At 45.3% G+C, this 72089-nt stretch overlaps 1 protein-coding gene across 2 annotated transcripts; it reads left to right on the forward strand.

Annotated features, from left to right (window-relative positions):
* The first annotated feature begins 3493 nt into the window (after positions 1-3493).
* dipk2ab (divergent protein kinase domain 2Ab) lies at positions 3494-28952 on the forward strand. 2 transcript variants are annotated; one of them, XM_062379859.1, is made up of 4 exons: positions 3494-3932; positions 9897-10785; positions 22250-22553; positions 26608-28952. In XM_062379859.1, exons 2-4 carry the CDS (start codon positions 10132-10134, stop codon positions 26952-26954), a joined length of 1305 nt encoding a protein of 434 aa, XP_062235843.1. In that variant the 5' UTR covers positions 3494-3932; positions 9897-10131; the 3' UTR covers positions 26955-28952. The 2 variants fall into 2 exon arrangements, with proteins under 2 accessions (XP_062235843.1, XP_062235844.1); XM_062379860.1 differs by having other exon boundaries at positions 3494-3670.
* The last annotated feature ends 43137 nt before the right edge of the window (positions 28953-72089 follow it).

The following is a 72089-nucleotide window of genomic DNA, read 5'->3' on the forward strand; positions in this document are numbered from 1 at the left end:
AGATGTTAAGTGCATATTTTTAAATAACAATAAAACAATCTATACGATTGATGGCATACTACATTCATTATATTGATGACATAGAATAAAATAGAGAAATTTACAGAAACATAATGATGATTAACGTTGCAAGTGTATAAAATAATAATTGCAAACAAGCCAACAGCACCTCCTTCATAATAATAATGGATTTGGGCTAATTCAGCTGTCAGTGACAGTACACAGCATTGTTTTGCTTCGGAATGCTGTTTACAACAGATACTCCCCTCCAGCACATAACGGATATTCACATCCATTACTGTGTCCCAGGTTGAGATGGCCATCTCTCTCGTTTTGCCTGCGGTGCAGAACAATCCGGCACCAGCGTCACAGGCAAGATTATTTCATTATCTGAGTTCTGAATGTAAACACCACAACTGCAAGAAAATAAATTGTGTTTTTGTACAGTTTGTCTGCAGGAACTTACTTGAACATAAATGTTAGTGTAAAGCCTTCTTTTGGTTCACTGATCAAACCCTTTTTGCTGCTCCATTCCTCTCCTCTCTCTATTTAGTCTTTTTATTGGTTTCTGTGTTTACTTGTCGTCTAATTTCCCCTTGTCGACAAAGCACGCCTACAAATGCAATCTCTCCTATCTGTTCTTCAACAAAAACCTAATATAGGTTAAATTGCTCTGCTGTCCCCTTTTCTCTGTGCACCACCACTCGCTTCTTTCCCTAATAACAAAAAAGCCATGCAGGTAATTTAAAAGAAACCAATCACTGGGAAGCATTACAGGAGACGGTGGAGGTAAATAGCCAATATAGACACGATGGGACCAAATATAGATGTGATGAACAGGAAAGAAAACATGTTTCAGACATAATCAGGGGAAAGGAAAAAGCATTATCGTAGGTTTGTTTTCACATGTCCCCACTACAATATCAATTATGCTGCTTATTAAAGAAAATGTTTCATCATGGTGCATTTAATGTGTCACGATGTGCAGCACTAACGCACTAGAAGTGCCTTTTCTTTTCTGTTTGTTATGTGCATCTGCAGGGAAGACAGTGACAGTATGAGGGGCTGATGTCTGTGGACCTGTTGGGTTTTCTTAACGTTCCTTTAGCAGTGCATGTGTGATGTTGACCATCTAACTTTGAGGAGTGCTGCTGAGAACTGCACAACTGATCAGGTAAAAGTAAAGAATGAAAATAGAAAGAAATCGCACAAGTTTATCATTATCATCAGTCACAGTTAAAAGTTGACCCAAATATGTAAAGGTCCTATATAAGATTACACATCAAATTATTATTCATGTGCCGCAAAAACCATGACAGTTGACCAAAGTGCTGCACGATAACTGAGGAAACAATTGAAAAACAATAATAAATAATTAAATAACTAGTATAAAATAGAATAAAGTGATGTTGATGATGATAATGCCCTTTGAAGGACACTTAAAAAGCTTGAGAGTCTTCAGTCTTTAAATGTATCACATTAAAGAAAACAATCATGTTGCAGTGATAAAACAGTGGTGAAACTGCAAACATTTTAATATTGCACTAATAAAGTTTACTGCAGGCTGGTGACCCCTGACAGTTTATGGTATATGGAAATAACTGGAAATTAATGCGGCATATTCGGTGTCATTTGTTGAGCCAGATTTGATTTATCACCGTAAAACCAAATTACCGCCCCAACATCATATATCAGAGCTTTATTGTATCGTACTCCTTAAGTGTTCCTTTTGGCTGTGAAGATTAATTATCTGAGCTAACATACACGTCAGATTTTAGTTGCTGAGTTAAATATGAATTTTCCACATAAATGAGTCCAAACAATATCCTGCACCTAAGAACTGAAGTGTTGTTGAATTGCTGCTTCGGAACTCTATATTCTAAACAGGCCACTCACAATAAAACACTGCTCCTCCTGTTTCCTCTATGAGTTAAAGTGTTGGAGCCGAGGATGATGATCAGAGCCGGGCTGACCGATGAGAGAACTAACAGAGTTGTAATCTTGAGGTCACGCTGCTCGACATCTTCGCAGGCCGCAGGTCAAACATTTCGGAAGCAAGTGTTGAACTCAGTTTAGCTGCAGGGACATCATCATCATCATCATCATCATCATCATCATCATCATCATCATCATCATCATCAGCAGCAGCAGCAGTAGCAGCAGCAGCAGCAGCAGCCCAGACTGAGACCTCCGCAGCTGTTTGGATATATCATCTGCTGGGAAAAAGCCCTGCAGGTTTTTATGTGCCAGTGTTCCCTCTTAAAATAACAAAAGTATATATGTGGGACCTAAACAATATCATTGGCAGATTTTTCTTGAATAGATTCAAAGATCAGGGGCTTTTTTTGCATGACAAAATGTCAACAAGGGAAGCTCAAATCCAAAAGCATTCAAACATGTAAAACAAGAACTGATTTAGGCCTGGTCACATAGTTCACGTTTGTCGACTGACACTGTTTATGTCAATTTACCTTTTGTCAAACAGTTGCTAAATATCTCATACTGTTTTGGAATATAGAGCAACCTCTGGCTGTCCTCCCCAACCTCTCCAGCAGGTGGCGGTAAATACAAACTAATGTACGCGGTGATCTCACGAGGCCCTGACGCTGGTTCCTCCCTCTGCTCAGACTCAATCAGTCATTGAGCTTCATTAATCAATAATCAATCAATTAATTAATCAGTCAGACCATTTGGGTTGATTGTGACTCATTCTAAGCTTCCACTTACTATGATTTATAGACAAAGCGAGACACAAATATAAGAAACTAACACCGGCTACTGCAAAAACTTTTCGAAATGAAATCAGGCCTTTTGCACCAAAGCAAAAAAATGCAAAAGTAAATAGAAACTATGTTGGGGCTATTTTTAATATACAGAGTACAGCCACAGTTTCAAAGCCCAGTTAAATGTCTACAAACATTTAGTTAAGCATTTCCTTTACCTGAGATGTGATGTTTTTGGTAACATTGTCCCTTCATATTTAAGGATTAAGTGCTATTTTAAAACTGACATTTCTGACTTTTTGGCAAAGTTATGTCAACATATGCTTCTTCAAAGATCTGTATTGTCATTTTACCCATGCTGGTCCAATGATATCATAATAGGCTTCTCTCTCTGGTCAAACTATATAACATGTCAAAATAACGAGAAATGTGAAATAAACAACCATAACATCAGCCAATAACTAAATACAGAAACTAGAATAAAGCATTCATTAATAACACACTGTTTCCATCATTTTAAATATGAATATTGTGATGATTTTTATGATTACTCCCCGTTAGGATCATTTTCTCGGTACATTGTTTTATATAATGAAACTATATAATGAACTTATTCTCCTCTAAAGTTTTTTTTGAACAATATAAATATTCGGGTGAACACCGAGCTGGGGGCGGAGCTTCGGACCAGACAGCATTAGAATAATCGCCTGGCAACCGCGGCCGTAAATCGGCGGTGGGTGTCGTGAGAGGGAAAAGAGGCTGGTGTTGAAAAGAGTCGAGTCCATTGTGGAGTCGGAGAGGAGTGAGCCGCTGCCCCGGAGAAGAAGCACGGCAACACGGCTGATCTCTGACCGCACACGGACCCATGAGAGGCGGACTGTCGCGGACGGTGTGGCGCAGCACAGCCGGCAGTGAAGAGGAGCGATTCGTCCGGTCGGAAAGCACCGGTACGTGAAGAGTTAAGACCCGACACCCCAACTGTTTATCCGAGGAGCTAGCAGGCTAGCTGGCTACATCCCCGGGAGCTAGAGAATGGGGAGCCCGGGCGAGTTCGCCTGACTGAGCCGATCTCCGTCGAGCTTTCCCCCCCTCACCCGGGGGACGCTACCGTGGCTGTGGACGGCCCCGAGCCTCCGTGTTCCGCCGCAACTCTGAGGGAATGACACCCGGCGAGCGATAAGCGTTTTGTTCCAGTGAGAAGTCTCCCAGGTTTGTTCCTCACTTTGTTTCCCCTCCGCCGGTCCGCGGTGAACTTCAGCCCCGTGAACCCGACGCACGCAGCGGAGTCCCCGGCGCCTCGCTTCGTGCTAGACTAGTTCAAAACAAGGACTGCGAAGGGAAGCGGGTTCTCTCTCTGGTTCTCGTTCAGCACCAGTGTCAGAGCAGGTTCGACACATGTGATGCATCAACAACACAAAGAGTTGTTAACATCAACACAACTCTTATCAGATTGCCTGCATCCTCTGAACGGGGGACAGGAAGCGTTTGGTTACCACAAATATCGCTCATGGTGGTTGTGGTGTCATTTTTCTGCATCTCCAAACGAAGTGTTACAATCAGTCTGCAGTTAATCTTATCTCCTGCTGCTGCGTGCATTAGACAACATTAGCCATAAGATACGATTGAACTTAATTGGTTTATTGAAGTTTATTTCCACTATAAATTGATATAACGAACAGAGCTGCAGACTGCTGTCCTCGTGCACGATCCACTGTGCAGCCCAGGCAGATGTGGATGATGTGTTGGACGGATATGCATCGTCCCTTCAGCCTCGTTTGGCTCTTTGCATGCAGGACGTATGCAATTCAAGCAGCAACATTGGTTATAAAGATTGTATTTATTCACCTGAGGGTCAGTTCACAGTTAAAAAATGTGGCTGCAACCTGTTTTTTTCTCTTTATTGCCTCTAAATTAGATGTTTAATCAAAAAATCAAAAATAAAACTACTGTATCTCAACAGGTTTCCACTCGGCCGTCCTGATTTGAATTGATTTTCCTTGTAATTTCCCTCCTTGTTGGTGTGAGTAAACACAAGGCTGAGAGATTTGCTCGTCGAACACCAAGACTCGGACTCCAGACTGAGATTGAGGGGGTAATTTGTGCTAATAGCTCAAATTGAATTTAGATTTCTGTGGAATAATAATGGTTGTGTGCCTCATTTGTGTTTGTGTGCAAACCACTGCCCTAGATATCTTCAAGGGGGAACAAACTGATTCCCAAAACACTCCCGACTGTTTTGGTTCAGATAAAGATTATATTAAGTCGCGAGGAATTTCTCCCGACAATCTCATGAATGAATGCATATTTATTTTTCACAAGACAAGACTAATTACGGAGGCTTTCTGCAAGGTTGGTCGACGAGGGAACTGTGAAAATAGACCAGTGCACTTAAGATCTGCTGCTGGTGGTTGATTTGAATGTTTCTCGGCGCTCGGCGGGGGAATGTTTTGCAGCGGGAGCCTAAAACCTCCCGCAGGAGCTGAATATTTAAATTGTTCGACCTCCAGACCCGTGAAATCAAATGGAGAAAAAAACAACAGATACAGAGCTGCATTAGAAGTGACCTCAAATTAAATGATAAATGTCTACCAGGTCGTTAATCCTGACCCCGTAACTGACCCTGACACCCATCCGCCTATTCCAAATAGTTTGCTTTGGCAGCTTGTTTAAATCACCTCGTGTGCACCCTCACATCGCCAACGCATTTCCTTTCGCAAGATCACCGACGTGAGATTGCTCGTGCGTCACAACTTTTCCAAACTTTTCGCTGAGGGCTGCTGTCTCGTCGAAAATACGCAGCTGTTTGAATTAAACAAAACCGACCACGCTCTGCGCCGAGGAATCCAGAGCAGAGTCGTCCCAGTTCAAGTGTGTCCTTCCAAACAGCTGCGGCGCTTTGGCGCAGGAGCAGATATCATTGATATTCTCATTAAAATCTCAGGCGTTTTGGCTGGGGCCGGAGATGAACACACCGACGCTCGTGTGTGTGTGTGTGTGTGGGGGGGGGGGGTACTGCTAATTGGTGTTTATATTCTGAGGACTCTATGTTCCACGAGGCGTGTCGTTTGTATCCATCCATCACTGTCTACGTCTCTGCTGTACTCAGGCGGTCCCACTGTGGCCGACTGTTTTTGTGATCAAACACTATTGACTCCCGCAGTCGATAACCTTGACAACAGTAGTTCCTCTCTCCAGCTAGAGCCACTCATTGCAATGGAAAAGGGGGGGGGGGGGTCAGAGCAGGCTTTTTCCGATCTTTTGAGTAAGGCTTCATGGTAATGCCGGCACCGGTCTCCGGAGAGGGGGGAGAGGCGTTCATGTGTTTGTGTGTGTGTGTGTGTCTCCATTCAGAGATGGAGAACTGCTACTCTGTATTCAAGTGATCTCTTTCCATTCATTTCCATCACAAGAGCAATAACCCAGAGCTTCTCTCACCGTGCAGTCCATTAGCTATACATTTGTCGTATCTCTCTTTTGCGCTCTCTCCCCTTCTTCCTCCCGCACTGTATTCCCATCCTTTCCCACCACTTCCTCTCTGCCACACTTCCTTCTGCATTTCCAGTGGAATTAATCAAGCGTGTTCGTGTGTGGCTTGACTTCATTATATCATAATGAAGTTTAGCCTCAGGTGCAGTGAAGGAAACGGGCGAGTCCGGGAGTAGCCTTGCACTCGTTCAACATTATCTCAAACCCGTTTTTTTTTGCACAATGACTGAAGGAAAGATTATTCGAGGAGGAAATTTCTTTTTTCGACCTCCCTACTTTCTTATCTTGATTATTCTGTCATAATCTAAGTTTAATAAAGGTTGTAATATTGGAATATTACAATGTCATCTCCACCCGTTCCGACCTTTTGTCATTCTGTTTTAAGCCGACATGGGGCCTTTTGCTTCATCTTGCGCCTTTTCTGTCCCAGTAATGAGCCATTTTGCGGCTCTTTAACATCTGCCAAACTTGGAACATTTTGAATGCAAGACTCATCTCCCATGCATGAGGAGTCAGGCATCCTTTGATTTGCCCTCCTTTTCTTTGCCTCCCTTCCGAAACGCTCACCATCCGTGTACTTTGTAGGCCGAGAACGCTGAAAAACTTTCTTAGCCCACTTTTAGCAAGCGGCTGTGCCCGATGAGAGGTAATTTGGTGCTTGTTCTAAACAAGCTCCCCTCTTGGTATTGTGCATCCCTCCTTCTTCCCGGGTGCAGAGGGAGCAGAGGCACCTTGGGGAGGAATGGAGGAGGGGAGCTAATTTAAAACACACTTTTTCCTCCCAATGAGGTTTGTTCAAAAGAAAACACAGCTTTAAATTTCACTGCCCGTCTATTCCTATGGGTAACATCTGCGCTGGAATACAAAGCGTCTGGCTTTAATTTGGAGCTGAAGTGAACTTTACCCTTGTCGAGAATCTGAGTAGGCAACCTTGCTATAGAGGCCTATGCGGCCAGCCCTCGTCTCCGCATGTCATGCTTCATATACCTCCCAGCGATGGGGTGGCATGCAGCAGGAGAGAAAGTAAGGCAGACAGATGAATGGTTCTGCAGGTGCAAAACTTCACAAGGAGCCGTCTAGTGTGGTAATTACGAGGAGAAAATATCCCCCGTCTTAAATTAACCGTGCCATCCTTCCATTAACGCTGAATGTTTTGGTCTCATTCACACCGTTACTGTGCGTGTAATAGCAGCAGCAGCAGCAACCGGCAATAAAACCTAACCTCGTAGCATTTCACTTCTCATGCTCCTCGGCTCCTTGCTCAACAAATGTACAGGATCAAGGATAAGCCACCGCTGCCACAATTGTGTGTCTCCCTCACACGTGAGCGTTTAACACCTTGGTTGTCTCTCATTAACAGAAAAGAATTGCCAGGTGTAGCTTAACCTTTTCACTCCAGCAGTCGGTGAAATCATTGGCACAGTGCACCGACAGCTCTACAGGCAATTGAGGCCTAACTCCATTGACGAGTAAGGAGCTTCGTATCCTGCCGGTGTCAGCCTCCAGCTCATGCATCTCATTATCCCGGGCTGTCAGGGTCTTTTCGCAGGGTCTTTGCTGCAGCTTTACTGTTGCTGTCCCTCCACTTTCTCTCAGGGATGAGGAGGTGAACATCTTTCTTCGTGGGCACCTGGCTGAGGTTTTGTTTCATCCTCTCTGAGCCCTTCGCTGATCCTAGGCAAATCTCTTATCTGCTCCCAAGATCTCGCAGCCAGGTCTGTGCCGTGACGGCCTGTGTCGGATGCTAAATGGCACTTGAATCGAAATCGTGGCGCTTCAGGATATTCTGCTTCGTTTTTTCCTCAAGCAGTCGGCCTCATCCTGTTCCCTGTAGTAGGAGGCAAACTTTATTTTGACTGAAGTTGTTGTTTTGGGGGAGTTTGGCACACACACTTTTCCATCTCTCCTTTCCAATTCAATACGACTATGTTGTGGAATTTGAATATTGTTGTAGGACGCTGTCAGAAGATTGTGTTTGACTTTTAGTTCATCCAGAATGGAGAGAGATTAAGTCATCAGACTGGAGGCAAGTCCGCCTGATGTGGACCAGCAGCTTCTTTACTTCGATGTGGGCTTAAAATAACTGTCATTGTGCTTCATTTTAAAAGGAAAATGTATAAATAATCGTCGCTATTTGATTTAATACTGAGTTTAAATGTTTTAAAGATTGCCTCCATTAAAAAGCTGTAAAAGGAACCCTGGTACTCTCATTATCCCCATCTCGTAATGGTGAGAAGAAAATCCTATGCTTGCTGTTGAGTTGATTTAAGATTTGTGGCGTGAAGAGAAAAATGTATGAATCATGTTTTTCGTTTCCTTTAAAAAAAAAAAAAAAGAAGAAGCAAAGCAGTCTGTAGCTCCCCTATTTGGATATGGTCTATTTTTACTTTACTGATGTTTGGCCTGATCTGCTTGAGGTATATTCAGACCGAGGTGTGAGGTAAGAACCAGTGGATCCAGTTTACTTATCTGACAGTCCACAGCCGCACGTCAGCCCCCCCCTCCCCTCTCGGCTGCCGGCGGCCCCTTCCAAATCTCAGCCGCTTTTCGATCTGAAAGAAAAACGCAAGGAACCCATCGACACGCGCACTAATCACACTAGTGTGCCTGCTCGTTAGCCAAGCCCTCTCAAGTCAGCTGTCCTAATAGGCATGTCCTAATGAGCTCTAATTGAGGATGGCTAATTTGCATGGCCTGAGTCAGTCTTTCTTAGAGCGACTTAAAAGATTCATTTCCAAAAAGCTGATTGGCTGTGCTAACATGGCTTCATCACAGGGCGGACAGCGGGGGGGCCCTTGTGAGGCTTTTTCCGAGAGCATTGTGCTCGTACTGCGAGCCCAGATTGTGGTCTCTCTCTTCCCCTGCTCAGTTCTTCCTCCTTCACTGCTGTTGTCGATATGCCTAATGAAGGTATTCACAGAACCCCCCCCCGTCCCCTCTCAACCACAAATGCTGCTTTAGTGACACCAGCAATTTTCAAAGAATCAACTTCAGAGCATGATTAAATCGAAGCAGGGCAGCTCTGATCAAAGGTTAATCTACACCGCGTAACTCCCTTCACAATGAAACGTATGATTCCTCCATTTTTAAAGTTGGAAGATGGAATAAGGAAAAAAAGCAAGACTTCTGAGCTGTCGAGTAACGCAGACGCCGAGTGATTTGCTGTGCATGGGAGGAAATGTGATGGATACTTCTGTAGCTGCTGACGGGGAGTCCACTGAGGAATCATCCTCGGGGCGCATCACATTTTATTTATACTAAGGGAGGACGTTGTACATTTCCTCCTAATTTGATCACAGACACTTTATTTCCCCGTTTAACATACTTGTTATTTATCGTCCAGTGTTTCGCGGGTATACAAAAAAATCTCAAACAGGCACTGGCAGGTTTTATTGACTTGGCTGTGGGCCATCTCATCTCAGCTCAAAAAGTAATGAAATCTCTCAAATGACCCAAGCAATTCAAATTTGTGAGACCATTTCATATGCCAGAGAAAGTGCTGCTTTGTTTTATTGACGGTATCTCATGTTAGGACGTGTGGTTTGAGGTTGCAGCCCCAGCAGAAGAAAAATGTAACCTTTCTTTCACTTAATCATGACCAAAAGGCCAATTGCAAAGTGTTTATAAAATGTTGTTTACTTTATTTGCCCTGATGTAATATGTTCTCCTCTCGCTTCTTGATTTTAGGCCTGCTGGCTCGAGGTTGCACAAAATACCTGAGAAGGGAGAACATGACTCACTGGCCTCTACCAGAGACCGGCACGGGGCAGATGTGCCAACCCCGCCCCCGCTTGCTGCTTTAGAAGCTCCCCCGGTTGGCCATGACGGAGAGGCATCGAGGTTAACTCTCGGACAATCATCTCAATACCTCTCCTTCCCTCCCCCCCTCAAGACCCCTCCTTGCTTCTAGCCCTTCCCCATCATGCTGCGATTCCTGCCCCTCAAACTTGGTCGCCTGTACCGCTGTCTGAAGCTCCTGTTTGTGGTGGGGCTGTTCGTCGTACTGTTGATGAACACACACAACCTGTTCGCCTCCTTCCAGAAGAATGAGTTGACTGACCGTCGCTTCATCAACCTCAACAAGTGTCCCGCCTGCTTTGGCACCAGCTGGTGCCGCAAGTTCATGAACGGTCAGGTCTCTTTCGAGACCTGGGGTCGCCTGCGTTTCTTAGACGTATTCAATGTCAAGAATGTTTACTTTGCACAGTACGGTGAGCCCAGAGAGGGAACCCGTCGTGTGGTGCTCAAACGTCTTGGCTCCAACCAGGAACTGGCCGAGATAGACCAGAAAATCTGCAAGAGGGCCACAGGCAGGCCGCGCTGTGACCTCATCCAGGCAATGTATAAGACTGAGTTTGCCCGGATCAACGGCGATGTCCGCCTGCTTACTCCGGAGGTGGTGGAGGGCTGGTCCGACCTGGTGCACTGCCCCTCTCAGAGACTGCTGGACCGGGTGGTCCGCCGGTACGCTGAGACCAAAGACTCAGGCAGCTTCCTGCTAAAGAACCTCAAGGACACAGAGAGAATGCAGCTGCTCATGACGTTGGCGTTCAACCCGGAACCACTCGTACTACAGGTACTGTCTGTTTGACCTTTCTTGAGAGCAATTTAAAGCAGTGTTTTTTTTTTTTTACCATTTCAACTGCTCCGATTCACTGTAGTATCTTTTGCACAACACCAGCACTAATATCGAATTGGTCTGAGCACACTAAATAGTATCTTTCTGTGTGATGGCTGCTCGTTTTTATTTGCCACATATCTTCAGATTTATCAGAGCAGCTTTACCTGCAGATGATAAATCAGCAGCACAGGGAGGTGGATGGAGGAGATGACCGATAGTGGAATATATCTTTTTGGTTCGTTCAACGTCTCTGTGTGTAATCATATCCCAAATATTATTGAGTGTATTGATATTTTGTATTACATTTGTCTCCGGAGATGTTTTAGGATTTTATGATAAGAAGAACCTATAGAAGTACCTATAAAGGACCAGCTAGGGTGCACTGTACTGATCAGAGAGACATAACAATATGTGACTATCCCCTGATGGGAGAATCCCCGGTGCCTCACTGCTGCAACCTCAACATAAGCTTTCCAGAAATGTAGGGAAAATCGTACATTCACACACTCAGCATGCGAACATTTGACTTAACAGTGGGATCCCATGGTTCAGGGGCCATTTGGCCGATCCGATATAGCCCCAGATAGCCGTCAGCTGCCCTCAGAGTAATTGGTGTCAATTTGGTGGTGGCTGTGAGGTTAAATTAGCTAGTGCGAAGGATGTGGAAGGCAAGGAACTTTAAACGCACACTTCAATATTTCTGTATTTATCTGAAGTCATATTGCCATGACAATAATGACACGTCATCGCAATTGCAGATTTTTACTTGTACCGTTGTAAGCTTTCAGAGGCACAGTGTCTGGGTTAACGTTGCTACAAAGGAGAGAAGAGCATCGGTACAAAGCAAGCTAGGGTGTAGGCCCATAAAGCCCCCCCAGTAAATTACAGGGTGGGGAATCCTCCTTTTCCTTCCTCCCTTCAAAGATCTGAGATGAACCATTACACCCTCCCTAAACTCCAGGCTACATCGAGACCACGCTCCCGCTATCTGGAGCACGAACATTCCTCCATGCTTAGAATAGAGAAGGGGCTTAAGAGCGGTGGCCTCCCAAAAGATGAGAGATTTTGGCTGGCGGCAATACTGCATATTTAACACTATATGTAGGGCAAATCTGAATTATTAAGGGATGCATCTGTAAATGATCCAAGTTGTTTTTAATTTTGATATAAGTCTGTGTCCGGTGGATTCTCGTCACTTTGTCGACGACAGCGATCTCTTTACAAGGCTCCAAAAATCCTGCTTTTTTTATGCTTTTGAAAATACTGCGACTGACGGGATATATCATCCCATCTCCATTCTGTCATCCTGCATGCCAGAGCTGTATATCATATAAGCACCATCAACTTCTCCTTTCCCTCACTGATTTCCAAGCAGCCACTCAATTTCAATCTCAATCCGGCATTGACCGCGTCTCGTGAGGGAGACAGAACAACAATGGTCATGGCCCATGTCGAGATTCAATAACTTACTCTGACCTCTAACCTCCCCCACACAAACACGCACGGGGTCGGACACCTCCAGGCATTTCAGAGGACAAAAGGCAAGATCAGCCTTTTAGTTTGGGCAATCTATAAAATCTGATTAGCCTTGTGTGGCAGCCCGCCCTTCCCCCGTCCTCCCTTTCTCCTCCTTTCTTTCTCATTGCGACTTTCCTCTGTCTGTGTCACCCATCCCTATTTCTCTGTGTACGCTCCACAAACCGGGCCAGATAATTCCATCAGTGTTTTTAATGCCATTATGCCCCAGTTGAGAAGCTTGGTGAATCACTCCCCCCACCCCCCCGTCCCTTATCTAGGCGTACATGACGCGCACAAACACGTTGTGTGCACACATTGTCTGCAGCTCTCCTCGCTTCGCTCCCTTGCATGTTTACAGGGAATCATGAATTGTTGATCTCGTCCTGAACTTATGACCTGTGGGCATTAGAAGGAACTGTAGGGTAGGTGAGTGTGTGTGTGTGTGTGTGTGTGTGTCTGTGTCTACCGGGCTGGGGGTAACAGATGGTGAACACGGATTGTGGGGGATGTATAATGTAAAAAGAATTGTGCCAGACATCTCAGAGAATCACGGATCCTGAGGGCCTTGACAGTTTCGTCAGCATCACTGGACTCTTGAAAATTGAGGAAAGAAATTTGCAGAGAGGCTGAGAGGGCCTATGCACTAGGTTGGGCAGCAGTAGACCATAAAGAATTAATGGCGTCTATGGAGACTTAACAGGAGACGTGCTGTACTACAACACCTTGGTCTCCTTTTTTTTGCCAGAGGTTAGTTCTGCTGTGTGGGGACTGATTTTAACAAAAGATCCAGAAGTCCTGGCTGGAAGATGTCCGGGTATTTAATGAAACCTGATCCGCACTTCAACTCTGTCACTTAGGCTTCTAGTCAGGTCTGCAGAGACGCTGGAATTTGCGTGGTTGTAGTCAAACATCCATGGTAAGTTCGAGAGGCCATCGCTCAGTGTGTAATTTAAATGTTCTATATTTAGTGTAAATGATTCCTACTGTCAGTCGTCGCCAGAGGGATGGTTTAGCTCTTTCCCCCCCGTCTCTCCCCTCTGGTTTTCTACAGTTAAATATGTGAATAGCGTTTCTGCTGTGCGCTCACTAAGCTGCACTCTCTCTTAGAATGGCTTCTGTTTCTAGTCTTTTGAAGCCACAGGCAGTAAATCGGCCCTGTTTCACTATGAGAAACCAGACCTTCTTTGTCAGTGGGAAACAATCTGCTCTGTTGTTTTCGGCTCCGGCCAACAATGTGTTTTCTGTGTGCTCTGCAGTACAACAAGCATGCATACACTCACACACACATACACAACACCCCCACTCCTCCGTCATGAGGAACACAATTTGGCTTTGGGGAATAGATATTTTTGGAAGACAAAATGACGAAAGCCAAACAAGAAAATCCTTGTGCAGTGGGAGGGACTTAATGCAACTTCATCTGTTTCCTCTCTTGTTTCCTCTAAACCAATGGTGTGTGTCTAAAGGTTGCACAGATGCTTTGGCCTGAGCAGGTTTCAGGTTCTATGATCTGTCTACTTGTGTTGATGGGGTTTTCTCTCAGTCACCAGGAGATAAATACCCCAAAAGAACTATAACTATGTTACATGTTGTGTCGTGTACTTGTTTCCCACAATGTTCAGACAAACAGAAATCCCTAGTTTTATACAAGGTAGCGGGACGTTTCATTTTCGTCGTCTTAAAATTGTGTCCTATCCGCTTTACCCATCTCTTTACACGTCTCTGCTATAAGGTCCTGAAAGAAAGACACACTGGCTAGATTTTATTTTATTGTTTTGACAGAGAAACCCCTGGTGGTTGAAGTTACATACTACATGCTCAATTTGACTTAGTTTACACAGGAAGTGAGTAATTTATTCTAATCTCATATTTTTGTGATCTCCTCTGGTGAGACTTGGATTCATCAGGTGATGGGACTACGTCTGGCCCAACCTTAAATTTGTTCATTTAAGCCTAGTCCTCCCTTCCAAATGATTAAGCTTGGGGAGGTAGCCAGGAGCATGTGACTGCACTTGCACCCTTTTGGTCCTCATCCCTGTCTTGCTCAGTGAAGCTGAGAATAGGTTGCGACAGGCCTGTGGGGTTAACTCAGTCAGCAGTACTCTCATGTCCTCCAGACTCCCCTCTCCCTCTTTCTATTACCGACCTCGCCACCTTGCACAGATCCACCTCCTCATTCAACACCCCAGCTTCATCGGACATGGGGACATACCCGTCCGAGGTCATGAGCCCCTCACACCACGTCTTTTCCCAGAACACAGAAGACTGACACTGATACAAAATCAGAGAAGAGACAGATATTAGAAATGTATGACCTCATCTCCATTCCTCCAAAGATTTTTTTTTATGGAAAACAAATTCTTATGTAAACATCTCCAGCTTCTTTATAAAAACACACCATTCCAGTAAGTAGCTTGTTTGAATTTGTCTTTAAATGGGGGTTGATACCTCTTTGGTATGCTCTTAGTTTAATGAGGCCCTTCATAATCTATTATGATGCTCATTTGCTGCTGGAAGCAAAGCCAAATTCAACAAAATAAATTCAGGGGCGTTTCCTGGCACAGAATGAGACAAACGTAGAAACTCAACAGTGACCAACTGGACCTGGCTGTACCTTAGAGTTGGAACATATATTTAGATTCATCGGGTCAGAAATAGATGTGCTACCTGCCCACATCAGCTATGAGTCCGGTAATCCTGTGACTGTGTAACCGGAATAAAAAAGCAACCTCAACATAAGCTTAAAAAAGTATGATTTCGCATTGGACCATATTTTAAACTAAACAATACAGAGGATAGACTAACCAGTTATTTAATTTTTTTTACATTCAACCTTATCTGCAAGACAGAAGCAATTATTTTACAGTGGTGAATAAAATACAAATTGAATAATGTGGCAAAACCTTTGTAATTGAATGCAGCCCATTAAAGCAGCCCTGCTGTTCTGTATGAAATCTCTTTCAGACTGTCTCAGGGGCTTCACAGGTAGTTTGTTGTACTGTTTGCTTGCACAATACTATGAAATATTGAATTTTCTCTGTAGTGGTAAAATATGAGAGATGCACATTTGCACACTAACAAAGCTGCAGTGGTCACAAACCGTCTGCAATCATTTATATATGAATATAAAGCCTCTGTTTTCTGCATGTTCATGCTCTGACAAAGGATGGACTGAATCTCTGCCGTTTATTTTGTCCGTGCAGCAGCGATACAAATCTGCAATCTTGTGCTCTGGCTTTCTGGGTCATGCCTCTTTCACAAAGAGGATCAAAGCCTCTTGTTTTTTAGTTTCATTTATTTCTTTTCATTTAATCACAGTCACTCCATGCTACCCTGGCTTAAGCGAAAGCCGTCTGTCTTTAAGGCCTGCTCAGTGGCTGAGGTCCACTGGTAAATTCTATTTAAGTTGCTAGTCTGTGATTAGTACCTTTTTGTTTTTGGGTCTGGGGGATTGTGGCACTCTTAGCACATGAGAGTGGACGATGTGTACGCCTCTTAACCCTGCTTCAAGTGCTCCCAAACCCCCTTTCATTATTCGTATAGGCCTTTGTGTACGGACTGAATCCTGTTAGGATAAGACAGGGAGTTATCTGGGCCCGACTCCCTTCTTTTGGCTGCCCTCGCTGGATGGAGGCCCTAGTGGGAACGGGAAAAGAGGAGGAGGAAGAGGGGAGCAGAGGGTTGTTAGTGTGTGTTGTACAAGCCAGGGCCTTGTGGTGTTTTCCCCCCATTTGAATGAGCCAGACTGCTTGTGTTACCATAATCCCTTTCTCTCTTTCTCCAAAAACACACACACCGAAAGCGCACACATGACAGCTGTGTTTGGTTAGGTAAATGCCTGTGGCCGAATCCCCTCCCGTCTTGCTTCCCTCTCCCACCCACCATCTCCTTTTTTTAGATATTTATCCCCCCCACCCCCAGACTCCTACTGTTACAGCCTGCACCCCAGCCTACCTTTAGCCAACCCTCCTGAAGATGCAGTTCTGCAGCGCTGGAGAGTCTTACGTTCACAGCTCTCCCTGGGCCACTTAAGATTGCCAATATAGATCGGTGACGAGTGGCTCTTTGTTGTGCAGCGTCCTCTCGAGAGGGCTGGGGAACTAATGTTAGAGCAAAATATGCTTTTTAGCACACCAGCTTCCCTCTAGTAGTAAAATCGTCAACTGCATTAAAGCACCAACCACCTAAGTTCTTGTCAGAAAATATGGGGGGTAAGGGACATCCTGCAGTATTATCCTGTTTTAAACATTTGTACCCTTGCAATTCCAACTTAATTTAATCCAATTCCCTTGTGGTGGTGTAGTTTTTAGAGGCCGTGTCATAGGCCTTCACCTCTTATCATGCTAGAAGTCTCCCATAGTGTGTGAGCTACCTAATTCCTCCTTCTAGCTCTAGGTTGGCCCGATGCTGCAGAAAGGTTCAGGTGGCGGGTCAGTGACACCCTCTCCCTTCTCACTACGCCACCCAGCTGCCCCTCAGATAATTAGCGACTGCTCTGAAATACACAACCCTTGATGTTGGCCTCAAACCCACAGGCCTCAGGTCGACAGCCAAGTTTCTCTTGGGTGCCTCCCCAGGCCTCATGGGCGGCGATACCACCTAAACTGAGTCAACACGGCCGCGTATGACTTAATACATTCCCTCATCTTCCAGCAGAGGGGATTTATGAGGTGGCTCTGTGCGCGGTGGCTCAGGTTCAGGTCAGCACAGGGTTTCAGCTATCGGCGAGAAGCAAAGTGTGTACTCGCAGCCCTGAGCTGCGCTGTCCTGTGCTCTCATCCCTCATCCTGCACTCATTCACTCTCTTTACAGTGCAGAGGCGCCGCAGAACCCAAAGACCTATCTAACCCATTTCTATCACTGCTTGGCAGAGCTCACCTAATGATGTGTGAGTCTGTGTGTGTCTGTGTGTGTGTGCACTCTCTTCCCCTCTGTGCCACACAACTGTATGTGGTCGGCTTCTCCACCTGACCTCTTGGTTTCGATTTCTCATCCGAGTATTTTTTGACCTCTTACTTTCTTATTGGCTCTGACTCCCCCACACGCGCACACACCCGCAAGCCCAGCAGTGGTATTTAGTTTCAGTCTTCTTCATTCAATGATTTTCCTCTTTCCCAAGACGGCTGCCAGACTGTGACTCTGCACTCTTTGAACTGCACGTCTGGTAAAGAAAGAGGCAGGGCCTTTTCTAAGTTCAGATGCATACACTTTGCAGTCTCTAGCCACTCTTCCTTCTCCCTTACAGACACGCTGCTCAGAGAATGCGTTTCTTGGCTTCTATGTCGGCAACATCACTATTCTGTATAGCAGGGTTGGGTGATGGGGGAAGAAAGTAAAGTGGGGGGAGTGGGGTTAGTAAGAGAAGCAGCAGCATGAGACGAGAAACAAGAGAAGAGGAAGGTTGAGCCGTGTGTGCCATGAGGAGAAGAGTTAGCACCGGTTCCCCCGTGGGGCCTGAGCTCTCACTGCGGACCAACCGACTGGATTTTAAACTTTAAGTGGCCAGCAAAATGCCAGACGGGGCTCGCCACACATCCTCCCAGACCCACAGGGTCAACAGGAGAGCTGCACAGAACAGGGACATGTTTTTTCAAGTCCAGACCTAAGTGGACTCAGCACAGCCGAACAGATGTGACTCCTTCTTAACACTAAGCTCTTTTTAAACGGGTTGAATATTGTTCATTTCATCAGGGCTGAAACGTTTTTTGTTTTGTTGCTTTGGTTATCGTCCGCCAGACTTCCTCAACTTCACTGTCTGATCCCCAGACTCTTCACGAGTCCTGTCCCAGCTTGTTTGCTATGAGGTCGATGGGGTTTTTGTTGAGAACTGAAAATGTTGGGAATTTACGCCACACCCCCCGAGGGGTTTTCACAAGCTGTACACATGAAACACTTATGTGGCAAACTACCAATTTCCTTCTAGCTCTAAGTAGATGTGGCTGCAGGATGAAGGCAACTGCTTCCTTTTAAATCTTGCTTTTATAAACAAAGCTCTGTGTGTCCACCATATTTGCCCGTTTGCGCTTCTGTGTATGTATTTGCGTGTTTGATGGACCAGTGTTCTTTGCAGACTGGCCAAGCCAATATCTTGGGAGCTGCTCATGTTTACTCGGCCCCTGAATGGAGGTTGTTATCATCCCTGGTCACGTTGCATGTTCTCATTCTCACACACACACACACACACTCTCAGATCCAGTTTCACGCAGACACACATACACACACACGCACAAAGAGCCTCTTTCCAACCCTCTCACGCCCACGCCCTCCCCCGAGTGGCCCAATAAGAAGGGCATGCCTTTGTCAGCAGATGTCAGGGCGCAGGTGTGTGTTCCTGTGCCTCTCGCTCCATTCGTTTCATCCTCTTCTCCAGAGGCTGCCCATTTGTCTGTGGCCCTGTTTCATTTCAGCCCTCTCAAATCCACCCCCCCAAGAGGATGCCAGTATGTCTGTTGTATCACAGTGAGGGGAGAGGATACCGCAAACACCCCCTGTCAGTGCTACTCCAGTGCACCGGCGCAACCTTTGAGAATGGATCAGTCCGACTTGGGTCTAGAAGTCGCTGAGGTCTTCTTTAATGAGCAGGATTTGTTTTGGTCTGTTTTCCACTTTCACTTCCTTACGCCTCCGGAGCCAGCCTCATCATATCTGTAACGCAGCATGACCTTCTCACAAAAGAAATACAGACAATGAGAGCATTTGACACTTGGTTTTATAAGTTAAAGGTTTTGCTGAGCAGGAGATAAAAGGGTTTTATCTAACGACAGGGAAAAAAAGTGATTAGACCTTTTTAAAAGCAGTAAAAGTTGCTGGGATGTGTCATTGGAAGTTTTGCACCTTCAGCATTTTTCAATAGCATAACATCGTAGGGAAACGACTGGTAAAACTCACTACCTGTGCCTTCCCAACACACACACACAGACACACACACACTGCCTCCTAAGTCTGCTCAGAGATTGTGCAGTGGATGTAATATTAGACTGGGCCTTCCAATTTATTTCCCCCCCCCTCCTGAACGCCTCATTGCGGATGTTAATGACTTCTGCAGAGTAACCATTTAAAGAGTGCTAAGAGGGAATGATTGGTGGGACAGGTGGAGTATTTATCAACCTCTGGAATGGCCGAGTTTGAATCCAATGCTCAGGTGCCCACTTCATGTGCTTCCCTGCACTGTTCAGTAGCTCTCACCTTTAGGATTATTGCATATACAATTTTAAATGAAGGAAGCTCATAAAAAAAATGGCACCAGAGGTATAAGTCGTCAGGAACCCGATAACTGAGCGAGCGCAATAAGCCTGTCAGCGCCGTGAATGAGCGACATCTATGTTAAGAACCGCAGAAGAGGGCTGCACAGACTTGAAGGCGTTCTTCTCGTAACAGCCGTTGACAGTGTCTGAAAGTAGCCGTAGGGCATTCTTCCTTCTCCTCCCTCCCATCAGCCCCCCCCGTCTCCCGCCGCTCTACATTTGCTCCCATTCAAGCTGCAACCTGACAACAAAGAGAGAGATGTGTTTAGCAGGCAGGTCTTTGCTGGTTTATTCCGTCTGTCCACTGGAGCGGAGAGGTGAAAGACACTCTGTTTGTCTCCTGTGTTTGCCGTCTCCATCGCATTCTCCCTCCCAACAACACACCACTGCCGTGCACTTCCCGGCATCCATCCATCCAGCCGCCCTGCGGGGATGGGAGACGGAGGATGGTGTTTCACAAAGCAGGTTTAGCCGTAACATTGGACAGGCTAACTTTTGTCAACAAGACCGAGAGCCGCTTAGATTTGCAGCAACATAAAGCGATCTGAGGTTTGAATCTGGGTCAAAGGGAAGCGGGCCTAATAGGGATATACCACCAACTGATCCAGCTTGAACATAATCTTTCCGCACCAACTTCAAAAATTAGCAAGCCATTTCCGATATTCAGCCTGTCAAGTCTCTAATCCTAAAATCTCTTATATGGGAATGCCTGTTAGCTAGCAACATCTCAGAAGTCTTGGATTGTCTCCTTTCCAGCCAGTGCACAGTATGTGGGCGTGCAGGCAGCCCACCATTATCCTTTTGTTTCTCAGCATCTGCTGGAATTCCTCACTTTTCTGGAGACGCGTCTACCTCCTAAGATTCTTCTTTCTGTCTAGTTTGTTACATTATAAAATGTAGAGGATGGTTATCAATTCAAGAGTTGTACGGTATGTCATTGCTGAAACTAGAGATACCAGGCACTGACAGACTGGATGCCAGTGGTGCTTTCTAGACAGACTTCTGTCTGGCTCACAATTGATTGGGTTGCCTCAGGGAAATGGCCTCGACTAGGACTGCGCTAAATGTAACTTATCATTGTACTCCCCTTTTGGTGAATATCTCTTTCAAGAGATCCACCCAAAGGTATAGCTTCACACAACCAAAACAGACTTGTAATAGACTGTCTCTCTGTCTGTATCATTATCAAGATCTTGATTTTTCATTGGTGAGATAATTCCAGGGGTGTTAGTCCAGTCACGGACCCTTAGCCAGGCGTTCTTCTCCTTCATTTAGAACTGCAATCAGCTTGTTCCATCATGTACTGTAGCACAGGCGAGATCCATATGCTTTGGCCTTCAATACACTTAGCAAATTATAGCCTTGTCAAGGGGCGTAATAAAGAAGCTCTAAAGCAGCTTAGTTTGAGGAGTGCCTGTGATAAAAATGTCTCCACACTATTCGAAGGTGTTCTAATGAACCCGCAGATCGCTGCGTAGTCATCCGTTGACTTACCCGGGGTTTTCACGTGGAAGTCTTTAGCATCTCGATGTGGCGGGAGTCCAGCGATTCTCTTTGAGAAAGAGTGGCTGCAGAGGGGAGGGGGGGTTAAATGTATGTTTCTAAATAATTTGTGTGTCATTAAAGTTTAAAGGGATTTTGGGCAGCCATGCATATTTTACCCACGCCTGCCTTCTCTCTCTCTCGATAAAAATTGAAAGCTGGTGAGGTATTGAGTTACCAAAAGCATAAAGTAAGACGCGACAGTCATAGTAGTTCACACTGTACCTGCAGTGACCTGGTGCGTTCCCCGCCGTATCTCTGATACGATTGGCTTTCGGGGGGGGGGGGGGGGGGGGGCTTCTCAGGCGGCTGTGCAACGCGAGGGCTCATGATTCTCTTTCTGTCCCTGCTGCTCGGTGGCTGCCTGCCAGACACAGCAGCCTAAGAGAGATTTGTTACATAGGAATTGTGGGCTATCATTAAGCTAGCATATGGCTGGTTGTTTATTGTAAAAGATGGAGCTCTATGGCAGGTGGTGGAGGGGTGCTATCATAAAAGACGGGAGCTTATCACTTGTAGCCAAACTCATGCGAGCGGTACTACCTCATTGTTTAACATTTTTTGACCAGTAATACACCGTGATTTCCTGTCAGCATGCCCAAGCTGCATTAACTTGGTTAGCCAACACCAGGCTGCAGCTTACATCGCCCCACTGCTGCATCACAACACATCAGGCTTTCCTGCTAACTGCTGCTACCACAAATCTCCTATCAGTTCTCTGGAAGCACCGAGTCTGACAGGATACATCAGTTCATAGCTGTAGGGCTTCACCACAAACTGGTCTTTTCTTCTATTAAATTGAATCTGTGATACCCTGCCCTTTAGCAGATTTTCAATTGTGTTCAGAATTGTGCATCAAAAACTACCCAACACTGCACATGGCCACCTTCTGTTTGGTGTGGGGGATTTTGGGGTTTCTTTTTTTCTTCTCTCTCGCAATTAGGAAAGGTATTTGTGTGAAAGATAAACAAATAATGTCTGAAACTCTCAAGGTTCCTGCAATTCATGTTTGTTTCCCCTCTGCCTTTCAAAGTAAGTGTAGTCTACACTACACAGCTTGACACCTTTTTATGTGTTTCTAAATCAACAATCTCTGTTCTCATTTGTTTTCTCAGAGCTTTCCATCAGACGAAGGGTGGCCATTCGCCAAGTACCTGGGAGCATGCGGGCGCATGGTAGCTGTCAACTACGTGGGCGAGGAGCTGTGGAGCTTCTACAACGCGCCCTGGGAGAAGAGGGTGGACTTGGCGCGCCAGCTGATGGATATCGCCGAGCAGCTCACCAACAACGACTTTGAGTTTGCCCTCTACCTGCTCGACGTCAGCTTTGATAACTTCGCGGTCGGCCCACGCGATGGAAAGGTCATCGTCGTCGACGCAGAGAACGTTCTGGTGGCCGACAAAAGGCTGATCAAGCAGAGTGAGTGGCAGCGACCATCATTTCCTGAATACATGTGTTCTCTGTGTGTGTGTGTGTGGGTCCAATGTTTAATACAGCTTTTCCCCCAGAGTTGCCATCACAATTCATCTTTGTTCACAAACAAGCATGTGCATCACACCTTTAAACCACCTGCTGCTGTGGAGCTACCTAAGGAGAAATGTTGCTTATTTAACATTAACACTTCACTTGTGAGATTAGTGCTTCTCTAAAGCTGTAAAAGGTGATAATTAACCATTAATTCTATTCCTATTATGACGCACAAAGCAGCGGTGCTTCCTCCTTTCCATCGTTCAACTGTTTGTCACAGATTTTTGCGGAGCGTGATTCAACCATTGACCACAGCTTCGATTCTCCAGAAAACACTTTATGTGAACCACATCAACTGTAGCTGATGAGGAAGGGACAGGGGTTAGAGGAGAGGCCTCGGGGGACAGACGGCTGTGGGCAAATCTGCACATGCTTGAAACTCTCTTCTGAGAATACACTCCTCCAGCGCCCCTTCTGCCTTTATAGAAGCGTCACCATCAAAGCAAAGATCGCTGAGATAACGAGCCATCTCCACTGCCCTAGTTAATTTTTTTTGCCTCTCCGAATAAACCTCATAATAAAAAAAAGAGAGAGCTACACATCACACTTTCTCTGTCCTACTCCGCGTACCCCTTCCTGGGTTTACTTCAGAGAGACGGGTGACCACCCAGTCAGGGCTCTTGGATTTGTCCCTTCCTGTGGAAATCCCAATTAAGTGGTGAACAGTTGTCGCGAGGTGTTGAGGTTCCACTCGTGCTTGGCGTTAAAACAACAGTAATTACTGCGGTATAATTCTCCTCAATAGCAATGTGACAAAAGTTCTAAAATACGTGTCCGTCTTCGCTGAGGGAAAAGCACTTCATTTCAAATGTTCCAGCTCAGATTTAAGAACAACAATTACTGTCTGGTCAGGAGCAGTATTCTAATAACATGATGAAACGTGGCTATTGCCATCATTATAACGTTGTTTTTCATATCATCTGACATTTGATTTTACCTTTGGGCCTCGTGCCTCATTTGAACCGCCTTCAGGTGTCTGTGTGAAACAGTGTTTGTCTAGCTTATTGGTTTGAGGGAAAGCATGGTAATGTATTCATCCTTGGATAAAGTAAAATTGTTGCCCAATTACAAGATTCCTATACCAGAGAATTGCAAAACGCTATTTCACATGTCTTCCCTCCACTATGCCCTTGAGTTCTTTCCCTTGAGTTTGTACTTTACTTCTTGTGGGATTGTTGGGTTTGTGTGTGCCTCGCTCAGAAATGTGTATATTTACCTTATTGCCGGTAGCTGCAATTTCCCGCCCTGTCACGCTGGCCCTTTGCAAGTCCTAAAGCACAATCCAGGTTGAGACTCCCTTTGTCTGGCCCGACACATTTAGAGCTTGACAACTCAAGCTGCTTACCGTGGCCATTCAGAGTTTAAGCCTCGGGAATGTTTACGTGCTCCCTGTGTGTTTGTGGGACTGGATTTGTTTGTTTGTGTGCGCCACGGAGTAGCTGGAAGAAGAGAGTTGAAGGCGGTAATGAGTATTACAAGGCCACGGCCACGTGTCGGACAGCAGGAGGAAATAGGCGCGCTAACCTCACACGTCTCCACGAGCGCGGAGAGTCCACCCCCTGCAATTAGAGAACTAGTTGGAAAAAGCGAGTTCAAGTGTGTGGCGCAAATCTCATCAGTCTAAACTGAGGCCAATTGATTTGCAGATCAAAACGCACAGAGAGCCGCACGCTGTTCCACCCTTTCATCGCCGGCATCCATAGTGATGCGGTGGGTTTGCGGCGAGATAAAACACACGGCACGTTGAAGTCGCGCCGAGCGCCGTGTGTTTGCACAGTCCAGTGGTGCGAAAGGAGCCATTCCCCATCATTGAGTTTATGGCGTTTTAGAATGGTTTCAACCCTAGTGGTTTCTGAAAACACATGCTGTATAATGTAACACACACACTCACACTTCATTCACGCTCATTCTTTACTCCCCCTGACACGATCGCCCGCTGACTGAGAGACACACACACACACACACACACACACACAAATGCAGCAGCACTTAAAATATTCACACACTTGCCTTTCTCTCACATTCAATAATGCACCCTGAACGCAGGCGAGCATTGTGAAAACCAGCTCGTACTCCTGAATGCCACCAGTAAGGCCAGGCTAACGAGTATTTCAGGGCCCAGTGACCCCTCTTAGCGGGGGACCTGGGAAGGCAGAGGAGTGAGTTGAATGTTTATAAGTTCAACTTCAGCTCCTTAATGTGGAAGACTCCAGATACGCAGGAAACAAAGGAGGCTGGTTACTCATCACTCTCCCAATTAGTTGTTGTCGAATCAACTGAGGCTTTAAACAAGGCATCATGGCACAAATAAACAAATAAAGTGTTGCTGAAAAAATTGTCTTTGGAACTATTCACTGTGAACTAGTGAATAATTTGTTTTTTCAGACATGCACCTTGTTGCTTAGAAAGAACATAACACGAGGATTTAATACAAAAGATAAAAAGGTCCGATGTGGTTTAGTATGAAAATATCGTGGGCTCCAAATTAGGAAGGATTTTTCAAATGGGGTTTTCAGCAAGTCATAACCTGGCAAATATGCAGCTACAGGACCAAACCATTTAAGAATTTAAACCACAATCCCTCTTTTTAAAGCCTCTATATCTCAGACAATGAATAAAAGATTCAAGCTGAAAAACTACACACTCTTTTGATTTTATTTGTCAAGAATATGAATCAAATTGAACGTGGTCAGTCTCTTTGACAACTAATCTCCCTGAATTGAAAAGGATTTTGTTTGGAATGAGAACGGGGCAGAGGTGCAGGAAAATAGACCTCATTCTTCTTTTAGCTTTTGAGTTTTAGTTTTTTTTTGCTTTGCACCTCTTCGTCCTTGACTTTGAACCTTCTCCTCCCTCCTCTTCTGTTTGCCTTCTGTGAGTGTGTGGTGGTGTGTGGCAGTTGGACTGTCTCCTGATGCCACCTGTCAATCAGTGCTGAGGCGTGATGCATGGCCGGCCTTGAAACATTAATTGCTTTGGCCTCACTTCACTGCTTTATGTGCATATATGTGTAGCATGCGAGCGTGTGCGAGCTCGTGCCATGCATGCTCCAGCAGATCCATCTTCATCACCTACTCTGATTGAGGTTGATATGCCCCTCCTCTTCGGGGGGCCACAGGGGCCCCTTGCTAACAGGGCAGCGCTGGATGTTTGATTGAGTTGTTCTGATGAGCCAGAGGAGAAGTGCATTACAACGCTGATACACTGATTATGTTTTCGCATCCTCTGGGTCCGCCCCCTCCCCCCCTCCCAACAATGTTATTGATCTGCGTTTTAATGCACAAACCAATAGCTCTCTCTCATCATGCAGGTTATTTTCTTGGCTCCCTGCTTTACCCTGCACAAGCCTTTTTAAAGAGAAAAAAAAAATGAACTGAAAGACTTTTATGTGGTCTATAAATCTGGAAAGTGGTTCATTTCTTTCAAACGATATTGTAGATGACTTGTTTGGCTTGGTGCTTTTTAAAGAGTTTCCTGTGAGGGGGCAGCAGGATGACGCTCTGGTCCTAAAAGCCTCTGGTCAGGTTGATTTCTCGAGTAGTCATTTGCAATGAAAATGCGGGAATGCTATTATTCCTCTGGGTGAGGTGCAGTCATTCAGTGGACTGTAATCACTCCTAATCAGCTCAGTTTCAAATCTTATTACACAAAACAGAAAGGCATCAACCTGTGACCTGCAGGTTGGTTTTAACTCCTACGCTGTTTACAGAAAGTTGGTGAGGACCTTTTTTTGGTTCGAATGATTTTCATCAAAGTTTTAAGACCTGATCTCATTACCTATTCACTTGATGGAGGCTGTAAAGCACCAGCTAGTGATTCAAATGTTTTTTATATATTTGAAATGAATATTATGCCTCTACGACCATCAATGTTATTGAGATCTTTTTATGATCAGTATATGTTTATTGCTGTGTGTTAATGTCAGTGTCTCTCCATCTTCCTGCAGACAAGCCGGAGAACTATGACGTGTGGTACGAGAGCCGCTTCGAGGAGTGCGACCGGGAGGCCTGCCTGTCGTTCTCCAAGGAATCCCTCTGCTCCAGGGTCACCGTGGACCACAACTACTATGCCGTCTGCCAGAACCTGCTGTCGCGGTACGCTACGTGGCGGGGCACCACCGGGGGCCTCCTCCACGACCCTCCCGCCCACATAGCCAAAGATGGACAACTCGAGACTCTGCTGGACGAGTGCACCAAACCCAAAAAGCGCTACGGCCGCTTCCAGGCGGCCAAGGAACTGCGCGAATACCTCACACAGCTAGCTGCTGGCTCCGCCTCTGCTACAGCCAGGTAATGAATGGAGTTGGCGTCAGCCTAAAGCACTGAGAGACTGGATTCCTTTAGACTTTTTATCTCCAGACTCTTGAGATCCTGGTTCTTGTACATGATGTCATTTGCTCCCCCCTGTGCACCGGAGCAGGACGGTGTTCGAGGTCGTGCATCAGGAAGAGTGAGAATCCAACTTCAAAGCAGATTTGTTAAAGCTCAAGCTTTTTACCTGACTTTGCTCCTGTGTAAACGAGCAGCGAGGCACTAAGAGATTCTGCTTAGAACCAGGATAGAGAGGGGATAGAGGTAACTGCTCCTCTACCGGGCTGGGCCTGCCATGTCTCCGGGGTGGGGGTGGAGTGACAAAGGGCTGTGACGCATCCCCTAAACGCATCCTTCACCGGACCCAGGCTAACGCAAAGCAGAGCGTCCCAGCGACAGCAGCAGCAGCAGCATCACACGGCCATGACAGCATCTATTCAGAATTGTCATTGTTTCATACCACTGAAACTTAACACCTGTTTCATGTTGCCCCCAGGATCTCTCTTTTATTTTTGTATTTTATAATTTTTCAGGGCTGAATCTGAGTAGATTGGTACATTTCCATTTCTGCTGTGCCATGGCTTTTCTTTCCTCTGTAGCATGACTGCAGGGAAGGTGGAGGTAGCATGAATCCCCCGCTGTCAGGCAGCAGGGAAGGCCAAGCTACTGCAGGTAGAGCGGAGAGAGAGGCGGGCGGGGGGGCTGGGGTTTTTGCTTTTCATGCGGTAGAAACCGAACACCCTTCACGGCTATCGGCAATCATACGGCAATCATCTTTTTTTATTTTTTTTTGGGTGTTATTTTCCCTTTAATAGGAACCAGAGCGAGTGAGACAGCAGCACATAGGAAGAAGGAAAGGGAGTTATTATACAGTGGTGGTCCCTTGATGCAGATGTGCCTATACCAAAGAGGCTATATGTAATATTAAAAACCCCCGAGCAGTACACAGTGACAGCACCTCTCCCTCCAGTTGTTCCCCATTTGAGTTACCCAAAGGAAACCGCAATGTGTACACAATCTCATGTGAGCTGGCAGGCCCGCATACTGATTTCCTCTTCAGGCAAGAACCAAGACTAAGATTGGCAATACTCGTTGCCACATCAGCCCCACTGCTTTGTAAATCTCCCCTAGGATTGATAAATGACGATCAGTTAGGCCGAGGCACGTTTTCCTTCAACCGGGCTGCAAAAGAAGCTCCACTGAATGAAAAGGAGGTGATTCTTAAGAGGACGGGGAAAACACGATAAAACCGCCAGTTTCTCCTTTTTTTAAATGTCTGTAATTGATAAATGAAGCCTATTGTTTTGAAGCTCTCCCGCTAGTGCCGGGTGCCGTGAGCTCCAGCGAGTCCGAGGTATAAAAAGGGAATGAAGATGTTCAAATTTATTTTACCTTGCTCCGGAGCTGGCTTCTGACCTGCACATTTCAAATTTCGCAGCCCAGAAATATCTGTTGAATATTGAAACGCTCGGCACCACATGGAGGTCGGGTTGATTTCATACACAAAAAGAGGCAAAATAAAAAATATAGGCCAATTTGACTCTGATCCCACTTGCTTTGTGCGGGATCCGTCTCAGTCTCTAAATTCCCAGTGGAGAGTTGTGTAGCACAGAGTCAATAGACGGGCCGATAATCAAGTAAATAGGAGCCGCTCCACCTAAAGCAGGAAGCACGTGGCGCTGGTCGGTTCGGAAAAGCAATAAAGAGAAGCTCGGCTACTGTATATGTGGGTCTGAAGCCCCCCCCCCCCGCTATGTCCGATACATTTCTGTTTCCCCACGTCTGGAGGAACCTGGAGGGATTTGTACGTGCATAACTAACTGTTCACTTTTGTACTGTAATTCTTTCTTTTGAGTATTATATCAGCATTGTCTGATTTTTCCTGTGCCTTTCATTCAAAAGTTGTATTGACAACTTTTAGTGGGTTTAAATATTGAAATAAATGAAGATATATATATATATAGATATATATACAATTGAATTCTGTCTGGACTCTTTATTGATTCTGTCTCCCTCTTCCTTTCTCATCATTTACCATGTAAGTTTGATGTTACCTTTTTTACATTTTGATTCACTGACTCACAGCTGGATGTCAGTTTCTGCCAAAAACCCATTTCAGTTTTTTGCTCGGTTTTGATCTTTCGTATCCTCATCTCTCCTCCTATTTGGATCCCAGCCCAAGTTCTCTTTGTTGTGCTCTCCATTAAAATTGGACGAGAGTCCTTCTCTTTAATCCATATTTGGGGAGATCATTTTTTAAATTCACTTTGGCTGCATGTAGGGATTTTTTTTTTTGTTTAGAGGGACATCATAATAAATTTAAAAGCCGTTCAGAGGAACTTAAATTATGAAAACACAAACTGAACATTATTGTGCACTCCTCGTCTCTGGGATTTTACTTTTTAACTCTGCTCTTTCCTGCTCATTATTATTGTGTGTGTTTGTGTCGTCTTTGCTAATTTAGCTCCTCGTGCTTGCAGCGTCTCTGCCTGGCGCTCGAGCCCAGACCAAAATTAGAAGCCACATGACGGACACGCTCTGTCCCTCTTTCTCCTTCTCATTTCCTCATCCATCTCTTTCCCCGCATGGTCATTTCTCCACCTCTTCCCCTCGTCCTCCTCTGTAATTGTGTCTCTCTTTGACACACCCGCTGGTTTGTGTGGAGAGCTGATGTCACACTCATTGTGGTGAAGTGCTGTTTAGCCCTCTGCGCTGTAGCTACACTTAGCCCGGCTGATGAATGGCTCCGGGGGCTGGCCGGCTGTAAGAAAACACCACAGAGAAACGAACGAGGCACCGGGGCCGCGCTGCAGCCACACTCAAAAGTTTAAATAAACATGAGGCCATTTCAAGGCGCAGCCACCAGGGACCTTGTGCATTGGACACGGGATAGGGAGGAGGAGGAGGAGGAGGTGGATGTGATGAACGGGCGGGAAAAAACAACAAAATGAGACGATATGGTCGAGGAGGAAGAGCTTCTGGAAGTGTGTAAACTCCAAACTACAGCAAATACAACCCCACAAATTTCCTCGCTGAATAATCCAATTTGCTGCGAGTGAATTCGCCTCCGTAAATTGCAGACTTGCGTGTCAAAGCCACAAAAGGAGGCGAGAGCAGCTTATTTTGTGCATATTGTAATTTGCAGCCAGAGGAAATGTAGATACGGTTGTAATTCACCTGCCCGTGGTTTGAGACCAGGGGCAGCAACACAAACAGGCAGAGGAAGTAATCGTCCTGTCTGTCATGTGACTCCCCTTCCTCAGCCGGCACTTTTGCATTTAAAAAAAAGAATCCACCTTTGAATTCCTGCTTATCAGCACAGGAGAGGCAGCGGCTCTGAAAGGCAGAGGTGGAAACCATTGTCAAAAATCTTCACAAAGCACGTTATCTAAATCTCTACACGACTTCAGCCTCGTCTGTCACATTCCGAACCTGCTGACCCGCCGATTTCTCATTCAGGTCCTGAACCGAGCCACGAGGGGGGGGAAAAGAAAACCGCTGCATGTGAGACTACAGCAACAAAAGAGGATGAAAAATGGGCAGTGACAAAAAGAGAAGAGGAAAAAAGAAAAGTAAACTTCCTTGGGTTGCTGTTGCTCGGCTAACGTGATGTAAAGTCTATTTCATGCTCTGGCAAGCCCCGGGGAGAGGCAGCCATTTTTAGAACCGGAATGACCTATATTTTTTTCTCTTCTCTTTTATTTTTTAAGTGGGGGGGAAATAAATTTGGCCGGTGTGGATGGTGGGTTGTGAATAACAATGTGTGGAGCGTTCGCCCGCGTGCACGTGGCCTCCCCTTGTGTTTTGGGGGCTTTTCCGGGTTTGGCTGCGGATCAGCGCGGAGCTGTGAAGACTCTTTGTGAGCGCCTCCTGGAAAATCATCACTAATGCAGCACAGGAGTTGCTAGAAGCAATGTTCCTGTCAGGCTGCTTACATCCCTTCAACATGGTTATGTCACTCTCACATCTATTATGCCTCATTTAGATACTGCTCTGCTTTTTGCTTTTTTGTTGCTTTTAAAGCTGCAGCAAATAATAATGACTCTGCACCTTCTGACATCAGCAGATGGACAGAGAAGGGATTACAAGATAAAAGATAAAGAAGCAGATTCTCTTTAAAGTGCTGCTGAGGAACGTTTTCTTTTTAATTGGGTCGGCAGGTTTTTCATATATCTGCAGCATTCGGGCGAGAGGTGGTCTCTGGGTAGAGGTGCACATTAACACTGGTGTTTTGCGTCCATCACGTGTTAGAAGCGTTGTCATTCATGGTGAATACTCCGATCTTTTTCCCCGGTGGCTGGCAGGAGATGCTCTGGAAAACGTCCCGAGCATCTGACTCACACAGCCCCTTAGAGAACGTCCCGACTCCAGCTCGTGTCTGACAGCAGCTCCGTCCATCTGCAACGCTCTGGGCAGAGTTTGAGGATATGAATAAAAACCTAAGTCTCTCGCTTTGCTTTATGACCTTTGAAGGTCAAGAAAAATGACTAAACTTTGAATGATTCATTTGCAAAAAAAGGTAATTTGCTGTTAATTAGCATTCGAGCGGACGTCTCGGCTACTGAAGAAGGTCCGGTTGAAGTTGTTAAAGGAGAACGAGGCAAAACAAAGCTGCAAACAAGGACAAATCAGCAGTTTCCACATCTGAAAAACAAAAAAGTTGCACAATTTCTCAACGGGGAAGTTCTCTGGAGAAATCACCAAAAAGAGGAATAACGGTCACAGGATGAAACCCACCGGCAGACACACGGTGTTTAAACTACTGATCTCACCACTGCTGAAATCTCCCAGAATGCTTTGTCACAGCAAACATGATCCCCCCCCCCCGAGCCCTTTAACCCTCGGCTGTCCTCTGTTTACTCTCGGTGGACGTGTTCACCTTCTACCTTTTCACCTTTTCACCTTGTCCCCTGCACTTGTGTCTCGTACATCTCACCTGACACACACACACACACACACACAGTGAACGCAGCCACACTGTGACTCCCCCGTCTGAGTCACTGGGGAAGAGGTCATTGCCGCTATCAGGGGAGCTTATCCAGCAGGAGACCGGCGTGCTCACAATCCCATTACCCACCCATGCTGCAGTTTAGACCCACATTATTATCTGCCTTGGAGGGACTTGCTTGGACAGATGATTGGAACTCCTCACCCCCCCCCAACCCCCGCACACACACCCCTCCCCCCCTCGCGTCTCCCCGGGCACATTAGCCGACCCCCAGGGCTATGATTATAAACATCATGTATTCAGCAGACTCACTTATCCGGGCTTGTATTCATCCCAAGCTTAAGACAAAATATCATCCGCCGCGCACGCAGATCCGCGCGAAGGCCGACGAGCCCAGAGCAGACATCGCCAATCGCACGATCCTCTCTCGACGAGTCAAATTCCGATGTGCGCATCTGCTCAAAAAACGACTCTTTATTTCAATGTATTTTTCAAGGCGTCTGCAGTGAAGCTCAGATAAAGAGTCACTTTTTTTTATATCCAACACACATATATATATATATTTAAATCTTATCAGCCAGCATATGGTACACTGTGCCTCAGACGAGATGTAAGAGGCATTTAGCACGTCGGAGATGATAGTAGGTGACATTTGCACTGATTGCTCAAACTGTTTGCGTTTCCACTTCAAAGCCCGAGCTGGCAGAGAGGGACGCCGCCACAGCCGCTGTCACGCCGGCCGAGATAAGACGCATCATGCATCCTCCCCTATGCAAGGATTGAAAACCCTATAACCCACAGCTGCATTAAGGCCCTGTTGCTTGTCCTTGGGGGTGCAAGGACAGGACAAGTAATATACTTACTCCCCCCCCCCCCCCCGCCCTGTCCTCCAGAGCATGGGCAAGGACAACTAATCGGACACGAGCGCGGACCCAGACCAACGTCCTCAACACCCTCTTGGGGCTATATTTACCCCTGTGTGACCTCACATGGCATCTGCACTGCGCGGTGCTAAAATCCATGGTGCTTTTCACATTTGCCCCGCGGGCAGCTGCCGAGCCGCAGCCAGGGCTCACTCCGGAGGCATCCATCACTTACTGACACTCCAGTGGACAAAATGGAACATTTGCTCTGATGTCTATCCACCTCACTGAGTGACATTTGACTAAAGCTGATAACACGGTGGAAAGTTTCACCCTGGGTTCTGTCCCCGTCCCTGAATGTCAGGTCGCTCTCAGCAGGAAAACATGATGAAGTTGCTTTAGGTCAAATTTCTTTAAATCCAGTCGAGCAAAGGGACCGGAGACAATGTGATAACGTGGATTCTTCCTGTTTTTGTTGTCTTTAGTTTTTACATTCTGCTCATGTTCAGGTTTATATTTATAGTTTGTGTTCATATTTAAAAAGTGATGCATTATGCAGATGTGGGGCACTGTGATGTCACAATGAGTCACAAGTCTAGACAAATAAGGAAAGCGTTTCATCGCACACTTTCTCACTTTGCATCTTCAGACATCCTGTACAACACACCAGAGGAAAGAAAACAAGTTTCTCCTTTAAGACAAACCAGATGGTGACATATGGAACAGATCTCATAGCAAAGCTCCAAAAAAGAAGAAAAAACATCCCTCCAGATCATACACACAATCAGAGCTTTTTGAACATCCTCAATTATTCAAGATGGAGCAATTCACCATGATGTTTACTGCGTGCAACATTAAGCAGCCGCTCCTACTCCTTAACATGTAAGACATGCTTGGGTGGACACCACCAGGTCTGTCTGGGAGAGGAAAAAGTGCAAAATGATATTTAAATAAAGACATCTCCATTCAGGAGCTGCCCCGTTCCGTCTGCCAGGGTCAGACCTGCAGCTATTATCCTCATCCTGCTCCCCCCCCCCCCCCCCCGACCTCTCATCTGCCCACCAGCCCAGTCTGACACACTGCTGACGGTGGAATGCACCACAGACGTGAACTAGAGCGCGCGGTGCAGCCGTATACTCCCTCCCAACCAGTGACAGTCTTCAAACAGCTCTGTTAGTGCACCACAAAGGGATTCGCCAGACGTCAAAGCAGCCAACAAGGAGCGACAGACAATTATTTCCACGGTTTCCCCAGTCAGCTGCTGCTGCACCGAGATTGCGGCGTGCATGTGCAAGCAGGGCACTCCGGAGAAACTGCATAATAAGCAATTCAAAGCTGTCGTCGGAATGCTGAGACATGATGCGCGCGGGCCTGTTGGGGGGGGGGCCGGACGGCAATTTGTTGAGTAGTTATGGTGTCTGACTGCCAAGTTCGGTCTTTTTGCATGAGGGTGTGTGAGAGAGATAGAAAGGGAGAGGGCTGCGTGAACGAGTGCATCCAAAGGTTGAGACAAAAGATGACTTGTGTCTTCCCCAGCCGAGTATTTTTACGGTTCCCTTTTGGCCTAAAAACATTCCTGCGACGCTCAACTCCCCTAATAACATTTCTCAAATCTGATTTTGGATGCTCTTAATTCTATTTGTGGCGTTTCACCCTTCATCATTAATCTCAGCGATGAATTCGGTCGTTACCTGCGAAAATCTCTGCTCGAGTTTCAATTCCACATAATGTGTCTCACTCTCCTTTTTTAAGATGATGTCTGTAGAGTCAGAGTCGAGGGGAAATGAGATTTGAGCACAGAGGAGCGAGGTGCAGACGTCTGACCTTGAAAGTGATACACTGCATAAATTGGATCCGGACTGACCAACCAGAGACTCTGCAGCAGGGAGAAGGAAGAAGAGTAATGTGTTGAAAGTAAAGCAGACTGAGCTGAGATGGGTAAATTAGGATGAGACTCTCACTGGTGTTTATTCTCTGGCTTCACATCCTAATTGTGTTCTTTTAATTGCATTTTCCACAATGTGCTCAAATGTTAGAGACCTTGTGGTGTCATTCTGTGCAGGCGACATTTGTGTTGGATCTGGACTCGTATGACACGGTGGATTTAAAACCCTTCTGCTCACCGTAACTTCCAACATGTAAACTAATCATCCTCACAGTGATGGCTTTGAATAACGCACAAGTTCAATCTGACATTTTGCTTCATCATATTAACAGCAGGCTACAAGACGTTTCTGACAGCTTCTTCTTTTCCAATCTCTTCCGTTCTGGATCCTTTTGCAAATTCAGCCCCAGTCTTTTTACCACGATACCATATGTAGAGATCAAAGCTATTTTTAAAATATGTCTGAACAAATTATTTAAGTCAGCCAGAGACCAATCAATTCACAGAGCTAACGAGTTTAATTAGTTTTAGTTTAATTAAAGAAAAACTCAATTTTTTGAAAAGATTTGACTGATTTTATTATTATTGTAAACTGAATATGTGCAAATATTTATGTGCATTTTAATTCATGTTTCAATCATAGCAGAATCCCTTTGTATAAACAGATATCCCTCCAGAGAGATGCTTAAAACACAACTCTCACCGGGGCAGGAAAATTGTGTGTGTTACAAACCGGCCGTTCCCATTTTATCGTGTCAGACTCGCAGCCCGACACAATAAAATGGCTGCAGACCGTCAACAGGTGAAAGGGGCCGGGGAGAAAGGTGCTTTATTCAGTGTGTTGAATATAGCTTTAATCAATAGAGAGTTAAAGTCTGCGGCGGGAGCCTCGTTTCTTCTGGTCGGGAAAAGGTCATAAAAGACAAGAAAAGGAGTCGAGGGAGGAGGGAGGAGGGAGGAGGGAGGAGGGGGGGGGGGGATATTCTCCACTCACACGTGACGGAGAAAATAAAGATGCAGCAGAGGCCGAACGTTTCAGAGGGTTGTGAAGGTGTGTGGCTGGAACGGGGGGGATGAATGCTGCAGACTTAAGACAATACACATTGGTTATTTTTGCTCTCATGTTTTTCTCTCCTCAAAAGAAAATAAATCATGTGCATGTGTGAAGACACTTCACATGATGGTAGTATGTTCCTATGAGGTTTTACTCTTGTTGTGGTTTGTGCATTAGTGTTTTTTGGAGCCAGATCAGTCTGGGAAGTGCACATCTGATTAACTATCTCTATAATTCATCTACAGCTCCGTATAGCATTGGTGTAATAAGCAGCTCGGCCTCTTCTATATGTCCATTTACGTATATATATTTATATAAGTTCATGTATAATAGATGCAGAAACCTTTATTTATTGATCTATCAAGGCAGAAATACTGGGTTAGTTGTTGAGGGTCATTAAATGGCTCCAGGGGCGCTGACCAAATTGATTCTAGTTTCTGCGTGTGGTTGTGTGCTGGTGTGTGTTTGCGCGCCTACATATCTGCATGAGTGAAAGATGAGAACGACTGTGGCCTATTCTCTTTGTGGCGTCATTAAAAAAACATTAAAACAACATTAAAGACCTGAAAGCCACCGCCATGGTTTGAATCCGGTCAGGGTTTCTGTAGAAAAGCAAGAAGACGAGAGAAAACGTCCGGACTTCCTCCCGGAGCTTTGGCTTCTCACGAGGAGGAATCAAACACGTCAACACCGATGAGTCACACTCTATTAACTCCTGTATTGAACTTGATTGATCAATTTAGGTTGGTGAGTGTGGCGTGGTGGATTCGTCCTGACATCCTGTCTGCAGTGAGGAGACATTTGAAAAAAACAAGCTGTTATTGGACTTGATTTGCTCAGATCCACGAGCATGAAGACGTGAACTAATAATGTGTTGGAGGAACTGTGTGGCTGGCAGTATGGAGGAGCTAGGGATCGAACCTCCAACCTTCTGAGTAATGGCCGACCCGCCCCACGTCATGACCCACAGCCACTCACATGTCTGTTGAAGCGATCTCGGTTTATTCTGACGAAATGAGACAAACAACAAATTGCTCAAGTGGAGCCTGGAAAGGTTTAGAACCAAAATGTCACATACCTCTCCTATACACAACAACAATAGAAATGGAGGAGCTAGGGATCGAACCACTGACCTTCTCGTTGGTGGACAACCCGCTCTATCGCCTGAGCAGCAGCCGCCCAAAATATCATTAGAGGTGATTAACAAAATCCTCCAGTCAGTGTAAGTGAAGTCTTTAGATGCCAACACATGTCAAGTAATAAACTTTACACTTTTAGGGGATAATTAACATGCTGTTATAACAATAAATCACTGCTGTATAGTTTGCATTGTTACACATACAGTGGGAGTCAGTCCACTGTGGTGAATGCCCAGTGTAACAATGACTTGTCCACTAATCTGATCTATTATTGGGGCGATAAGTCAAAATCTGAACATAAATCTTCCAATGACCAGAAACAGCTTTCTCCTCATTTAACCTGCGGTGAATGGAGAGTCAGTGCACGTCCGGCAGCAGCAGCTGCTGAGGGGTATCACCTGGAAGACGCTCCAGATGAAATCTAACGCTGAAATAAAGCAGCACAAAGGATTAGATGGGGCTCGGTGCTCGGAGATCACGGGAAGCAAAGGATTAGCCGGGGCAGAGGGATGTGGGTCAGACACAGCTGATAGTGAAACCGGCCCGGAGGTCTTCCCATAATCCAGCATGGAGCCTGGTGTGGGCAGGAGAGGGGGGGGTGGGGGGGTTGAGGGACCAGCGGGGTCACATTTGTTTATTTTCTTACAAGGAAACGTTGTTCTGTGAAATCCAACCGAGCGTTTTAACAACCTCTTGGGACGTGCTTTTTAAGAATTGGCCGCAGACTGGGATTGACTCATGTCTTTACGGCGTACAACTCCAGGGCCTTGCACTTTGACCCCGGGGGGGGGGGGATCAGTCACTAAGAGGACAGTCTGTGATGTAGCTGATGAGGATTACAACATTAATCTCCTCGTTAACCCTGTGGCACGACACGGACTTAAGTATCACAACAGGGATGGATGTTAAGGATTCCCTGGTCCTGTCTGGAAAATCATATCAAGCACGTTCAAAAGGAAAATTAAACGTTCAGGCCCCCCCCCCCCCGGTTTTCAAAATAAAATCCTGTCACATTCAGGGATAAAGACAGAGGCTGAACTACTGGGATTTTCAACAGCCAATGTGAAGATGGGGGCGGGGGGGGTAGATGATATCACGGTGTGCGGTAATTACTGGCGACATGGCCTCGTCCTGCCGTCTCCACAGACATGGATTCTCCTCAAACGCAGGAAGTGGGGTGGAGATCTGATCGCGTGTCAGAGCGGGAAGACGCTTCAGAAACAACCTTTCCTCTATCTGATGGGGGTCAGTGGGGGAGTCGCAGGAAACTCGGTGACCTACATCTCCTCCAGACGGGTGCCTGTTACCTTTCAGTCCCCGAACGGTTAAAAAAAAAAGAGAAAGAGATCACCACAATTACTTTGATAAACCACTTTCACAGCTCTCTCCCCCCCCCCCCCCCCCCCCCCACACACACACACATGGCAGCTCCCCTAACTTTGAAAAAATGTTGGGCTGGGTTATTACATTCCACACAAATGGGCGCAAAGCGTGATCTTTTTGGAGAGGATTTCAATCTGATTTTGCCATCTGCGGTGGAGGGATAATTACAAAGATCCACGGAGGCATGTGGTGCAGCCGGGGGGGGGGGGGACACGGGGCAGAAGGAGCAGGGATGATTATTATGATTGTCGTATCATCTGAATGAGGCTGGTGTGTGTGTTCCTCCTTGTGATCCCAGCCTCGGGGGGGTCAGAGAATAAGAAAGAGAGATTATAACCCAGGAGTCGAGTAGATTAACCGGAGTCCGACTCTCACTGTACACCACTGCTTAACGTCGGTCCTTCATCTCGACTCCAGATCCAAACACACTGCGATTAAAGAACAGTTACGCTGATTACCGGGGATCAGGTTTTGAAGGGGGCTCGTGGAGGACGGGTCTGCGTGCAGCTGCGTGTTGCACTCTGCGGCAATCACCAGCAATAATCAAAGGCAGCCAGTGGCTCAGAGAGGAACAATCAGCCAATGGCTTTCTGCTGCGTCGGCGCGGCCTGATTGTGCCCCAGCGATGGTGCAATCAGCGGCTATAAATAGACACGGGTAATTGCTGGAGCTCTTTCTAAAAATAAGCACAAAATATCAAGCAAAGATGGGAGCGGTGTCATCATCTGTGTTTCCTTTGGTGGAGCCGCTCCGAAGAGCAGATGTGGCTCCGCGAAATACAGATGTGAGGGATTTCAAAAGACTCTCTGAGCCTGGATTGAGTCCATCCGCCAAGGAGGTTACGTTTCTTTGTCTGTCTGACAGAGAGCAGGATTACGCAAACAACTATTAAAGAGATTCCTACATAACTTGTGGAGGGATGCATTATGGGTCAGGGAATGGATCCATAACATTTTTGTGTGGATACGGATCAAGGGGAGGAGCCGGGAGGTTGTTTTCCCGCTTTCTAATTCATCATATAAGGGATTTTTCAACAATTTTATTTTTTATTTCTCTTCTAATTCATGGATCAGATAGACAGACAGACAGACAGACAGACAGACAGACAGACAGACAGACAGACAGACAGACAGACAGACAGACAGACAGACAGACAGGCAGACAGGCAGACAGGCAGACAGGCAGACAGGCAGGTAGGTAGGTAGAGGATGGATGGATGGATGGATGGATGGATGGATGGATGGATAGATGGATAGATGGATAGATGGATAGATGGATAGATGGATAGATGGATAGATGGATAGATGGATAGATGGATAGATAGATAGGTAGGTAGGTAGGTAGGTAGGTAGGTAGATGATGGATGGATGGATGGATGGATGGATAGATGGATAGATGGATAGATGGATAGATGGATGGATAAATAGATAGATAGATAGAAGGATAGGGTGTTAGGTAGAAGGTATTGTGCAGTGACAGAGTCACATTCTTGTTTTGTTTGTACTCACTGGAAAAACAAACCATTTCACTAATGAACGACTATCACGCTCCGTTCTTGCTCGTGTGCACTTTGCTCAGCCTCCTCAGAACAACTCAAATGCCAGTGACCACACGGCGAGTCCTGCTCTCGCGTGGGAGTTGGATGGAGCACGTTGATGCATCTGAAACAGGAGGTGGATCCGACCCCTCGGAGGACACAGGAGAGTACGCTGGAGGATGACATTCTTCAGCTTTGCATCACGCCCGGTGTTCACGGCAATCTGGTTGATTTGGAATGTAGCCTATCACTCAACTCTACAATTTAACAGGCTATAATAAAGTGGCGGCTCGGCCTATAGGCACTCATTAAAGGAAGAGGTGCATAAACACAGAGGAGCTGAACTCCTTGTGGCTGATAACAAGGTTAATGATAAGATGGAGAGCCGAGGACCAGCTACCACCTTCTACTTCCCACGTCTCCATTTCTTCGTGTAAGGTCAGTCTCCTGTAAGTGTTACTGTGGCTGTACCTCGAATCTCTGAGAAGCTGCAGTCAGAACTCAGGAGAACCTCCGGACATTCTCTGGACGGGACGTACCCTGACTCAATGTGAGGAGACAGCAGGAGATCACAGCAAGGAAAGGGGGGGGGGGGGGTATCGGTTAAGGAAAAGGAAAACTCCGGCGTAAAATCCACACCCAATTCACCGGACACTCTCAAACAAACTCAAGCTGTGATCGGAATGGAATCATGTAAAGAAGGAGCCGTGTCAGGGGGTACATTTGTTCTAGATTCTTAGTAAGTACATTAAAGGGTAAAGACAGTTGGAGGAGATATTGTGTGTGTGTGTGTGTGTGTGTACGTGTGTGTGTGCGTGTGTGTGTGTGTGTGTGTGTGTGTGTGTGCGAGAGCGTGCGTGTGTGAAAGTCTGAGCCATGGTAAACACTTCAGCTCACTCAAGTGACTCCTTATCTAAGCATGGCAAGTGTGAGGGTTCATCTTATTAGACTTTCAGAAATAGACTGGAGTGAATCTCTCTCTCCCTCGTATATGGGGAGATTGTCAGTGCAGTCAGGGAAGTGATTTCAGCGCCGCGAAGAATTGAATTGCTCGGGGGGAGGGTGGAGGGTGGAGGGTGGGGGGGGGGGAACGCGCTGGTTAAGCGAGGGGTTTAATTTGCTCTGGAGTATGTATTCTCAGACCGATATGCCAGAATGTAATTGGAGTTGGGTACAAGAGCCCCGGCGTTTTCATTTCCGATTTGAGGAGCGGCGGTTTGAATGGCATCGTCCTAACAGTGGGTTTTGAGCCTGTGCTGGATCAGTGTGCACGGGGGCTCCAAACCAACTCCTCTGACAGGGAATGTAAAAAAAACTTCATCTACGCTGTTGCAGTTGTATCTGATTCGATTATAGATCTAAAACATGCAGCAACCACGCATGTTTATTCGCCCCCGTCCAAAAAAACCAAACAAAGCCAAAATGCAAGTCCGTGCCTTCTGATTGGCCGGGGTCACGACATATGGAGATGAATGTCAATAAACATCGGTGCACCTGCTGAGTCGCAGCCACCTCCCACCCACCTCTCCCTGTGGGATTTCTGCGTAATGATCTGGGGAGTCTGGACGGCCGTGTGCTTGGCTTCGCCGCGCCGTAGGGTACCGAGCTAAGTGAGAGGCGGAGAGCGGAAAGGGTGGGGGGGGGGGGGGGGGGGGGGGTCGGGGGGGAGCCACGTTTCCTTTTTCCATTCCCGGCGAACGCCTTCCATCCCCGCGCGGAGACGTGAGAAATTAACCAACACGACGTCCAGCAGAGATGAAAAAGGGTTGAAGCGAGAAATCTCAATAAATGGCGACGGTTCACCGAACACACGGAGGAAAATCTGCATTTACCGCCAGGACGGGGGGGGGGGGAGCCACAAAGAATCTTCCCCTCGGTGACTCATGTGTGCGATTTCACTTCATTACAGACGAGGGTACAAGCCGACGGTGATTGTGCTTTGAAACGAGTCACATCAGTGATACAGATCCCATTGTTCTAGATGAAAAACACGGAGGAAATTCCTTGGGTGCAGTGAGGCAGAAATGCGAATGCCCTCTGCAGCTCTCGGCCCCTTTATGAATATTTCAGACACATTGTTACAGTGAAACCAGACAAGGACAAGAAGACATCAGGTTGATCTTTGTGGAAGGTCCGGACCCTCAAGACCGATCAGCGGGGCTCAAAGGCCGAGTCTTCCTGGAACTGGAAGTTGTGAAACCAGTCGAATGGAAGCACATCAAACTGCGGGTCTAAGTAGGCCACTCCTGCTGAGTTGTTGCTTTTATTTATTTATTTATTTTTCCGCTCTGGCCTCACACGTACTGCTGAAAGCTGTTGGTTTGGAGATTGTGATATAGATCTGCCTTCATTTGGCAAAGCTGAGCGCCGAGTGCAGCCGCTGATTACAGTGCACGGATCCCCGAAGAGATGGAGACCCCTGTCCTGAGCTCTGAAGGTGCAGAGACACAGAGGGAGGTCGAGAATAATAACTGAACCAGTCTTGGATATCATGGACGTCTTGCTCTAATCGTGAGGACACAGAGAAAGATGGAGGTGAGGGTTTGGGATAAGAGGCTTATTGGGAATACTGGCCCACTCTATTAGGAGAAGAAGAAAATAAAAAGGCAGGAGGAGAGGAGGATAAGAAGAGGAAGTTGAAGCAGAGGCGGGGATGCTTGCAGGGGGGTGGAGGGAAAAACCCTTGAGGGCTCTATAATCCAAAAATGAGAGAGTTGGGGCTCAGAGACACTCAATCTGACAAGATGCAATAAAGCAATGGAAGAAAGGGAGGAGGCAAAGCCAGATAAGAGCGGCTGCTTTCAGGAAAGAAAGAGAGAGAGGGAGATGGGATGATGAGCCGGAGATGTGACAAAAGCGATTGCGCTGGAAACCAGCCATCAAGAGATCCCTGAAACAATGGCACCATCCTGGGCAGAACACACAATCCCCGGGATTATGCCGTGTGACACATTTTTATTGAGTCTATCTCTGTGCTATGAACCTTAAAGGGACGTGCTGCTGTGTGTCTCGGTTACAGACCAAAACCATTCACCGGTCCACGCCACAGATTGTTATGGAGTCGCTGATGTAAAACTCTCTTTGCCGAATCTTCATTTCACAATATACAGTTTGTTTGTTTATATTAATAGATTGCAATAAAACAAATATCCTGTATAGACAGGAAATCCTTGCATCTGTGATTATGGATTAAAATTCATTTATTGGAGCAATAAGGAGCATTTCTGCATTTTGGGAAGAATAGTAGATAATAATTATATATGAGGATTGATACCACTCTCGTGTCTGTATTAAATCCTACAGCCAACAGCTAGCTTAGCTTAAATGTAGCTTCATATTAACATAAGATATGAGAGTTGCATCTTCTCTCCGGGCAAGAAAGAAAATTGGAATATTTCCCGTGTCTCATGTTTCTCTAATTCTCAACAGCAGGCTTCGGTGGTTTCATGCTTCCAGGATAAATCGTCTCCAGTGTTTGTTTATTATTTCTTTAACTTCGGGTCATTTTTATTCATATAAAGCAAAACAAAACGCAATGAGAGTGAAAGCACAGACGAGCACGTACAAATTAAGAAATGGCTTTTTGAATCCTTTCACGGTCTGAGTTAGTTCCAGACGCGTCTCCTCTGCTTTTTAAACAGCACTGATGTCCCATCATTTATTGACCCACAGGGAAATTCAGCAGAGAGGGTAGAAAGGTCACCGGTATGAAGGGACACTGCAGCTTCTCTTCCTCCCCTTCTTTAATTTACCCACACATATATTTGTGTAATGTACCAAGGTTAAAGTACCATATCACCTCTATATACTTTAAGTCTTAAAAGTAAAAGTACTTGCAGCATGTATCCTATTCCCTAATGCAACAGTCTCTGCCTCTTCCAAATCTATTTCAGGATGCAGGGTCTAATGTTACCCACCCACTCCGATCCGATCAATAGCTATTCATCATTATTGATTACTTCTAAAACGTATTTATTTTTAAAACATTGTGAAACATTGAACACAATCCATTGTAAACATGTTGTGGAGTAGAAAGTACAGAGGGGGATCTATGTAAAAGAGTAAATGTGAAATAAACAAGAATAAGAATAAGAAAATAATACTAGTTGTGTAATTTACAGATATATACAATACAGATGTGGTTTTGTCTTCATCTGCCACAATAAAAACATGCCCCACTTTACAATTGGTATGTTTACAATTACAATTACACATTGGACCCAAAAACACACATTTCACAGAAGATGCTTTCATCACACTGACGTCAGAGGGTGAATTCGGTCAGAAGACGAGCATCTGAACTCAGCCAAGAGTTTGCGGAGAAGGAAAATCCGTGTGCCGCACGTTGGGGTCTGAAGGTCAGGCTAGAAAAACAGTATGGTCCTGTCAAAGCCTTTTATTTACTCTCATGGTCTGAGCGAGCTGCTGATGTTTGAAGAAGGAACAGGAGAATATTTCAGTCTCTGTGTAAAGACGCCGTCAGAGTCTCGTTGCCCAAAGAGCAGCGTCTGTTTATTTCAGATAAATCTTTCCCTCCCTGCAGCATCATTCTCTATTTAATTTGAAGCGGATGCTTTTTTGTAAAAGAGCGAGAATGTTCACATTAAATCCGCTGAATACTTTATGTCCTTCACGAGCCGATGTTTCACACAATTATTTGATATGAGGACTTTTCTCAGCTGCTTTTATTGTTTGTAGCTGTCGAGCCGAAGAATACGAGTTCCTCGGATTCTTTATCATTTCGCTCTGACGATTACAAATCAGGTCCTCGGGGACTTCACAGGTGAGAGGTTTCACTTTAAAACAACAGGTAATCAGGTAAAATCACTGCCTGTGAATGTCTCTCACCCGAACGTTTATCAAGTCAAATGCGTTTTCAAATTCTCATTCTTACTTTTTTTACAATTTTCAGACAGATGGGGAGGGAACGGCTTCGGAGAAATGAGGCCAGACGACTCGCTGCTTTACACGGAGAAAAGAAAAAAACACAACAACACAGTAACAAACTGTTTGGATGACTACACCCGCAAGAACACACACATCATCAGCGTAATCTTTTCCCCAGCACAGTGTTGTTGATGCAGATCTGGCTGTCAGTGACACGCGGAGAATGTTTTGCTTTCGTTCCTCCCGTGTGAATTGGTGTCAAAAAGCCTCGGAGGCTTCTTAATCCTTCCACATTAAAATGGGACACGTTCCCCATAAATTACAATGGTGTGTTCGCATAATTACCGTTGCCCCCGCGTTACATAAACAAGTGGCTGATGCTGATGAGTTCGGATCCTCTGATATCTGAGGGAATGTGGAGCACGTTTGACAGCATAGTGGATTTTCAAGGGTGTTTCATGAGTTCCTCCCGCGTCCACATCCTCTCCCATTAAGTGGTTTTTAATCCTTTTTTTTTAAACCAACAATGGATCACAGGAGCACTCGTATGTACTTTACTGTGTCGTGTTCACTGTCACATGCTCTCATCAGTTTTTAACATTATTCAAAAACCAGAACATACCCCTGCACCGGTCCAGCACCAGAACACAGAGTCCAAATCAGAGCAGTAGAGGAGGAGGATTGAATGTTGGACACAAACTCGAAATTACAAAGTTCACCATTTTAACGTCAAGGTTGCGAAACTCCAGCGTTGCTTTTACTCAAAATAGTTTTTCGAAGATCCAGCTCTCCTCCCGACATCCTACTCCAGCTTCTGTTGGACACCTGAGTGTTCGGCAGTGAGCGAAGAACCAACCTCTCCTGGGTGGTGTCGATGTCGGGTTGTCTCTGGAAGGGCCTTTAACCTCGAGGAGTAGTTTGACATTTTTGAAAACAAGCTCTTTCCCCTTCTCGCTGAGAGTGACACGAGTGAACTGATGCTAATCTGACGTGAGCATGAGTATTGAACTAGAACTCCCCTCCTCAGTCTGCCCTCCCCTTCTCTACTCTTCTCTTCTCATCTCATCTCATTATTATATACCAACCCACTGTCCTTCCCTTTACTGGCTATACTAGCCCCAGACTATACCACTACATATTCTTATATATTTATATATATATAGTTCTCTGCTGTTTTTATATATATATATACATTTGATTTTTTATTGTACTATCCACTCCAGCACAAGAACACTTTCTTACTGGACACTGACACAATAACATCATTGCATTCCATTCCTGTATCAGTAAATATGTTCTTCGTATGTGATTTATGTATGTATGTCGGTGGTGTGTTAAGTGTACAAGCTAATGGATGATCTGAATTACACACGGGATTAATAAAGTATCTATCTATCTATCTATCTATCTATCTATCTATCTATCTATCTATCTATCTATCTATCTATCTATCTATCTAACTCTGGGTCTGGGTTAAAAGAGTCTGAGGAGAAGACAGCTCAGTAACATGTGACACATCTGGAAGCAGTGGCCTTATCCAAGCCTAAGGTTGCCGACTCCATCCGCCGGCCTCCATGACCCCGAATAACCACCGCTCCACATCGCGTGATAACAACCGAACCGAGATCCTCACATGACAAATGCTTGTTCCACCTCGCACAGCATGTCATCTGGCGTGTGACGTGGAACATGCTGTATCTACACGAGTCACGTCTGCAGCAGCTGCACGCGTCTGAGCCTTTTCATCCGAATGTAAAGAGTTTGCCGCGGCACAATGTCAATGTCAGAGCAGCTTTTTGGAGACTGACTCATCCTCAAAGGCGCTCGCTACTTTTTTTTTTTTTTAAATCTTGTGCGGTGACACCGGCAGTCAGTCACGGTCTGGCACTTCCCATTAGAGTAATACCCGCCAAGGTGAAATAATTTCCAGATTAGAAGACGTCTCCGAAAATTAGTTGACTGCAGATAGATTTCACTCTGCGAGCGCGGCGCCGGCTTCTGTTGATCGTGCCGCGAGAGGCTCGTCAGGCTGGAGGGATCGATCGGTTTCAACTGTCTCACCTCACGGCAGATGGTATCATGTGTCACTGTCATTCATACACTTCTAATTTATTCAGCGTTGCATCTTCCCCGGTGAAGTCAATGCTCAGGCTTTCCAGGGACCCTGAGAGGTGTCTATCTCTGTCTCTCTCTCTCTCTCTTTCTCTCTCTCTGTCTCTCTCTCTCTCTGTATCTCTCTCTCTCTGTATCTCTCCAGCATTATGAAAAGTGTAGAAACACTGAAGGAAGGATGTGGACAGATTTTTGTATAAATACTTCACAAGGAGGAATCAGGAAAATGCTGGAACGCATCATTAGCTGCAGATATACAGAATGTTTTTACTAATTTATCCCAAACTAATCAGCCACCACACATTGTTGAATGTCGGAGGTGAAACAAAGCGCGGCATGTTCCACCACCTACATACAAAATGCAGGTTACAGCTTCTGAGGTTCCTCTACATGCTCGGTTTTTGCCGTCATAACAAAGTAAATCAAATCCAGGTCAGCACATGCATCACTCGGCCTCCCTCAAATCGTCTGGCGGAGTAACAAATGTACGGTGTCGATACATTCAGCAGTTTTATTTCATCAAGCGTATTAGTTTTGCGGAGTTTTACAACTCTGCTGGGAAAAGATCGTAAAGTATGTCTACTACTTTCTGGCTCCGCCGCCCGAGAGTCCCCCCCCCGTGACACCGTGTCGAAGAGCAGGGTAATGGACGCCGGATGCTCACACACAGGGTCCATACATCATGTCTGGACAACGCCGATGCACGTGCACACACGGACACCAGCGATGTGCTAGATTTCAAGCGCTCTAATTTAAATCCATCAAGCTAATTAGCGTGCACAGGATCCAAATACTGAGAGGTTCTTACAATGTTTGGACAATTATAAATACATAAAGCGCCATCTGCTCCACACTGCCAGGCGACCAGTGGCAGCTGAGATGGAGCAACATTTTTGCCAATTACCTACTTAGTTCTGAGTTTTCGTCACGTGGATTTATGGGCTGCCGCAAAAGACTTGATTTATGTCAATTCAACTGTGGGAATTACAGCCTCCAGCTTCAGACAGCTGAAAGAAGCCGGGGCTGTTTATAGTGGTTACTTTATGTGTTCAGACAGAACACACACCTCCAGTGTTGACCTGTTTATCTAACTGTGGGAATGTACTGTAAACACACAGTGGGGCGCTCCTCATGCTTATTAACCATTTATCTCATGAATAATGAATTAGATGAGTGAGGCTGCAGCATCTTGCTCCACAGATAATGTGATGACCTGTATTTTTTTTTATTCTCCTGTTATGATGGGTTTGGTGAGTTTGTAAAAAAATGTTAAAAATTAAAACTTGAATCTGCACCTACCCCAAAATGCAAAGGGTTCTTCCCAGACTCGAGCCCCATCCCTCCAACAAAGTTTGGTGGGACTTGGTTCACCGGTTTTTGTGTCTCTCTCTCTCCTGCTGAATAATAAACCAACAAACCAGAACGGCACTCAGTCGAGTGCACATCTCCACCAACGCCCCAACAGTCCCCTGATGAAACCAGATTCACAAAATCAAATTGGATCTGCACCAAATCGCTCACACAAATTCATCAGTGTCGGAACGTTAATCCCCATGAAATTGTTGAAAATGTCCAAAAATAACCTCCTAGTCTCGCAAGAATAGAGAAGGTGTAGTATTGGATATTTGGATCTGCACCAAATATGTGGTTCTCTCTTGGCTCAGGCCCCAAGTTTCACGGAAATGTATTCTGGATTAAATTACACAAACCATCATAGATATCAATCCCATAAATATCCCAGATTATCCCAGACAGACACATTTCAACGATCTGCACCAGAAGTTTATACATTTTCCTTTTTGGTCCCGGCCCCCTCGTTCCAACAGGTTTCGAGAAAATCAGTTTCATAATTATTATGCAATCCTGCTGAAAAGATCAATTATATATAGTTAAAGGAGGAAAATGGCTTGAGAGGAACATGAAGCTGTTAAACTGGAGTCTGCAGCGTCACCAAGGACTTTACTGGGAGGAGCATTAAACAGTAAATGGAAGTCAGTGTCTGACCACTGTTAAAGCTGCTGGTTGTGTACTGGGACATGCTGCATAATACACATGGCTGGTATAATGGAGCTGCAGCCTATTTGCCCTGTTGCATATATTAGATATTGGGAAATTGTGATGTCTGCAGCAGGAGCCATCTGTGGGCTCACCTGCTCCTGTGGAGGTGTCGGGCGGATGAGACCATGTGGCCCACAACTCACCAGATGGATATTTGCATTGTGCTTTGCAGCTGATCAGCGGCTCTCTGTGTCTTCAGCATCGACCCCCCACCAGCCTGTTGGGTTTTTATAGTGATTCGAGGTCGCTGCAGTGGGAAAAGCCGGACGTGCTCTATTATTTTTCTTCGATTGTAGTTTCAATCCGGTGCCATCTTGGTCGTGACATGGTTGACACCGGCTTTAGTGGAGTCACCTGGGATGTGACATCATCAGTGTTGGAGGGTGGAGGAGTTCACTTGTCCTCATCTTTTGTCATTTTCAATATCCGTTGGTGGCAAAAGCGACTGAATCAGTGCAGAATGGATAAATATAGATTCTCAGAGGCACCCGGGAGGTTATAGATTGTGTATTAGAGAAAGAAAAGAGGATTTGAACACGATGAGACCAGTGAAGCTACATCCCAGTGTCAAAGTACAGTAGAGTCAACAGTTTTACTTTTAAAGTTAGGCTCGGCGATGAGGCACAAAAATGATATCAACGATAAATGTCCCATTATTGATTATTTTAAGCTTAAATAATGATTTTAGCCTCAGAGTGAAGGTTGTGGTTTTTATCTCACACTTGATTAACAAGAAAGTATTTTATTGATCTGCGGTTGATCAATGATGTGTGAAACCCCCCTCACTGTGTTTACACAACACCTGAGCATTACATGGATTGGTATTGACATGTTGTGATATTTAGTGTTCTATTATTCCCCTGCCCTATTTGAAATAGACGAAAACATCTCCATGCATCACTTGTGTAACACAATGAATTTCTTTTTGCATGATCACTCTCATTCAAACCCTAAAATACGTAGTGCAAGTCATTGTGTAGCATGCATTTCAGGTCATTGTCGTGTTGCACGGTTTGTGTTGAAGCGGCCGTCACAGTGACCTTGCATGTGGCTGATGAGCTGAAACCTGCAGAGCCTTTTATTAGACCCACTACTCAGTGGGTCACGCTCACAATGTTGCATTGTGTGCTTATTGTGTGGTCGGATGAATGAGATTCTCCGGGCCGCTACGTCTTTACAGGAAAAGCTGGGACTAAATTCTTGTTTTTCATTTGCATGTGTTGTGTTGCTGCCATTTTAAAAGCTTTTGAGTTTGTCTCTGCGGATGAGTATTGTTGATCTCGGCTGCTGCACAGCGCAGCCATGTGTCACGTACTTTTTATTCTGCTGGCAGCCCTTGTTTGTATTATGCTCCTAATATGCAGTATGTGTTTGTTTTGCATCGGCTGCGGAGCCATCACCGGGCCATTATTTGTGACCCCTCGGTGCCTCTGGGGCTGTAAACTGCAAATCGTGTTATTAGACCCGCTGTGTGTTACATCGTTTTTATGACGGATTTAAGTGTCCTAAACAAAATACATTTTATAGGTAGTTTTAATTATTGGCAAGGACATTGACTTTGGATGTGAATATATCCAAAATAATATTATTATAACTATATTTATGAGGTGTATATTATGCATGGTATTTACCAACCTGCTGCCTTCACCTCAGCTCACTCTAGCTCTATACTCTCGGCATCATCTCACCTTTATTGTTTGCATTGACTGCAGGAGCAGATAAAACAGAGGGAGAGAGTGACTGTAGATACCAGGAGACGTGTCTGTGTACACTGATATAAATCAGCTTTTGCATTTAGTGCATCATTTAAAGACTTTTAGGCTGTTTTCACACCTGAGAGTCTCGATCGTGCTCCAAACCAATGTCCATGTCTTTGTCACGTTGTAATCAAGGGAGAACACACATGTGACATGTACTTCATCACCCACGTGGGCCGTGTGTCCACCTGTTCATGACATTGATTAGTTTGTCGAGGGGTGTGCGTCTGTTGTTGCCATGCTGTCAGTTGTTTTTAATTCGCTAGCTGATGATAAAACTATACTTTGTCACTTGGTACACTCTGTGCACTGAGGCATCTGTCACACCTGTTTATTTTGGTCCGGACTAAACTGAGAAGTCTGAAGGTTCAGAGCAAACAATGTAGGTGTGAAAGCTCCTCAGTATTTCAGTGCAAGCTTCCCTTCTGCCTGACGACTAGAACTGATTCCAACACCAGGATGAGTGCCACCTGATATTCAGAAACAATGCGGATGCTGCCAAAACGTCCACGATGGGCCAAACCCAGAGAAACTGGTTCCAAAGGGATTTGTTTATTTTCATCTAGTTGAAGAGGTGCAGAAAGTGGACAGCGGGCGCTATTTCGGGATTTCAGGCACGAGGGCTGTGTGTACTGAGAGGTGCATGAATACCCAAGTGCACAGGTCTGCCACCAGGACCACTTGGTCAGCACGAGCCAGGTCTTGGTCCATAAGTTATCTTGTGACGCCCCACAACACTTGACGTAGCCTCACCCTGAATGTACGATGTCCCAGAGGCATGCAAAGAGAGGACACATTCACCTTCTGTAAATTAGATTTGAACTGAACTCTCCATCCTCTCTATCCTTCACTAGATTACCTTAAGTTGTCTCTGTCCTTAAGAAGAAATTGCGTTTGTTCGTAAAACTGAAGGCAGCAAGAATTATTTAGCCTTTTGTGATGTTTTTCTTTTCAAGGTAAAATCATAGACTCTTGGTTGAACCAGGTGGAAGCTCCAGCTGGATGTTTTATGAGCGGACGTCAATCCACAAGACACCTGGCAGTTCATTAGTCGACGGCTCTTTCACTTCTGCCTAAATTTGCATCGACAACTTGAGCTCTCCTTTCAACGCCCCCCCCACCCTCACCCCCCCCTCGCCGCTCTGCTTGCAAATGTTCACGCTCACCTCCCAACAAGCCTTTGAAAGCCTAACTACATGTGTCCTTGTCCAAATGAATAGGAGTTGTAAGTTTGCATGTGAATTCTGCCGCCGGTGGACTTTCGCTTTCCTCGGGTTTAACCTCTTAAACCCCTGTCAGGCCCACCAGGGAGGGAGAGGGAGGGAGGGGCTGGTTATCATTAAAATGCATGTTGCGAGGGCAGGCACCGTTCAAACCAGCAGAAGTGTATTTTAAATTCTAGCCACGACACAAACGTTTCCAAAGACACCAAATATGTCAGGCTGCATTACAGGGAAATGGGCGTACGACAATGTGCAAAAGGCATCTTGAGTTGAAATGTCACTCGGCGTAACCATCACGTAGCTTCGGCAGAGATGTGGAAGGAGATACCGAAATACTCAAAACCCACACACTGTGAAATAACATTTTATTTTTTGGGGGGTTTTACTTTAAAGCCACTGAATGGGGAATCTAAAGAAAAATGTCAGGGTCGGGTGCACTTGCATTGTACAAAGAAACAAATGCACAGCTCTTTACTGAAGTGCTCCCTGAAGAGCCTGAGTGGAGTCCGAGACAGGCCTTGGATTCATGTAGATTAATTAGGACGTTAGGTGGAGATACAGTAGCTACATTTGTTAAAGAACAGGGTTTATTGCATATCCATGAATGTACCCACAGCCCACAGAATAACATACACTCATATATTTTTTCACAAAACCAATATCTGAAGCTGATCTAAGTTCTAACATCTCTTAATGCATGAGCTGAAAAACCTATATGCTGCATCATTAATCTCGAGCCATAAATGTGTTCCAGAAAATATTGACCATATATTGTATGGGCGTGCACTTTGAAGCCTGTGCTCTTAAGCCGTCACAGATGGGCTTCTTATTTATTTTGTATTTACTCTCGAGTGCTGTTTAATCGGTCACATTTAGATTTGACCCCCCCCCCCCTCCTGTTTCTAGACATAAAAAGAAAAACATGATCCATTACAAAACTTTAAAGTGGAAACTTTAAATTACTGGCTGCTGGAAAAACCACATCTCTTCACAGCTCAAACATTATAACAACCGTCTGTGTGTGTGTGTGTTTCTGTGTGTCTGTGTGTGTGTGTGTGTGTGTGTGTGTGTGTGTGTGTGTGTGTGTGTGTGTGTGTGTGTGTGTGTGTGTGTGCATAACAAATCAGACCGACACAGCCACACATTTGGGCAAAGTGACTGTATTGTTTTTCCAGGGGGAAATAGTTATTAGGGTTTTTCCCTGTAGATTATTTTGGAGGGACAGCTCATTATTGGATCAGCTGCTCCAGGACAGTGGAGTCACAGGGCTTGTCTCTCTGATTAATGCAGTGCTTCCCCATTAATTACCTCGACTGTTAAAGTCCACCGCGGTGTAGCCTGTCCCGCCAGGGTTCCATAATGATCTAAACATTTTTAACACTTCTCACAATAACATAAGACATCTAGTCTTTTTACTGCTGTCTCATTGTAGAGCTGTTAAGTGTGACGCTCTGTATTCCCTCCTGTCTCTCGCTCTTCTTTTTTTCCCTCTCTGTGACCTGGAAAAACATCCATAACGTTTTTACTGTACTCTGCAGGCAAATGGAAGTCGGGGTTACAACAGTAGATACTTCTTAACTGCGTGTTTCCATAACTGCACGGTTCTCAGCAGAGCATACAATATACACACAATAAAATGTGTTGCATTATAAAAACGTGTTTATACTGTATGTTGCTTTGTAACCATAATGACTATTATCTGTACATGTGGGCCTACCTACTGTGAAATATATTACTAAAGCTCGATATATATATATATATTATAGCACTATATAAAAATCAGTGCTAAATCGTAGAAGGAAAATATAGCTTTATATTTGAGCTGGATGATAATGTTGGTCGATATCTGTGTTTACATTTGCTGATATGTACAATAGGAAGACTTTGATCTGACCCAGAAAACGTAACGGGAACAAATGTATATTTATGTAAATATAGTATATTTTTTTTATTATATATATATATATATATTTTGTTTTCTTTGTAATTATTGTTATTTCTATATAAGTTTATGGCCAAACTATTAAATAAGAAACCTCAGTAACATTTCTTTATCATGAGGGTTTGATAAAGATCTTAGGGATTATTGCCAGATTCTTTTTTAATATATATATCAATGCTCCCTAATTTACTCCCTAACATCAGTATTGCATCGTCTGTCAAAACTCCATATAAGTCTGGCTCAACTCTATATTCCATATATTCTATTTATTAATATAATAGCTATCAATTTCATAAAAAAGTGAATTAAATATTTTGTGCATTGCAAGGCAAAGCCGCATTAATTCCACTGCAGTGGATCCAGTCTCACTTCTCCAGTCCTTCAGGAAGCCCCTGGGATGATGATATGAATAGGACATGTTGCAGCTAAGATAAGCTAAACTGTGGGAATTTAAAAGTTCAAAAACACTTTCTACGATAACGCGACCTTTTCTTCTTCTTTTTTTATTAATCGCATAATCCTACGCAGAGTAGACGTGAGTAGTTAATCAGAGTGTGCTATTCAGCATCAGCCATCAGAAGGGTCTCCTCCTGACAAGCTGACCTTTGTGTTACACTTGAAGATGGCAGGGATGCTGCTCGAAATCGATTCGTTTCACAACTGTTTTCAGAACATACGAGTGTGAAAAGCTTTCGAGTGTAAGAAGAGTTGAGTTAAAAACAGAGAGTGTTTTCTGTGTGTTGTGATATTGGGTTCGTTTCTCCACACATGCATTTCACTGGTGACGGGTTTAAAGCCGACAGTTCACTGGCAAGTTACACTGTATTTAAAAGGACATTTTGAGTACTACTCATTTCTCTGGCTTGTATTCACTCGCTGCTTCTAACCTTTTTAGAATTTCACACCTTGTAAGGGGCAGACACACACACACACATTCACACACACACACACACACACACAAACAGACACTTGCACATTAACTGAGCACCTGATGTTAAAGTGATGCCTCTGTCTCGATGCCTCTCGTGTGCATTTGGTCGTTTTGTGAGTTTGCGAGATGATACTGACAGAAGCCGCGTTGACGAGACAGCTGCCAGCACTCGATCCAGAAAGTGGGTCAAGTCCTCGTGACGTCCATGACAAGTCCCTGTCATCCGGGCTGTGCCACTGTGCCACTGTCCCCCCCCCCCGGCGCTGCGACATACCCTACCATGTTTCACCTGTGCTCCCCGAAGACCTGCATGCGAAGGACCATAGGAGCCTTGTAGATGCTCCCTCGTTTCGGATGCTGGCGCTCGGTGGACAGCGGAGGAGGCTTCCTGGTGTAATTGGGCTCCTTGGCATCCGGGGGCAGACAACCCGAGTCTGCCGTTTAGGGATGAAGACGACGGCACCTTCCTCTAGTTCCTCACTGCATTATTAAAGGTGAGAGGACTCGGTGCAGAGTGTCTCTACCATTCTCTTTGTACTGCTTCCCCTTAACCTGCCAGTACCCCCTCCCCACACACACACACACACACACACACACACACACTAAGCCCCCCCCCCCCCCCCACGGCCCGCCCCGACACCCCACCGCCACATGTGTCCTCTGTGAAATGGAAATGCCGCACCATTAAAAACCGTCAAACCTGCAGCAGATCACTGCCGCGCTTATGCTAATGTAGACACAGAGAAATATATCACACAAGAAGAAAAAGGGAAGAGGGAAGTCGGAGAAGGAGGCAAATCGGATGAAAAAATTACCAGTTTCACTTGAGGGATGAAAGTATAGTGCCTCTAATTGGAAATGAATACTGCTGTAGTGTGTAGTTAGGAAGTATTCACAATCATGCAGAAGTTTGGGGGGGGGGGGGGGGTGTTTAAAGTGACAGTTGAGGATGCTCTAGAGAGGACGAGAGGCAGAGAGACAACAGCAAACCCGGAATCGGAGATAATTAGCCGTGCAGTTTTCCTCTGCATTGAGCAGCATGCAGCGTTTAGAGGCGGCCACAGAGTTGTGCTTAGCGAGCGCGCAGCCGTGATTTACAGCCGGTGATACATTTTTATGTTTTCATTTATTTTAAGTTTTCAGGCTAATGTTTATTAAAGCCGCCTCGGCGCGGCGTAGTAAAACATAAAATGTAGCCGCGGCTGCCGGGAAGTAGGCCCTACAATCACTTAACAATTACAATCTAACAAGACTTCAGTGTACAAGCGATGCATAAAATTACAGCAGGAAAATAAGGGTCCTCTCGCTAATCAGTTTGGCTGCAGTTTTTTTTTCTTACTTGGCGGCCCCGGGATCGGCCCCCGTGTCACCGTCGGAGAGTGACAGTAATGATAAACCGTAATCGAACCCGCTCCCACGAGAGTCCGCCTCATTCCTCCCTCTGCACCGCGGGGAGAGGGGGGGGGGGGGTGAAGTGTCCCTTTGATCCATGCAGCAGAATACTGAGCATGGAGAAAATTAAAAAGAGACGCCTGCCGCACCTGCCGGGAGAATCGCTGCCAAACAATACCGAAAGTAAAACACGCTCTGACACGCTCGATTATCGGTCCTGGTTGCTCATTTTCTCTAAACGCAGTGGGCGTGTCCCTCATCAGGCTGGAGGGGCATGTATGTGCATTATCAGAAAGACCAAGATAAGAAACCCTCACACGTTTCATCGAAAACATTGGACAACAAGCAATCATACAAGCAATCATCTCATTTGACCGTTTGACCTCTTTGCGTTCAGGGCCGGTGCCAACCTTCCTCTTGATGAAGTTCATTATAAATCCACTCTAATATGCAAACAGCCGTGGAGGCATTAGCATAATACGCTGAGAAGCAACGTGAGAGCAAATCTTACTCACAGCGTTATTTTTTTTACGAGTGCAAGCATCTGTTGCAAAGTCAGGACATCTTGATCGATTGTGTACTTTATCTCCCGGGTTGCCATGACTGCGGTATTGTGCTAATGCGATTAAGTGATTGCTGTTTGGCGTGTACAAAAAAATTGCCATGTCATGCTGGGTGTTTTTCTTCGGGGTCGTGTCTTTTGTCGCTGCACATGCGATGATGATGATGATGATGATGATGATGATGATGATGATGATGATGATGACATAGTGGTGAAGATAATGATTACAATAACAGCTGTCGGGTCCCAGATGCATAATTCTGTGCACTTTAATTAAATTCATGCCATGGCTGCAGAGAAAATTCATTTCGGATCTGATCATCGTGTTTGTTCACTTTTTATAGATACCTCTAATTAAAGGCTAATCACCGTTTCCAATTGAATTAGCAGGGTTTGAACAGGCGGCTGCAGGTTCCTCAGTTATTGAAGATGTAATGTAGAACTATAGTCAGGCGTCCCGGTTCAGGGGCCGCCCCCGTCACCCTCCACGTGGCCGCGGTGGAGGAAGGAGATGGATGTCATGGTCTGCGTAGAAAAGAGACGGCCCCCCCCCCCCCCCCCCCTCTCAGATTGGTCGAGCGGCTCCACAGACTCTTCTAACGAGAGGAACTGGAGACTCGTCGTCCATCTTTTTATTCACAGTCTGGGTTGAAGTGTTTCACTCCGATCTAGTCAAGGTGAAGTATCGCAATTTTAAAGCGTAGTTTGGAAAGTTAGTTGTGTTTCTAAAATCTTGTTTATTTACAGTCTTTTCTCTGTCTGATACATTTTTGTATTTGTGATGAGTAAATATTGTATTTTGGAAAAAAAAGGTCCCAGGGATGGACGCATGAATGGATGAATGGAACAACAAATATTTAATTTGAATGCGATGAAGCCCGCACTGGTCTGCATCTCCCTGGGAATCCTCAGTTTCAAAATCAAAACAATCTTTAATATTAAAATTCAATCCATCAAGTAGGGTATTTGGTAATTAGGAGAAAACTAAGAAATGAAAAACATACGATGGTTCGGAGGGCGGCTGAATCCCTCGACGTCAAGTTGTAAAATGTGTGTCTGTGTGAATTATGCAGCTCCTCTGATTCCAACTGTACGATACGTGCTCAGGTTCTGCCGACCTTCAACAGTTAACTTCTTAACTAGACTGGTGAGTGATAACATTGTTAAGTATCATGTCCCAGCGTTGACAAGAGGTTAAAGCCTTCAACAGGGACAAATTACTCAGGGATCTGTGTGTGTGTGTGTGTGTGTGTGTGTGTGTGTGTGTGTGGCCTGGCCATATTACACATTACTTGGCTGAAAACAAATGTAACACCGCACACGAGAGCCATTGAGGCAGAGTTTTAATTATTGTCAGTGTCAGACTTGAGCGTAGCCTCCACTCAGGGAGGCGAAAAAATAGAAAGGGAATTAGCCCCTTCTCACTATCCCTGACAGCTAATTACATCTAAAATGGCTAACGCCGCAAAACAAAAGCAGCCAGACAATTACACTGGGGTGCAGCTTGAGCTTAGCGCTAAAGACTGTAACACGGATGCTTAAACATTTCGATTCTGACGAGGAGTTTACTCTGGGATCTAGCGAGGACTCTGAATGCAGGAGACATCCACTGAATGTTTGCATAATTCCTCCTGAGATCAGTGTAAACCGGTGCTGTCTGGCAGCAAATGGGGTGCACACTCAGTTTGGACTTGGCCTTGCATCTTGATGCAGCCTTGAGAAAATATCAAAACATGAGCTTGTGAAAAGTCGGAAAAGCGATGAATGGCCTGTGTGGAGACGGCTTCATTTGGTGCTTCAGGAAAGCAACGCTGACTTCTTCATCCGTTTGATACGTTGCCAACTTCACGCCGAAGAGGTTCAACGACTTCAGGGCGTCGCCAGGGAATCATACTTTCTTCTGGTGTTTTTCGATTAATCACATTCGATACGGTTTAATCAATCTAATCAGGGGTCAGTTACTTTGTCCCTCCTGCTCCTGCCCTGGATCTTGGCAGGCTGCTGGCTGAATGGGAGCTGGCTTGAAAGGGGATGAAGGGCTTTGTGGTTGTCAGGGCTGCAGCTTTGTATCCTCTCCAGGCCTGGCACGGCCTCCGTTCTCTCATGTGCTTCAAGTCAAAAGCCACATCCCCAGCCAGAGAAGGACAGAGAGAGAGAGGGCAGAGACACAGAGACACAGAGACACAGAGGGAATCGTCTTGGCCCCGGTTTGGACGTCGGGACACTGAGACTCTCTCGGGCCTTTTCCTGGACTCCCAAACAATGTGTGTGTACAGATGGGTATCGGATTGTCGGCCTGAGTTTGCAATATGATCACTACCGGTTTCTTATCTACCCATACGTGTTTGCATGTAGCAGCTGTATTCATGTGTGTGTGTGTGTGTGTGTTTGTGTGTGTGTGTGTGTGTGTGTGTGTGTTTGTGTGTGTGTCATCGATCTCAGACCAGCTGTATCACCTCACCGCTCGTCCGGGCTGTTGTTGCCTGATGTTGGCATAAACAAGCAGGAGCAGGTCCGCGACATCCTCACTTGACAGCCGAACAAAAGGATACACAAAGCGTGTGTCAACCTCGGCGACAGACACTCTCTCTCTCACACACATACACACACAAACACACACAAACACAACGTGCCGGCTGAATCAATTTTACCCGCGAGGCAGCAAGCCGGCCTGTAACTCCACGACAGGAGTTTTCCATAAGCGTCGGCTGTCAGATGAATGGCCTCGCATCATAACATAGACAGACGACTAATTTCACACCGTTTCAAGACTCGTCACATTGTGGATCTGGAGTTATCAGAGGAAGAAGCCGAGCGATCAGCCTCCTCCTCACGTTCTGCTCCTGCCACGGAGCATCGGAGACCTACAACTCAGAAAGACCTACAACTCAAGGCTGCTTCAATTACTTTCATGACGTGTTTGGCCTGAGTCGGTCTGAGTAGAGTCCGTATTTATCTATTAGTCGAGAAGGTGAAAGCACCAGCTCCTTCAGATAATGTTTGATTAGCCGGCTGGTCTCAAACAGCTTCTGTACTTCCTGAGTCTTTGTTCTCGCCCAGCTGTTTACCTAAGCCAGATTGCCCACGTTGTAGCGATGAGCAGAAACCACAGGGACTAGAATGGTTTGACTTGCAGTGGATCTGTAGGAACTCGTGTTAAAAGCTATGAGGCATGTTTTACTGGTTTCCAGTTCTCTTGCACCTTCATCCTAAGAACTAGAGACGGACCAATAGATCGATTGGTCTTAAAAGATGGAAGATAAGAGCCTTTCACACACAGGTATCAGCATTCATGTTCACAGAGCAGCACCGATATGAAAACTCAACTGACAGAATATACAATGCAGATTACAGATATGCATTCATTTTCCATCATTTTCTATATCATGTTTAAATTGTACACATTTTGATTGGTTGTCTCTAATGTCCCTGCACTAACAGTAGCCAGCAGCCAGTGGCATTATGTCTTTGGGTTATTCACCTGTCAATCAGCCTTTACAATTCTTGTGAACACGATAACCCACGAACATCTTGTGGGAATGTTTTCAAATGTGGTACAAATGTTCTCATGAATGAACTGGTTAGATTTATGTAGTCTTAGGTCAAAGGTCGAGGTCAGGGTGACCTAACGAATCCTGCTTTTGCCTTGTGGAAACGTTTTCCTGAGAATGCTTTGAGAATCTTTTCAAAGTCGGCACACATGTTTTCAGAGGTCAAAGGTCAAGGACAACACTTTAATCAAGACTCGCTGTGCAATGATCGGTGGAGGCGTCCAAGTGCAGGGGGGTCATTCTAGTTTTTTATAGTAGATCATAATAAAGTTGATGGTTTACTGGGAGATATCAAGCCTCAGTTACATTTTTGTCATAAGAGTTTGATTAAACATCTTCAGAGTTATTGCCTTATTTTTTTAAAGGTGCATATCAACTAATATATTGGTATAGGACATTTTTACTCTGAATTATTGGAAACGGTCGAGCTATCAGTCGAGCTCCACATGGAACCTGTTCCAGCACTTTTAATAAACAGGATTATTTGCTGTTGCTAAGTAACCAGGACAAGTTCTCCTTCTCCTGGGTTCAAACTGGTTCCCACCTGACCAGTCACCATGCTGCATGAAGCAATAATGATTGACATCGGTTCCTCGTAGCTAACCTCCCTGTGTTCCAGTGTGAGACAGGATAAAGACATAATAATGAAGTCGGTTCAAGTGCCTCAATCTTCCGCCAATTTCTTCTATTTTTTCTTCTGGGCTCTGTGTAAAATTGCAATATAGTTAATGCACAGAGTGAATGTTTCTAACTGATGCAAAGCAGCAATATTATAATGCCTGAAAGCCTTGGCAGTGATTGAGGCTCAGTAAAGCACTGCTAAATGTGTTCGGCTGATAGACGTTTAGGGGCCCATTAATTTGAGAAGAAGTAGTTGTGGAGGTGGGAAAACGAATTACACTAAAAGCCTTTTTTTAAAAGTGCGGCTCTCGGTGACGTCCAGGAAAAGCAGAATACTCACTCTTCTCATGTCTCCCGGGAGCACTCGCTCCGTGCGGGTAACAATACGAGAGAATGAAGTCCAAACACGCAACCCTGTTTTTTCCATGAGGTTCTGAGCCAAGATGTCTCGTAACATTAGCATCTGGATGAACAAGCACAACGGGATGAGGCTCAAATATCAATCAATAGCAACGTGTTCACGGCCGTGCTGAACTTAGTTCCCTCCTTTGAAATGTTTCTCCTGCAGAGTGCGGGCGCTGGTTCACTGCTGAAAGATTTATGAATGGAAATTATTTAATAGTTGTCACTGAATCCGAAAACATAAACAATCCACGGTTTGACCTTTGACTTCCCGTGAAATATGTGCAGCGAACAGTCCTTGGCATGAACCGCTCACTTTATAAATAGAATAACTCAAGACTGACATCAGCATTGAGTCAGGAGGAGTATAAACAATGTGAAGACATCTAATAAATCATGCTGCGGAGCGATTTATGCTGATAGTTTCCAGTAAGTGAAGGGAATCTTATGAAATGCAGAAAAAAATAGGACATATTTTCCCACTGTAATAAGAACTGACTGTGCCAGAGCCTCTCTGCTGTTCCTCCGTGGGAAGAGATGTGAGTGGCAGTTCAATGTGAAACTTGAATTAGACCTCTTACATAAACGAGTGGGTCAATAAGGTTATCGCAGCATCTTTCAGCTGCATCCCGAGTATCAGACCCCGAGTTGCTGCGGCTCCATCTTAATGGTTTTTGCAGCTCCACAAAGAGAGTCTCCTTCCGGTGAGTTTATGGGAAAGGCTTATCATCCCGGGGAGATGACGCTCAGTAGGTGAGCAGCGGTGGTGTGTGTAGCCAGGTATAACTGATGAGGTGCAATATACATGCCGGCCCCCCTGCTGAGTTCACAGGGCTCTGCTCCAGTTTCAGGGTTGCAGCAGAGAGATTGCACCACAACAGCCGCGCATACTTACTTCCCTTATAAATCTGTGGATGTAAGCTAATGGGGGAGCGTAGGCAGCAGAGCTTAAATAGAGGTAACTAATTCCTCTGTTGCACTCGGCCTACAACTCTGCCGAGACATTTATAACAGGACGCCTGCTGCCAATACCTGAAGAAACAAATGCATTGCTTGTATTTTGGTCACCATTTAGTGGGATTAAAGCCCTATAGACATTATTAGTTTACAGTGTAATATATTTAACTGGACACCTCCATTGGTGGAAAGACTCGTGAGCCGAATCAGAAAATGTAGTAACTGCTCACTGGGGCCTTGAGGAATATAACTCTTCATCATTTTTAATTTTTAATAGTGTCTATATTTTTAATAATGGAGCGATGCTTGCGAGCTAGTTCAGGCAGCCAATCACATGACGTACCTCTCTCTCCACAATCATCTATAATACACAGCCCACCCTATTAGGCGGTCTATTAAAGCTGAGAAAATTACCCATCACTCCCTGTGCTTGCCCCCGCTGGTGAGTAAGTGTTGCTGCCAGTTGCTTCAGCCCCTCCACCTACCCAGCCTCCACCTGTAGGCTCCGACAGGGGCGTTATAAATATTTGCTCATCACTCCCATCACGTCTATGTAATCATATCGGGGAGGGGGGAGGGGGGGATGATGCAGTCGGAGCCTAGACTCCAAACACTCACATGTTCTGATGTTGCAAGAAACATTTGTAAACATGAGTTGTCTGACTGGAGTTTGAAAGTTCGGAAAGTGAAGCCAGTGCAGAAGTGCCTGAAGCCTGCAATGTCTCGAATGATCAGAAGAGGGCGACTCCACCGGCTTTGATAAGAAGTCATTGAGAAAATGACCCTACTTCTTATGTTCTAAATATCTTGTTTCAGATCTTCAATACAGCATCATGTAAAAGAGCAAAATAAAAGATATAGCAGCATGTAGCATGGAGACCATAATAATAAGGTGTGAGATCCACTTAGCCATAGACACCACTGGACAGAAGCATTGTCTATCATCTCCTCCATATTGTGCAGTAGTTCAAGGGGATGTTTTATGACTTTACAACCTCTGTGTAAAGTTTTTCCAAATTTCCCCCAGCCTTGTAATTTGCCTCTAAATGTATTCTTATTGACAAAGTTTTGTGTGGATCATCGCTGCGGGTCACAGAAAGCCCAAAAGCCCATAAGCTTCTGAAAGGAAAAGCCAAAAAGAGACAAGCTAATTGGGCAAAGTTTACTTCAGACGGCTCGAGTGAAGTTTGTATTCATCAGCCACGGCTGGGAGATGAAAATGTTTATCCAGCAAATACCCACATGGAGGAAAACGTATTCCATTCTTTAGCCGTTTTCTTACATTTTGAATTCTTGAGAGTTTTTGAGCTCTACATTCCTTTGCAGACCATGAACCATTATCCTTGCTAGGGGAATGAAAGTGGGCAAGTCTATATATATATATAAGTGTAGCCCAAGGCAGGAGCATACCTGTTTGCCACGGGTTGCTTTCTGCATCCCAGGGTACCTCCCTTTCTCAGGTCCCCCTCATTCATCGTCTTTGCCATTTCTAATCATAGCATGCAAAACTCTATTTTTGCATAATCTGCTGCGGTAACTCTTGTTTTTTATCAATACATGTGCAGCTTTTTTTAATTTTGGGGGTTCCTAACAGTAACTTCTGATTAATATTCAGAGTGGATTAAAGGAAATGGCAGATTGTGGTCTCTTACATGTGTTGTAATTAAAGAAGAAAAATAAAGCGAGCCATATTTTTCTTACAATGACATAGAATTGAACTCTTACAGTTATTGCATTTTCTTCAATTTGTTTCCTTCAATCCAGCTACTGAAAATGCACTTAATTTATATTTTACCTTTCTGACATTTGCAAGGTGCCATTCAGATTCAATTGACAGTTAGATGGAAACCGTAATAGAGTTTCCCACTGAGGGCAACATGCAACTTACTGGCAGCTCGAAAAAGAACAATTAGACCTATAACGAGTTGGAAAGGGGATACGGGCATAAAAATGAAGCATAATATACATTTTACGATAAGTTGTTAAGCTGCAGCCTAACACAGACGAATACATCTCCCGGCTTTGAACAAGATGGAAAAATGGAACATCAAAGCCCTGTAGGACTTCGACAAATGTCAATACTAAAGACTCGATACTGGTGCGATTGAAATGCGTCGTGAACTCAAAGGCACAGTCCGTGTGTCCTGAAGAAATGAAAATCCATGACAACTCGGAGGAGTCAATTAATCGCCGGGCCTTGGTTCAGGCAGAACGATGAGGTGGGGTTAAGTCCACTGGGCCAGTGATTAAAAACAAGCAAAGCTCATCCCTCGACTTCGCATCACAGTTGTAGTCGAGATGGATGCTTGTGCACGTGCGCTCACAAACCGACAGGTGCACCCTCACGTGCAAACAAACACACGCACACGCATAGAAACTGAATTCTCATTAGATTACACTGTGGATGGACTGCTGTTGCACGGCTTTGCAAAGCTTCCCAAAGCAGTAGTATGATCCTCAGCAGCAGCAGCATCAGCAGCAGCAGCTCGGAGATGCACTGTGTGGGATGTTAGAAGCATAACTCAGTCTTGCACAATCTGTACGATTATCCAAATCAAAGAGGGGATGAAGAGCCAAGTTGATGTTGGCTAATCAACTCCATAAGGGCCCAACATTAATTCAGTCGCGGTGCAAAACACAGTAACATGACATTGAGAAAGCAATTATCAGCGAGACAATAATTTGGTTAATAAAGATCCCATTAACTATCATTATGCGACTTTGCTGATTCTTTTATCTCGAGGCGAGCAGGACGGAACGAAGACAGATGCCCTAAGTGCTGACAAAGGCCTTATTTCAGTCTCTTTGTTGGAGGGAAGAGACTGTTTTAAAGATAGGCCGGGTTTTTCAGCCCTTTTATAATGTATCAGTTGTGTTCATTCTCCCCCTGAGTGATAAGGCTGGGAGAAGGACACTGGAAGAAAGGCTCACCTCTTCCTCTTCACCTCAATTTACCTTGTCCTCTACAAACCCTGCCTCAGAGCGCCGGTGCTTTGATTTGCATTTACGCGGCTAAATAATGAAAGTGGGTGGTGTAGTACATCAGCGGAAAGACCAAATTGCGTTCAGGCAGGTGGGCCGAAATGCATCCAGGCATTATAATATGCTTGGTTACACAGAATCCAGGCAGAGTGCATTCAGTCATATAATGGAGCAAATGAGCGCCTAAAGGCCCCATGCAGGGTATCCTGACCCCCCCCAGTGCTTTGGAGCAATGTTATGATGTATTTGTACCACTCAGATACTGTATGCACAAGGTCACAGGTAAATGCACAAGAGCATGTCAGTGTCACGGCTGCTGACATCTCGTGCATTGAGAGCCAGAGTCTGCGGAGTGGCGATCAGGGGATTGGTGCACACGCTCGACCAATCACAAGTCAGAACCATAGAACAGAACAAGGAACACTTGAAGATACATGTGATAGGAAAATGACAGAAGCCAACTTTGACGTACTCTTTGAGATTTTTTATCTGGCCCACGTCCCATCCAATAACATGGAGGAGTCTGGGTTTATGACTTTTACTGCAGCTTCACTGTTGGGTCGGCATCATGTCTTTATGTACAGTCTATGGTTTCCCACTGTTCCAATTGTACATCTCTACAGTTTGTTGTTGTCTTGGGCTGACGTGCCAAGACTCGTGTCAGAGCACCAGCGAAAAGGCGAAGACCAAGGCGACCCCTGGCTAGCAAACACGTGGATGTTTCAAACGATCAAAAAAGTGCCTCTGCAAATGTTTAATGAAGAACGAAATGCGTCGTGTCAAGAGGTTTTGGTGTGAAGCAGAGAACGTGAACTAAACTAGTGTAAAAAAAAAAATATATAAAATCTCCACAGGGTATCTTTCCAAATGCCAAAAAATCCATTTGTCTTCAGGGCGAGAACATGAAGAGAGTCTGGTGGAAAGCATCTCTTCATCAGGGACTGCCTCTGCTGATGATGCATTAAGAACGTGTAATAATTAGGTGTAAACACTGACTTTGTTTTGCATATGGTAGAATGATGTAGGCAGGATGAAAAGCGTTGTTTTTTTCACAAGGTTTTTTGACTTCATTTGTTATTCCCTCCTTTTCTCTCATCTCTGCACAAGACAATGTAAACCAGATTATATTAGAGACTCTCAGCATCGGCCCGTCACGCTCGGTGTAACTGAGGAAGATCTCCATCCCTCTTTGGGATTTAGGTGTTTGGTTTGCTGTGTGCAGTATACCACCTGACTTTTAAATGGGTGTTTTTCAAAGCTCCATTGTGGCCCAGCTTATTGAGCAGGTGAGATGGGTCAAGCAGTTTCAATATGTTTATTTATCGATTTCTTCCCCCTCCTGTAGCAATATAACTTTATTTGTAGGGCAACTTTTAAAGCAACTTTACACAGGGATTTACGACCCAAACACACAGCAGCACGCAGGCGGTGAAAAAGGACTGTGGAGTACAGTAACACGGCAGGTTGTGGGCTGTGGGCCAAGAGAGAAACAAACACAGTGAAGTAAAATAGATTAAAAGTGCATATACAAGGAAAGATGGTACAGGTTCCAAAACCTGGTATTAAATAAGGTATCGTGATTAAATTATTGAGAACCCTGGTGTCAATGAGCTCTGATGTATCAGCCCTGCTCTCAGTAAAGAGGAATAATGCCTCATGGGGTTGATTTGCAAATGAACGAACATTTACCTCTGAGTTTCCACCCTCGTTCACACACAGTCGCAGAAAGTTTAAGCAACTTAAATGGAGATTTTTACAAACTCCTGTGTGTTCATGTACATTGAACTTTTCAGAAAACGATGGAATCACTTTCATTGTGTTGTGAGCATGCATCCTAAACAACAACAACAACATCAATACTATGTACCTGTTGCTCCACAGTTTGGTCCAAGTTTATCACTGCACCACATGTATCATTTACAGGTGTGTGGCTCACCCAATGCTACTGAGACGGAATGTGCATCCTCATAATGTTCTTGACGGTTTGTTCTTTTTCACTTTGCTGTTCTCAAACTCGGCCTGTGCTCGAGGGTCGGAGGCAGCTCAGTGTCGCATGCTGCTGAATGAAATGGGAAATGGTCAGCAGCTCAGTTTCAGTTTCAGATCACAAAGCACAAGGGGGGCGGGGGAGGAGGGGGGGGTTAGTGACTAGAAACAACAGCACAATAAAAGCGCCTTCAAAGGAGAAGTCCTGCTGTAGAGGATGTCTGCTTAAAGGTGCAGTATGTTGGACGTATATATATATATATATATGTAAAAAAAGACCCATGTGAAATATATAAGTCCTGGATCGATAAGCATCCATAAAGGTAAGACTAAGAAATGTATACAGTGTCTCTTCATACCTCTAAGGAGCAAATCATTGTATATATTTAAGGTTTGTCTTAATAATGACCCCCACCTCCTCCACAAACTGGTACCACCATACACCAAAAACAAAGATGCTCCCCACATGCACACCGACCGGGGCTAATCCAATTTCCTGTGTCTTCATGGATGAAGGAGATGAATCTGAGGTACAGTTCCCCGCTGGCTCCGCGAGATCGAAATGCAGAGAGAGAGAGATAGAGGCAGCGCGGTGACGGAATGAGGGGAGTATTATTCTCACAGTTCCCGGAAAGACACTTCATCTGAGCATCATCTGTGGTTTTCTCCCGGGGGCTATAACTGGTTGGCTAACAACAATAACAACACATCTCTCAGGAAGGGGAAGCCACTGCCGGCAGAAACCACAGTGTCACTGCACACCGGTCGGCTTCACCGTGCAACCGAGAGGTGCAGTGTGTCGTGTCGCGCAGCTGATTCCTTTGTGTTGGTATGCATGATACTTTCCTTAATAAATAACAATAACTGGAGGAATTGATGAATAATTTGACGGTGAGGAAGTCACTGAGCTCCGGGAAACGGTGAAGCCTTTTTTCAGGTTTAACTACACAAGTAGGCTGCTACTCGAATACTTAAAACAATCAATATATTAAAAAATCAATTAATTATCAGTAGAATCTACAGTTTGGTTCCTGATTGCCTGTGCCGAGCTATGAGTGAAGACCCGCGACAATATGCTGACACTAAACTGGATGGTAACTTACATCAGCCACCTGCACCGACGAGGTCACGGCACTAAATTCAACTTGTATTGGTTTATTAATAAGAAATGCGGCCGACGTGATTTACATGTTTGTACGGACTAACGAAGCCACGAGTGTGTGACGAGCGCTGTGCAATTTACTGCCGAGGTCGACCACGTGAAGCGGATCAAATTTCAGTAGAGGTCGGGCAGAAGATGTGTTAATGTTGTGTGTTCATTAGAAAGTCAATAGGTCATTTTGGGGGCGATGGAAAGAGACAGACAATTATATCTGTGTCAATAAGGTGACATTTCAGATTTGAAGCAGACAAAGTTTGAACGGTTGTTGTGGGAAACAGAAACACAGTTGTCGTCACTGTGGAGCTGCTTTTTTATTTCGTGTTTATTGGTGGTCGGCAAACCACGGTAGGGGTACATTACTGCCACCCAGTGGACTGGAGTCTCTGCCCATATTTAGACATTTCGGAAAACAAAGGTTGTGGGAAGACAAAGTTTAACTAAGGGCATCACCCAAGGGGAAGACAAAGCATCTTCATCCTCATCGGCTCCTCCATGTTAGTGGATGGGACATGGACCAAGTCAAAGTACACGTCGAACAAATTGTTCTGAAAGATGGCTTCTGTGATTTTAGGAGGTTCTTATCACACGGATGTAGATAATGTTCCAGAGCTAATCTCTTCCAGAAAGTGACATTAAATTAGTTATTTGATTCTGACATGATTGACAGCTGAGACTGACCTCGCCAGCACCATTCCATCAACAGATCGCCACGGTTCAGACTCTGCCCCCCCTTCGAAAAAGGCAAAAAGGCAGTTATATTTTGAATATTTTGCCTTCTTTTCTGGATAATTTATACATGTCTATGGTCTAATTATGCTTAACTTGGGAGCGTCAAGTGCAACAACTAATTTATCTAAACTATGAATTTGTCATTGAGTATCCAGAAGACTCTGAGCTTTGATGGTCTCCAGCGACTCTCTTCTGACTTTTTCTCCGTACTGTTGCAGGTTCTCAGTGATGTGGCGCCCTGCCACCTTGGAGTCGCTGACCTAGTTTAAGTTAAAGATCTTAATGTTGTCAAAAACCCTGGGGGGGGGGCGCCTTCCTGGCTCCTGGCTGATGCCTCTCTCACATGGCAGCGCTGTTCTCAGCAAGACGGACCTGAGATCAATACCTTGATGACATCTCGCTCTGTTTGCACATGGACCTGTTCTCTCGTTTCTTCCCACAACTACGTCATGCAACTCGATTGGCTCAGGGTCATTTTTACAGCCTGTTGGTCTTTGATTTCACCTTTAGAACCGAGTCAGTGTTTCCTACCGAGCCTCCTTTTCACAAATCAGGTGCCAAAGATTTACTATGATATCCTCAAACAGAGAGAGATCAACTTATTGCAGCTAATATAACTTTATTGTTCCTTTCACGGGTCTCTCCGTGTTGATTTACTGTGTCTGTGTTGTGTCTGAAACAGGCTAAGTTTCCCAGTCTGCGAGGGGATCTGGTCCGAGCGGGCAATTTCAAATTGCCACTGAGCGGAAGAGTGCAATTGATGTCAAGGCTGCTCAGGAATGAGATTTCGTGGCTTTTCTGATTGAAAAAAGACGTGGAGCCATTGTGACTGGAGGCGGAGTGGCGCCAGGGAAGGAGCCACTATCGAGTGCTCCCCACGCCAAAGCAAAGCCGTTGAGATTCTGAATCCACTTCCTCTCCGCTCTCCCACTCGTCTATACGCTGCCCTCTCCCATGGAGGGTAAAGCAACATGTCGCTGCTCAGTCCCTCATCTGCCTCTTCCAGGGGCCGGAGTCACTGCATCTGCTTTCCAGAGGTCTCCTCACTGGAGACGGCCAATTAAAATACTCCCCTGCATGTTCCATGGGGATCAGGATGAGGCACAAGTGCGCACCTGTCAATATTGTAACAAAATACATCATTCATCGCCATCTGCTCTACAGCATCAGGCCGAAGGGGCGCTGCTGCTGAAAAATGAATAGCACTTCAAGTGCTCCTTTGCTAATGGGCCTAATCAATTAATCAGCCCCATCGCAATCTGAAGGCACCATTAACCATCACATAGATCCCTGATGCCGTCAAAAGATATGAGTTTGCTCCATGTGCTGTAACCAACTACAAGTGAATGAGTGTTGCACCAGTTAAAGTGATATTGGTTTATTAACGATATAACAAAATAAATGTGTAGCTGTAAAGCAACTGTAGATTTACTGCTGCGGTAGATGTTTTTTCAAAGCAGCCATTTTGACATGAAAAAACACACATTTTACCAATCACTTAAAACGAGAATACATTACGTCAGCCACTAGGGGTCACTGAATCAAAACAATTACAAAATACACAGTTTAATGTCATGACGCAACATGGAATGGCAGATGAAAATTCAATGGATGGAACTCGAGTGCAAATCACAGATAAGGTAACGTATAAATGTTATTTTTTTGCGAACATGCAATGAATAATCGTTGTTCATTACAAGTGAATGCAAACAATGGAAGGTAAACACAGCCGCCGCTAATTGGCTCACAGCTCCTTTATCACACACTGTTTGCTCCGGATGTCTCATCAGAGACGGGCAAAGACACAAGTAAAGAGGACGTGACATCGTTAAAAGGCGAACAAAAGTAATCGTCCCATTACCTTGAACAGAATTCTCTGGGTTGGAACATTGAGGGGAAGCAAGTACACAAGTCAAACGAATACGTAACTTTGTCCTTTTTGGGCGTTTTTTGCATAACTTTAAATTAAGGATCTGAATCCAAACAGAACAGATCCTTCACTGGTGTCATTAGTAACATCTGTGGGTAGGATTTCCTGTCAGATTTGCTGCTGTGAGTAAAAGCTCTGTGGTTGTCATCAGCGTCTTCTTCCCTGCTATGTGATTACACATGCAATACAAGGGGAAAGCAAGCACTCAGAAATATTGCATGACCAGCCTGACGCTCGGGCTCACAGGCCTGGATGTGATCGTGCATTTTGATGTTTGGTTTCTTCATCCTCTTCAGCAGCAGCCGAAATGCACCATCCTTGAGTCCGTGGGTCTTGCCTGCAACAGGCACCTCTGGGCCAGCTCCTTTTCCCCCTCATTCAAACAATCCAGAGCAGGAGTAGATGGAGACGTGAAACGATGTTTGACAAACATCCTCCTCAGGGGGCGGCTCATTCTGATTTCACGACCTCGGGCACCCGGAGCAGAAGAGGTCTATCTCGAAGCTGAACTCCGCATTGGAATTTCCCGCACACCTTTTCATTCTGGCATGTAGGACAAACAGTCTGGGGGATTAGCATGAATATCTGAGAGAGTGCGTGTGGTGTTAGTGGTGATGGTGGGTGGGCGGTGTACATGTGAATACAAAACTGTCACTTTATCCGTGCACTCTGGAGCCATCAGCAGTATGATCACGCATCAGAGTGGCTGCTGTGTCTGACTGCATAATCACCGGAGCGAATCTCACTCCCGCTCATTCCCCAGTTATCAGACAGGATATTGTTTTAACCCTTTGTTACGAGGCGCTGGACGAGGTTACGGATGCTTCGTGACAAGCTGGTTGATACAACTGTGTTGGGGCTGTGCACGCAGACCGACAACCTGTGGAGCTGTGGAGTTGGGACTTGAACACACATGCATTCACACAGTGTGTGTCTAACATAGACAAATTAAAGAATTCCCATGGTTTAACTGGCACGACATTAGAACATCCCCGATTTTACATGCATTCAATAGGCGTAGTTGACTCAAGGCGTTGACTTAGCATTATACATGCTGGACCTACTTACATTGTGTTGGTCAGAGTTTCTTTCTGACTTTCTCCACAGCTGCTGAATGTCACCACA

Source organism: Platichthys flesus, chromosome 21, assembly GCF_949316205.1.
Source record: "Platichthys flesus chromosome 21, fPlaFle2.1, whole genome shotgun sequence".
Taxonomy (NCBI): Eukaryota; Metazoa; Chordata; class Actinopteri; order Pleuronectiformes; family Pleuronectidae; genus Platichthys; species Platichthys flesus.

Coding starts and splice junctions, on each gene's coding strand:
- dipk2ab (XM_062379859.1), top strand. CDS start 10,132: ATGCTGCGATTCCTGCCCCTCAAACTTGGTCGCCTGTACCGCTGTCTG. Junction 10,786..22,249: donor CGGAACCACTCGTACTACAG/GTACTGTCTGTT, acceptor TTGTTTTCTCAG/AGCTTTCCATCAGACGAAGG. Junction 22,554..26,607: donor CAAAAGGCTGATCAAGCAGA/GTGAGTGGCAGC, acceptor ATCTTCCTGCAG/ACAAGCCGGAGAACTATGAC.